Below are 51,537 nucleotides of genomic sequence, written 5' to 3'. Positions count from 1 at the left end.
CATATCTTTTAATGTTCTCTTGCTCCTTTCTCTACTTTATCTCCTTACAATTTATAATCAATGATTTGCTTTCACTTCCCCAAAGACCCAATCCATTTCTAATTACCTTATAACCATAACCAATCTCTTAATCCATCATCCTTTAACTCAGAACACAACCTTAAATCTCTTCAAATGTTATTAAGCGTATACTTTACGAAATCAAACAATCTTTTCATAACACTATCTACCATTTCCCTATCTATTTACTCCTTTATAAATCACTATCTCCTTGTCTCATAGATCATATATTTTTCCTTATTCCAGTCACAAATTACTTATCCCTTTTTATTACCTTTAACTTTTTAGTTAATTCTTACTTCTGCCAAACATACAAATCCTTTATCTTTATTACACTCACTATCATACTACTTTATTATTCAACTCATTTCTTCCTATAAAACATACCCCACCATCAAACCATTCATATACTATACATTCTTCCCAATCAAAAATAGTTCGTCCTCTATTTCCTTAACTTATCAAACCTTCATTCTTACTTATCCATAATATAATTTCCTTGGTTTGCATTCAAACATTCTATTTACCTTTGTCTTATAAACTGATTACTGATGTACATATTTTCCAATTCCCCCAAAATAATAGTATCCATCACTTGTTCTTTTAATATTACCCTAATAACACCCATTCCTTCTACCTTATCTTATCACTGAAGTAAAGAAACTACTTTATTTCAGAACGATAAAGATCCTCTAATTCTATAGTTTCCAATCTTACTTCAAATCATTTGAATAGTAATTCCATCAATTTAACAGGGAATTCAATTCTCTAAATTCTAATGGAACATTCTCAACATATCTTATTTATCCCAACATTATACCCTAATAAATTTGTCACTTCCACATCACTATAAATAACTTCTAATTGAATTCTCAATTCTCACATCAATTTACTACTAATATATAAATATGCAAGTCCAGATTAATCAATATCATAACATTTCTATTACATAATAAAAGGTACATGTTATCATATCTAGATCATCAAAATCTTCATTAGTATTCATATTATACACTTGAGCAGTGGAATGTATTTCCTGTTGAGTAGAGGATTCAGGTTGACTTCTACCTCTTCCTCTACTTCTCCCTCTTTGAGACATTGAAGCAGATCGCTCCGACTGTACTGGTTCTCATGTCCCCAATGGACAATCTCTCATGAAATGTTCCACTTCACCACATCGAAAACAAGCTCCAGTAACTACCCTACACGTTCCGCTATGGCTTCTTCCACAAATTTCACATTGTCTAATTTGACTCTGTTGTGCTCGTCCATCACCAGACCCTACAGATTGAGTCTGTCTAGCTCTCATCTTATTTGATTCTCTTGTAATGGATGCCATCGACTCTGATTGTGCTGGAGATCGGAAACCAAAATCTCTACTTCTCTTAGGTGGTGAAAAACTTGATGAAGCCCTAGTTTTTTTAGATGGTTGGGTTCTTTGATTCCCAAACCTTTCATTTTGACCTCTCTCTGAGGCTTTAGCACGATTTACTACCTCTTGAAACGAGGATAAGTTCAACACTATCAGCATCTCTTTTAAACTTGGGCATAAGCCCTCAACAAACCACTCGCAAGCATCTTTCTCTGTAGGCACTAACTCTGCTGCAAAGCGACTTAATTTATTAAATTCGCACTCATACTCATATACAGTGCGGTCCAATTGCTTCAGGTTCAAGAATTCTTGCTTCATTTACCTGATAAACTGGTCTTCTATATATTTGTGTTTGAACTCTTTTAAGAACAAGGACCAGGTCACTTCATCACTTATCATTCTCAGAGTGGCGTTTGTCCACCATATTCTCGCTTACCCACGAAGCAAGGAGACCACTCCATCTAACTTCTCTACATTAGAACAGTGAAGACCATCTAACATAATTTTTATATCATTAAGCCAAAGGTCCGCAACAACAAGACCTTCTTCGGCTTCACCTTTAAACTCTAGAGCTCCTAAATCCTTCAACTCCTTTGTAACATTCATTCTCGGAGTTGAAGTAGCAGGAGGTTGGAAACACTCAATACCGCATCTAATGTTTGAAGAACACATCCTGATTAGTTACAGGCACTTCAGAAGGTGTCTGTTCTTCACCTTGCCTGGCTAGGACAGGTGAATTACTACTTTCAGCGGGCCTATCATCTCCCACTTCACTTCTAGAGCTACCATGTCCGGACATCTATAAGAACATAACCATATCGTTCTATTAGCAAAACAACATACTTACTATTATATCAGATCAGAAGTTTTCACTATTTTGTTGGCATGAATACTTTATAGGAAACCTAGACTCCGATTTATGCCGAGAATCGACTAAACTGTAGCTCTGATACCATTAAATATAACACCCTCAACCCGTACCCGACCGAGATACGAGTCTCTGGTGTCACATTTACTTTTCAAACTTTGACTCTTGACGAAAAAAATCAAGGAAATTTAAATTTTCATTAAAATAACATTGTTACTTTACAAAAGTTAACCAAAACAAGACAAAACTGATCAGAGCATTTGTAACAGACATTTTTCTTACATGCCAACACTATACACAACAAAAGACATACTTTATCCGTTACTTCTGATATGATCTTCTAGCAGTACTGCTGTTCTTGCCACCCTATTTCAACTCTTCCTGATTTTTGGTACCTACGGTAAGTCACTTACACGCTAAGTCATAGACTTAGTAAGACATATAAATATAATAATAATGCATTTCATATGAATATGAGCATGCAATCTATCCATTCAATCATGTCATATACAATTCAATGTAAACAATAATAATATGGTAACATATAACTATAACAATGCAATTACCTTTGATAACCTTTTATAGTCCCATGTACATTTTTTAGAACTCAAGGTATTCGAGTACATTGAGGTTGTGCACTATGTTGTCACCACAGCTCGTATGGGTCCCACTAGGGGCTATGAAATTTTGTCCCAAATGACCTATGTACTGTATTTAACTCGAATGACCACTCCTTAAGAACCATATACATATTCCAGTGGATCAAATCTATCTCAAAAGACACTGTAAATGTTCCAAAGGATACATATATGTCCTGAAGGACCACGTAGAACCCTCGACTCTTGGCATGCTAACTATACCTATCAACTCTTGGCATCGATACACACTGAACAATTTCTAGAAATACCCTTGATGCATCGGTACACATTGAATGTGCATCGATGCACATAACCCAGAAATGTCATTTTAAGCTAGAAACCCATCAACTCTTCACTCAATTCTTCTATTTTAAGCCCCTATCATGACATTAAACTCAACTACCATTACTTAAACCAACTTATATCCATATAAACCCTCTTTATCTTCCATATCTCATCATGATTCTTAAATTTTAAGAATCTTACCAAACTTTCAACTTTATTATTAATCCTTTCCAACTTCGCAAATCTCTTATTCTTATTGATGGCAAGTCAAATTCAACTTTCAATTCTTATTATAAACTTTATTTCAAGATTTCACTCAAGAACTCAATCCTTTAATCTTCCCTAACTCCTTTATCTTTTGATTTTAAGATAACTTAAGCTTTCCTTAAGCTTAGTTATACTCTAATGATCATAACCCAACCTTAATTTAACCAAAAATTATCTAAATAGAAAACTCACATTTGCTTGGCTTCACACGTGAAGAAGAAGAGAAAGGAAGAGAACTCTGGAAACCTTTAAACTTTGTTTCCTTCTTTCTACGTGTATCTATATATACCATTATTAAATATTTTTTCTTTGCAATTGACCATACTATCCTTTCATTCTTCATTCTTTTCAATTTAATCCTACACCACATTTCTCATATAAGTCTTTAAACCATTCAATTATTCTAATTAAATCTCCAGATTTTGAAATCTTACAATTTAGTCACTAACCCGGTATTGAAGATATTACAATATGAATCTATAATAATTATTAAAATAAAATTAAGCCCTCAATATCCGAATATTAAAAATAAGGGTAAAGTATAGTAATCGTCACTGAACTTTTCTAAAGCTTTCATTTAGGTCCCCTAACTTTTAAAACTTATAATATTGTCCTCTGACATTTAGTCAGTTTACAATATGGTCCCCGACGTAACCGGCCGTTTGACGCTGTTACACTGTCGTTAGTACATTTGCAATATGGTCACTGGTCTTTTTAAGCGCTTGCATTTAGGCCCCCCAACTTTTAAAACTTGCAACACATTTCTCAATTTCATTCTAAACCCCAAATTCCTTTTCAATCTCAAATTTCCTATTTCGCTTCTCTCTTCTTATTTTCAGCGTAACTTTTCAGTTGGGGATGTGTGAGAAATTCTAATCTAACTTTGAATTATGTTGAGGTGTTGACTTGAATAAGGGTCCATTGAGAGAAGACCCAACCAAGGGACTATCGGGACCATCAATGATTCAAGGTGTAATGTTAGATACATGTCATCTTAGGTAATGCATAGATAATCGATGAAATATTTGTGAAAAAAAACGGGGTTAGAAATGCAGAGTTGACAAATATTACTAAGATGAATTAAATATCATTGTTGAAAGTCACCAACAAAGCTGGAATTATTTTGTATAAATGGCATATAATAATTTCTTCGTTTAATCCTTGTGGTTAAAGATTTTCCAACAGATGATCAAATATAATGAAATCTCAAACAACGCATTCACCTCTCAGTCTCTTTCGCTCACATACACTCTCGTTTGGTTTTTGTTCTTCAATTTTCCACCATGTAAAATTGTAAACCCAAGCAGTGCTTTGTCTTTCAGCTTTTTATTTACAAAGAAAAAATGGAGGAAGAATTGCTAGAACGCAACATCTATTGTGTTTATTTCTTAGCCTCTCCCCTCCCTTGCAAAAAGGTATTTATTTTGTCTTTTGGGCTATCTAGAAGTAAGCTTTTCCTCTTTCGCACTTTCCCATTTCCAGCTCGCATTGTGTGTTTTTTGTTGAAATTTTTATGTTTCTGGAACTGCATGTCAATGATCTAGATATTCAGTGTTAGTTTTGAACCAAAACAATCTAATTCTCTTTCTTTCTTCTTAATAAAAACTTCTAGTACTCCTTATGAAAGATATTATGTTCATCAGAAGAGAAGTGAAAGAGGGTCATATGCTAAATTTTTTTTATCTTCTTGTTTGGTTTTTCTTTAAATCAGAGAATTGGTTGTGAGTATCGACATAGTGAAATCGCCAAGCTTAATCCGAGAGACTGTTGGTACTAGTTTATTGGGAATTGTATTGATCCGACCTGTGGTTTTCGACGTCCTGTGAGCTCGTATTCTTTTTAATAAGCTCATGTTGATTATGAGACTGATATATCGTGAACGAATTTGATTTTTTTACATGTTTTGGAAATTGAGGAATGTGTTGCAAGTTTTAAAAGTTGGGAGACCTAACTGCAAGTATCTGAGAAGTTCAGTGACCATATTGCAAACATACTAACGACAGTGTAACGGCGTTAAACAACCGGTTACGTCAGAGACCATATTGCAAACGGACTAAATGTTGGAGGACTGTATTGTAAGTTTTAAAAGTTAAGGGACCTAAATGAAAGCTTTAAAAAAGTTCAGTGGACATTACTATTCTTTATCCTAAAAATAATTGGGCCCCATAATTTATATAAATCCATTTTTTATAAATATAGTATATTATAGAAATTTTGAGCCCTACGAAGGTGTCCCTCCTGCCTATGTCCAGATACGACCCTAATTACATAATCCATTACGTTTATTCTTGTTATTTTTAACCTTAAATTAAGTTATTCTACGGTAGAATCACCCTCCTATTATCAATTGAATCAATGATGTTGTGCATGAAACTCGTACGATATAATTAATAATAGGGTAACCTACTTTATTAGTCTCCGAATTTTTAGAATGTATATATTTTAGTCATCACACGTTTAAAACTTGCATTGAAGTCATTGAACTTTTGTTCCACTACTATTTCGATCATGATTCACTTTTAGAATGTATATATTTAAGCCCCTGAGCTACTATTACCATTAATGGAAACAATGTGTTATATCATTGATGAAAAATGAAAAAAAAATGTTATGACTTTGACGAAGATCAAACCAATGGTATTCAAGCAGGGATGCAACCTAACCACTAAGTCAAATTAGTGAGTTGTAACAGTGTTGATAAAAAATAATTAGATTATGATCCAGTTGAAATTAATATATAGTTATTTCACGAAAAATATATTAATCAAATCATAAAATATAAAATAAAATAAAATAATATATTTATGTAGTGATTAATATATTTTTATAAAATAAACAAATTTAATTTTAATTCTAATCTATTCTAAATATTTTTTTTGTAATATCATCACTGTTTTTTTAGTTTTGTCTGATGGTTAGGTGTTATATCCTTCTCAAGGTCTCTGATTTGATCCCATCAATATTATATGTATTTTTCTTAATTTTTCACCAATAAGATGATGACATATGTTATCATATTATTGGAGAAGAGTGATCAATGTTGCAAAATATAATTGTTGCAAAATGAGCGTTAACATTGATGAATAATATTAAATAAAATAACTAAATATAATGGTAACTATCTCTTGGTATTAACTATTGTTTTAGAAGTGAATTCTCTCCGATGTTTGTAATCGTCGCAACAGATAAATGACCCCTGAGATTAGCACGGCTCTCAAAATTTCGTAGATCTGAAAGATGAAATGGATTTTGATGATATTACCCTTTTCTCAAAACTCAAAACATCCCTCCAAATAGGTTTATAAAAACCAAAGAGAGTTTCAAAGCAAATGACATTTGCTCATGGGATATCTAAAATGAGAAGATATGTCCATTATTTATAAACTAAATACTGAGGGAAAAACTATCATTCAATCCAACAACATTAATATGCTATTTAAAATAGAATTAAATAGTAATAAAAATGCTTTAATACTCAACATTAACAACAACCAAAATAAAATCGAATTAAAAGTTTAACGACTCTAATCCAACAATATTATATACATATATATTTGTTAGGGTCTACTTACACCTAGTGATAAAATGTTTAGTTTTACACCCTTTTGAGATTGTTGGATGAATGAATATCAAATTTTGAGATTAACTCTTTATTTTTTATAGTGAATATCTTTTAATTTTCTATCGTTAAATCTCAACCTTTAATTTTCCCTCGTCCAACGATCCTAAAAAGGTGTAAAACTTTTTAGTTTTACATTATGTAATTAGATCGGATCCTATGTATATAATACATACAAAAGAGCAGCATGATTTTGTGCAAACATATATGGTTAATAAAATAAAACATATAGCTGGAAAACTAAACGACATGCTCAGACAGTTCAAGCATCCTTGATCAAGGCATAAAGCGATGAAACGAACAGGCCGAAGAAGGAATTGGGCAAAAACAGCAACAAAGAGGCCCGAAAAAGATGAAACAACTACTACGGTGGATCAATGCACCGCCTGTCAGCATCGACAACCAAAGTAGCCTCTCTCGGATCATCATCAACCTAGTAACGATCCTTCGAAACCCTTTTACCATCACAACACATTGCATGCGCGACCGAGTTACCATTCCGAGGCACAAATGTGAAACTGCATAACCAGAAGTGCAAGGTTAACGCTTTGGCATCACAAGTGAAGGGGCGGATAACTGAAAAGTCCTCAGAAGATCGAGAGCGAACCGCATTCCTTGAACCACTGTCAAAACCTCCACCTCAAAAGCACTGTGGATACTTTATTCAGGCAGTACCCAGAGCCCAGGATCATACCAGACCCAGACCGAGGATAAGCTTGTAGTAGAGAAGCTGACATCAACATTGAGTTTCATAGTGGGAGCAGCTGGAGGCAACCAACGTGAGTTTGAGTACATCGTGGGGTGTTGAAGTCGGTGGGAGAGGGCCTCAATCTCCATTACATGGCTACGGATGAAGGTAATCGTCTCCTCAACTCGTTGGTAAGTGTTCTCATATACCATTTAATTTCTTGAGTACCAAATGACCCATATAGAGATTGCTATTTCATTATATGTAATCAAAGTCACTCACATTTTGTGGCCATCGAATACCCAAATTCAACCGAACATTAGAAGTAAAATGGCAGTCTCTACTTACAGGCACGGCATGCTCAGGTTCCCGATGGCACCGGGGACAAAGGGAGCTGGTCACCACACACTTAATAGAAATATTAAGCATAGTTGGAATGAAATTCTAGCAAAACTTCCATAGGAGAATCCTTATTTTCGAGGGACACGGAAGACCCCAAATGTACTTATAGAAACCTGTATAAGACATTTGGATCTGAGGTTGAAGAAGAAGGCGATAGCCGCTCCTTACTGAGTAAATTCTCGATTGTTGTTTCTTCCATACTATAAGATCTTCCTATTGAAATTGAGAGAGGGGTGTGGAACAAATATTTTGGGTTATGATAGTGGGAAAAATAGCTTGAACGAGGAAGGCATTTCAGGTGCGAGTTTGATGTAGGATTAGGTCGGACACTTCTCAATACCATTGCTTCGAAATGGAACTAAACTGTGTTGGGGAAATTGTGGCAACCAAAAAGCATTCCACGGTGAAATGGATAAGCCATTTCACACCTTCCAGCAGCAACCCTTTTACAAAAGACCCCTCGAACACCACACATTTCTCCAGATGAGAGAAGGGTTAATCAAACATTATAAATATTTTTGATATTATACCTTAAATAAGCTCAAAACGTATGTTCAAACATGTTAAAATTCATTTTCTCTTATATGTTACCACAATAATAATATCAATCAAGTTACGATTATATCGACTCTACCAACTAAACAGTTGGAGTATTAACAAATATCGACTAAAATCAATATAAAATTTAAGGGCAAATTACATAAATGATCCCTAATTATATGATATTACTTTATATTAAAAGTTACAAAATAATCTTTCGACTATTAGGAGTTACTTTATTGAGTCCCTTGACTATTGAAAGTTATAAAATGGTCACTCGATTATTCATTATGTTCCAAACTCGTCATTTTTCGTTAAGAATTTGACGACAATTTGAGTTGTATGTTAACCTGCTGACTGAGATATGATAAAATATAATCTCATTATCTCAAACTACTAGCATATCCCAATTGGCATGTTAACGTCAAACTTAGCTGACTAATAATTTTTTAATGAAAAATGACGAGTTTGGAACATAATGAATGAATAGTCAAATGATCATTTTGTAACTTTTAATAGTCGAGGGACTCGATAAAGCAACTCCATATAATTGAGGGACTATTTTATAACTTTTAATAGTTAAGAGACTCGATAAAGTAATATCTTATAGTCAGGGACCATCTATGTATTTTGCCCAAAACTTAATTACTTCAAAATTGATGGTACAATTTAACAAAATTGTCAATTTGGCAAGCGGACTTCACCACCTGCAACTAACACGTCTACTTGCTTGATACCTAAAATCACCATCGCACACTTACCCCGTATTTGTATCGTTTTCACACAGCTGCCAGTTGCCACAATAAGAACAAACAACATCCTTGTACTTGGTCCCGTGCCTTCATTGTCATGTCCATGTCTTCGATGTTAACATTCTCAACGACCCATCAAACATATGATTTTATCAAATCCTATCATCCCAATTACCAGATCATGTAACATTCTAAACTAATTTCAAATGATTATCAAAGATAAAATCGACCGTTTTCCCAAGTGAAAGTAATGGTATTCGTCTTCTCCATTTTATGAAGAAAAAATGGCGAGAAGTGGATAAGAGAAAGACATAGCATGGATCTTCTTTACCCCATGTTCATATAAATGAAAGTCAATAATTATGTTCACTGCAGGACCCCATATGGACATTTACATTTGTACAAAAGAGTGAAAATGAGATTTCAAGCAAAACTCCATTAAAGATCTTGAAGCTCTCCTCCCAAGATATTTTATAATCAGAAAGTATAATAGCTACAAGAGAAAAGAAAAATCCTCTAATGAGAGTTGGCAGTGTCAGTTGCTAGCTCAAATGGGTATAATTATAACTAAATATTATACAATTAGCAAAGTAAATTGACAGACTTTGATTTAAAGGAAGCGAGGGGGAGGTTGTAATATTTTTGTAGTGGCAGTGGCGGTGGTTAATGATCAAAGAGCTCTCTTTTTAATGCAGGACCTTTGCCTTTCGATTCCCTCTTCTTCAAAAATAGACAAATGCCCATTTCTTTTCTCTCTCACTCTAAATCTAGATTCTGAAGTTATAAAAGTCTCGCCTTTATTACTTTTTCTTCTCTGGTTCTTTTTTGACTGTTTTGTTGCAGAGTTGCTCTGTTACTGAGCAGGAAGAAAAGGGAAAAGGGCTTGCTTAAATTCATTAAAAACATTAACTTTTGAGTGGGTTGGAGTTTTTTGAAGAAGAAGAAGGAGAAAAGGGTATCAAAAGAGAGAGCAGAGAGAGTACCAAAAAAAGTAAGCACAGAGTTCCCCTCTCTCTCTCTCTCTCTCTCTCTTTTCTGGGTTTTTTTCTGCTAAAAACTCTTGACTAGGGTTTTGAATTTATTGTACTGAAACCATTGTTTTTTCCTCCTAGTTTAACTGATTGCTTCTACTAGATTTAATTTCTCTTTTCTTACAGATCTTCTTTGAACCTCCTTTTTCTCTTCTGTTCCCTTTTTTGTCTCCAGTAAAGCTTTCTTTTCTTTTGCTTTGTGCAAATTTGGGTGCTCCCAGTTGTTGCTTTGGAAATTGTCTGTTTCAGCTTGCGGGGATCTTTGCTACATGATTTCACTTCTGGTTTTGGAGGTTCATTAATTGAAGTGGGGTTCTCTTCTAGAATTGTTCTGAGTAGTTTCTGTGGCTTTCTTTTGGGGTGGGTGAATTTCAGCTTTTCTAGGATTATGCCTTCTTTGTATTGCAAGTTTTTTCAGTCCCCTTTTGGACTTAGCTTGAAGCTTGCTGTTAATGTGTTTTGAGATAATGTCAAAGGCTTAGATCATTTTCCCATGTGATTTGGTTATTGTTGTTCTTTCCTACCGGTCTCTTTTATGACGTTGGATCTTTATTTGATCATCTTATAGCATTTAAGGCTATATTTAGGTATTGGTCAAATTTTTAAGGTTTAGTTTCTTTTCATCAGCCTAACTTTTAACTGTTGTTCGCTAGGTGTTAAACATAATTGTGGAGGAAGGCGTAGACCGAGTTTTCTTCTGCTACTCTTGTTGAAAAAGGGATGGATATAGGTGAAAAGGATAAATCTGAGCTAGAAAACAGGAATGAGAATAGCATAAACTACGAAACACCTGTTTTGCCATCGGATTGGCAGTTTGGTGGTGCCAATCTCACAAGTTCTGGTACGAGTGTAGTTCCTTGTAGTAATCCTTTGGCTATTGGTTCGTCTTGTGCCTCTGCTTCGATGGCAGACTCGTTTGATTCTAACCTTTGGGAGCATCCGTCTAATTCTCAGAACTTGGGATTTTGTGGCATCAACGTGCAAAATGGTGCAATCTCTTCAAATGCAATGGACACTGGGAAAGGTACTCTTACCTCTTTGAGAGGTAGCATTGATAGAACATTTGATATGGGCTGGAATGCTGCAAGTTCAGCATTGAAAGGGCGCTTTTTTTTACCGAATACGACTGGGATTCTACCTCAGAGTCTATCACAGTTTCCGGTTGATTCGACTTTCATTGAGGGTGCTGTGAGGTTCTCGAGCTTTAATGAGGGAAGTTTTAGTGATATGGTGAGCCCTTTTGGTATGCCTGAGTCTACGGCTCTGTATTCTAGAGGAATGGGATTGATGCCAGGACCTGAAGATATGTTCGCAGTCAATGGGAGGAAATCTGTATCTGGTGTGGAATCTCAGAAGAGTAAGTTGAATGTTACTGAAGCTACTAGAGATGCTTGTTTGCAAGTTGAAAATAGGGCTAAAGAAAGCCCACTTGAGAATGAAAGGAAAAGTGAGAGTCTTGTGCGAGCTAAACAAGAGGCAAAACATGGAATTGGAGGCTCTGGTAATGAATCCGATGAGGCTGTGTTTAGTGGTCACGATGTAGGTCAAGAAGAACCATCTACATTCAATGGTACAGGTGGCGAACCTTCTGCCAAGGGTCTTAGTTTGAAGAAAAGAAAAAGGGGTTTACAGGTAAAAAAATGTTCACTAATTGTTTCCCTGATCTATTGTTCACTTTTGTTTATCGACCAAGTTTTGATTGCTAAGTTTACGGCAGGATGCTGAGGTTGATCAAGCTAAAGGAGGCCGGCCACCTACCGAGGCAGCTGGGGATGGTGCTGAAAATCAACAAAAGGGTGACCAGAAGCAAACTACATTTATCAATATGACTGCAGGGAAGCAAGGTTCTCCAGCTTCTCATCCGCCAAAAGAAGAATACATCCATGTGAGAGCCCGAAGAGGCCAGGCAACAAACAGCCACAGTCTTGCGGAAAGGGTAAATTTTATATGGAATACTCTCTGAAATTGCGGTATCAGATCATCCATCTTTGTTTGATTGGAGTTGATTGGTTATCACTTCAGGTAAGGAGAGAAAAGATCAGTGAAAGGATGAAGTTCCTTCAGGACCTTGTACCTGGTTGCAGCAAGGTGTGATAAACTTGGACCCTATAGCTTAGGGAGTACAACCATATTGATTTTTCAGCAGTATTCACAAAAGATATCGTAACTTATTGTGTGAGAGTTTATTGGTTCTTGCAGGTTACAGGCAAGGCAGTGATGCTAGATGAAATAATTAACTATGTGCAGTCACTTCAGCGGCAGGTTGAGGTATTGGAGCAGAATTTGCAACTTCTGTTTTTCAACCTTGTTGTGCTCTAGTAATCTAGTGTAATTGTTGATGATGGAATTGTAGATACTTCAATTTAATTAATTCGTGAATTTTGTTCTGGATTGATGCAAATATTGTTAAAACTTAGGAATTAATCAGTAGTATAATCATGTTCTTTCCTTTTGCAGTTTCTGTCAATGAAACTTGCTATGGTTAACCCCAGGCTGGATTTTAATATAGAAGGGCTTCTTGCAAAAGATGTAAGTTGATCAAGCATAGATATAGGAGTCCTTAATATCTATGCATGTCTCATCTAACCCGTTAAAAGCTGCTTTTTTGATGTGCAGCTTGTTCAATCGCGAACCTGCCCTTCTTCAACTCTGGGGTTTTCTCCGGATTTATCTGTCAATTATCCTTCATTGCGCCCATCTCAACCTGGACTTGTTCAAGCTGCTCTTCCTGTAATGGGGAATAATGATGATGTTATTCATAGATCTCTTACTTCTCATTTGACATCGATGATCGGAGGATTGAAGGAGCCCAATCAGGTTTCCCTTCATTTTATATAGGTCTTTTAACATCTTGTAAAGTGTTACTAATATGAAAAAAATTAGATTATTTACGTAACACCAAGATTCACAAGTACCACAAATTTTAAATTTCAATACATTGTGGTTCTAGCTATCAAATGCATGGGAGGATGAGCTCCACAATGTTGCTCAAATGAACTATGAAATCGGTGCTCCTTCCAACAGCCTTAATGTAAATGGTATTACCCCCTTTCATGAATGTCCTAACTCACAAATGTACTCTGATCTGATTAAAATTTATCTAATGCTTTTGCAGTCTCAACCGTTCGGTAATACAAAAGTAGGACTTTGATCCTTCTCTTCTATGACTCCATTCCAGGCAATTCATTATAACCCTACTACTAATATATATGGTAGCATACTTTACCACTCTTTCGAAGGTTAAAGTATAGACATACACTGTCACCACCATATATCTACCTTGCTCAAGGTTCTTTAACCGTATTGTCTGTCAAAGATCAAGTCAAAACATATTCCGTCACCATGTGGAGATGTGGAACTCCTTTTGAACGTGGGAATGTATTGGTGTCCTAGTCAGAGGTAAGGTGGATTAGAATGTATAGATTGATTATGGAAAGTTTTTATGATATAGGAGTTATATGTATTATCTAGCAGTATATTGGATGAATCTCCTGTAATTTACAGATGACTGGGAAGTATTAGATTGCATTTGTTCTTCAATCTTCTCATATCTTGCCTCACTTTTTTTTCTCAAGAAATGAAATTGTAGGGTGAGTGAATGTGGAATACAGATATATTCGATCTGAGTACTTATCTATTTGAAGTTATTCAGTAAAAGTGTCAAGTTGAAAGGAAACAAAGTACGAAACTGTTGTTCTATATGACCAAATTAGAAAAATGGGATTTATCAGAAGATTGATTCCTTTAATAAGCAGATTTTTTCCATGGAAATCTGTTGCATTTAAGCAGGGGACAAGAAATCATGGAAAGATGTATGGGAAAACAGTCTTATCCTTTACCCGTCTTGTCTTCATTTGAATTTCACATTGAATTTGACATACAAATCTGATACTCCCAAAGATATGAGATGTAAATTTATTGAATGATTCTATTTTATGACAATGAAGATGATAATAATAATAATGGCCCAATGGAATAACGTCCGACAGTCAAGGCCACCAACAATGAATATAATATAATTAATACAGGTAGTCTCCCGGTTCGGGTAGGAACTTTATTCTAGATGTTTGACCGTAGGGTAAAGCTGACATGTGGGAAATGCAGAATATTTTTTTTTTGGTAATTTATTACTCGCCAGTAAAAACTGTGATGCTGTATGATGAATCTGTAAGCGGATAATTAAGAACTATGAGAAGCCACATCACTTGTATTCTTGTGGTGATTTGCCTTCATCTTGCTGATGATTCTGCATCATGTTGAAAGAAAAAATTGGTTTTTGCAGTAATTGGATGATAATTAGCAATTACATGATTTGGAAGGACACGGTTCATAAAAATTACCTGTAATCTAGCACATATCTCTAGAACTTAAGGTACAGGAGCCCATCTCCAAAATTCTTCTCTATAAACTGGTAAGCAATTCCAGTTCCTCCTTGACCAACTATGAAAAGGCCACCCTTAATTTCACCTTCTCCTTTAAAATTCTGGTTTATTCCCAGAGCTTTTGCACGTTTAGAGTTTGCAATAGCCTGGGGATTGAACAAAAATCCTGATAGAAACTTGTCTTTAAGTAGTTTCCCACCTCCAAGAGCTTTGAAGAATCCTATTGTACGATCCAATGTCACAACACCGCCCTAATAGCGTGGCCTTTTGTCTTTTACCTGCATGGAAGGTCGATATCCGAGGAAGAAGGAAGTTCATTCGAGAAAATGTTTTGAATTAAAAGTATACAAATCACCTCTGATTCTATATGTTCATGAAGAACTGCAAACATTTGGATTGCCAGTGCATCAAATATTGGCTTTTTGGCATAGAGCTGGCGAGCTTCAGCTCTGCACATGACGCACATGTTATCATTGTTGCAACAAATGAAGACGGAAATGCCTATCAATTTCATCATTTAGGGGATAAAACATAGTTTCTTTGTAAGTAGTTTTAATACTTTACCCCGGTCGTCGAATGCATAGGAGAACAGCTGGCTTATCCCACCACAGTTCCGAAACTTTCATAGGCGGAGTCATGGATTTCACCAAGGGCTCCATCCCAATCTTATAAACAGGAGTTAATCTCTGAACCGATATGTTTTCAATAGCAGCATAAGGTGCCAGGCTGTCGACCACCGGAGGAGATTGTACACAACTGCAGACTCGAGCCTCGGCTGGTCTCGCAGCAACAACCCCTTTAAAGATGTATCCATCTTTAATCTTCAAACCAGCAAGTGACTCTTCCGGCGACCTACAGAGCTACTCCTGCCAAGGATTTTGCTATGGATTGAACCTTATGAATGGTGTTATTTCTAGTTGGTGTGCCCATGTCTTTCCTCGCGCCAAGGCCGTAAGATTTCAGTAGAGGATCTGTGCATGCATCAGTTCGATCTGTGAAACGTGCAATATGCCCCCATTTCATGCCAAATTGTGAAGATAGTTTCTTGGTGCTCAAGTTAAGGAGCTCCGGTAGTGATTTCCTCGAGGCCTCTAGCTGATCTCCATATTGAATCAAAGAACGATCATGAAGGTACTTTCTGATTTCCAGAGCATCCTGAAAGAACATAGAAACAAATCGGCTGTTATATGAATACCAAGTGAAAATTTTATATCATTTAGAGAGCTAGAAGGTTTATATTAACCTTTTGATATTGTGTCATGTTGATTGCATCATATCCTCTGAATTCATGATCTTTAAAGTCGGAACGTCATCCCAGCCTTCTAATAACTTTGGAAGCAATTCCTTGAGAACCCCATCATCAACAAAATCTTCTATTGAAAAAGACGCCATGATTTGTTGTAATGGCTATGGTGCTTATTAAATAAGGTCTTGATACACCATGTATAGAAGGTTTGATCTTATCTCGTTCTTTATTTTATTTGAGAGTTGCTTTAAGAAAATCTTTACTATAATCATCAGTCGAGAAATTAGATTAAACAAACAGAACAGAAACCCAAATCCATTCGGCAGCTTTGGTTGTCAATTGCGACTAAAAGATTACTAAAATATGCTTGTCTTCTACATATTCATCGGTTGCTAGCAGACAATAGCTAAAGGTTATCTGTTAAAGTCGGAACATTGCTTGGAAATGGTTAAAAGATGCTGATGGAGATCGAAAGGGAAACATAAATCGACTCCAAAAAATAAAAGATCACAAAACTTCAACTAAATGCTACAAAACCTCGCGTATAAGTAACACTTCCATCCAATCCACCATAGGGACAGCCCGAATTCATTATGACTCATCTCCTTAACTTTCCCAACCCAACCCACAATTTTTTCTTTTCATCTTGGATTTTCTTTGTCAAAAGTTCTATTTAAATTTTACACGACATTTTTAATCTTGCCAAGGATCACTCTCCGTCCTTACTTCCGATGGTTCAATAACTTGGTTCTCTGAGCCTTCTTCAGTTGCACTCACATCGGTTTCAACAGCACTCACTTCTGATGCTTTGACTTCATCCTTGTCCTCTGATCTACCCCATCTTCCTCCGAGTGCCATTGCCATCATCTCGTATATCTTGCTACCCAACTCAGCAGGGCTGTCAGGCTGCATGATGAAGACCGTAAGAAAAATGTTACTTAAATGTCTGCAAAAATGTTCAAAAAAAATGATCCAGTCAACCTACAGAAAAACCACTGGAGATCAATGCTGTATCATATAATAAGTCAACAGCTCTCTTGGCATCACTGCTTTCGGGTGCATTCTTGCATGCAGCCTGCAAGGAAAATAAACCTCGTAGCCGTCAGAAGAAACAAAACATAAGGGCAACAAGTCTTGGTATATCAACATTTCTGTAATAGTAGACCTCTAACAATCAACAGTTAGATCACCACTACAGCTTAAACAACGTACAGCTGCTATTTCTAATCAGGAGCATGATCTCATTAGTGCAACTACTACTACAGTTCATATTGGTTCTACATAGTAATTATCTGAAAAAATAGGGTTAAGTATAATGCTTCCATTCTTTGTGCTTTCTTATGGTCTCAATGATAAGTATCAACTGTTTTATCACATTGAAAGATAAATATAGTTAAAAGAATGCTACCCTATAATATCTTCAATCAAGTTGAACTAAAATGATCTTACATTCAAGTCTTTAATAATAGGATGATCTGGATTAATCTCCAGGATCCTCCTTCCCCTCATGAACTCCAAACTTGCTGTATCTCCAAGCGCTTGTGCTTTCATCAATCTTCATAATGAATCGAAAATATTAGTCAAGGAATGTTAATGTATGTTTCTAACTCATGGAGAGAAATAAATAAAGCCTCACCTTTCCATGTTAGCTGACCATCCAAACTTGCCAGAAACAAGCACACAAGGTGATGAACTTAGTCGCTTTGAAATTTGGACTTTGGCCACCTTGTCCCCCAGTTGTTGCTTTATCCAATCACAGAGAAGATTGAATTCTTGTTTGGTTTCCCTCTCGTTTACCTCATCTTCATCACCTGGTAATTGGTATAACAACAAATTCCATCAGATGCGCACCAGCCATCTGATGAAGAGCAAGGCTGCCAAAGAAAGATGCCCCTCCCCCTCCAACCAAAAAGTACATAATTTAAAAAAGAATACGACACAATAAATACTAACCCAGCTCCAAGTCTTCCTTGCTAATATCAACAAATTTCTTCTCTTTGTAGGTCTGCAGGTTTTGGATGGCAACTTCATCTATTGGCTCAATTAAATATAGAACCTAAAACAAAATGCTATATCAGTTACTATAATGGGACAAGAAAAAACGCGCTAGTAATAACAAGAATAAATTATTGGATTTAACAGTTGTACTTTCGTTTTTACAGTCTTCTATTGTTCGTATGTTTACTGCTAAGAAGTTTGTTATACTGTATGTAGACTTGCCGATTTTAGCTGGAGAATAAATTGATTCATCCAAAATAATATGGAAGGAATAAAAGAATCTCTGCCATCCTATCTACTATATCAAGTAGCCAACATTTAACTAATTTCTATTCAGGTAATTCAATAAACTATATAACAATTTTAGCCCGAAAATTGGAAATACTCCAAATGTCATGGAGCAAACTATAGACATGAAATCTTGGATTATTTTGACACTTGAAAATCCAATGCCAAATCGACATACACACCTCAATGTCTTTTTGAACCAATTTCTCCAAAAATGGAGCAGTCTTGGCACTTTTCAAGCTGTCAGTTGCCAAGTAATAAATAGCCTTTTGATTCTCTCCCATATTTTCAACATACTCATCCAAACTTGTCAATTCCTCCTCGTTTTTTGATGTGTAAAACCGAAGTAATGGTGTTATACGCTTGTGATTACCAGTGTCTTCAATGCATCCTAACTTTAGGAACCTGCCAAAGTTCTCCCAGAACTTTTTGTAATCCTGATATCAAGTTCACCATAGTCCATGTTAGTAGATAAAGTTCAGGTCAGCAATGGTAAAAAGAAATACCACTTGCATCAAACAACATACCTCTTTATTTTCACTTTCAGAAATTTCTTGAATCATGTCAAATGATTTCCTGACAAGCCTCTTTCTCATAATTCTCACCTGATACACAATAACCATAATAAATTCAATATGGAAACATAATAGTAAACGCTAAATAGTTAGCAGAGTCGGTCATAGACCCTAAACTGAGAGTAAAAAATTACATGAGGATTAACAGACACAGGAGTAAGTAAAATATGACTAAAGAAAAGTATACAAAATCAATCTTACAATACGGCTTTCTTGGAGGATCTCACGAGAAACATTAAGTGGAAGATCATCAGAGTCCACAACACCCTTCACGAAGCTCAAGTATCGTGGAAACTGAAAAATAACATTAAGTTCAAATACAAGTAAAAACTTGATAACACAAGGAAATGCTATATGTATCACAGTCATACAGAGTACACAATCCAGCCACCTTGAACAAGAGAACAAGGTAAAACAAATTAAACAATCTTTTTCCCTACACTTTGGTGAATATCCAGAATTTATACTTTGTTTATAGAAGAGAATATCTTTGTTTGTCGTACACAACTTGAATGTGGAAATACTTTTCCAGTTCAAAATATCAAAGAACCTTCTAATGAATTTATCGAAACATACAAGAAATGGATGGAGAACAGGATATCAAACCAAGCCAAAAAAAATTAGTTATAAAATTTCTTAATAATCCAAAATTTATCCAATAAAGGACCATGATATATCCCGACAAGTCATTCCTGCAAAAGCCAATATTGCAAAACAGCTATCAGGTGACCAGGTTAAAACTTACCAGCTCTCCATCAAAATCATCTGATATAAATACACGTTTCACATACAAGCGTATGTTCTTTGTTTTTGGATTTACTACGTCCTCATTGTTTAGAGGACCCATGCCGGGAATGTACAGAACACTCCTAAATTCCACCTCACCCTGCATGATATTCAAAGAAACTTCAATGACTAGTTACACAGGGAGTCAATTCATAAATTACAGTTGCATGCATACCTCAGTAGTGAAGTGAGTATATCCAAGTGGGTCCAAGAACTCATTGAAAGTCTTCTTGTAGAATTCATTGTACTCATCTTTTTCAACTTCCTTAGGATTGCGCATCTACAACAGACATACGGAAAATAAAGTGACATTCTGAATAAAAAGGAGCATCTTAAATTGTATATTAGGGGCAGAAAAAAGAAAAACTCACCCATATTGGTTTTGTTTCGTTTGCTAATTCCCAGTCCCAATACTTCTCAGTTTTAGTTGTCTTCTTCTTCTTCACATCCTATGAATAACACAAGCCAACAATAATACCATGTTTACCAAGAAGATTGTTACCTAATTGCTAGTAACAATTATATCAGAAAGCAATGGCAAGTCACCTCTGGCTTTACTTCTTCCCCTTCTTTTGGTGGCTCTTCCTCCTCTACCTGCTCAAAGATAAAAAAAAATAGTATAGAATGGTTGAAGAGATATTTTCGATGAGCTTAGAATGGAAGTGCTTATAACAAAACAGAGTGACTCTGTCATTGGATATGAGATCAGGACAAAAATTTCAAGAGAATAAACCTGGCAGTAACACCTTTAAAATAAACAAATCCTGTTAATTGTTTTATACATAATACAAAAATCAAACCAGATAAGAATCTTTAAACCATTTGAAACAACTTGGACCATCCATGAGGGACATAATCAGCAATGAGATGAGATGACGTGTCACAAGGGAGCAGAGCGGAAAGGACAAGTATTCATTTGATATCCGTAAATTGAATCCAAATGCCTAAAGCACGCATTGAGAAGGAATGAACTATATCCAAATTAGAACTTAAGCATGCACACTAACCTCAATTGTCCTTGATTTTTCTTGCCAAGTGTAGATTGGGAAAGAAACGAACTGGGAATAATTCTTCACCAAATTCTGAATTCTGGCAGGATCCGAGAATTCATACTTGTCATCCGGCTGCAAGACAACCATATTTTAGACATTTGGCACTTAGAATAATAGTCAATTTGAAGAACCAAGAGCTTCTAAGGCAGTTGTAACACTATGCACTACATTAAAACCTCAATTCTATTTACTACCTTCATTAATATTTAAACATACAAACGCAAATACATTCAAATAGGATGTAAAGTAGGAAAAATAATGAAAAGATAGAGTACCCTTAAATAAAGTGTAATCTGTGTGCCACGGACTAGAAGCTTTCCTGGATCATTTTCCTCCCTAATCACATAGGAGCTACTGTCTGCTACAGCTTCCCAAACATATTGCTTCTCCGACTTTGGGCTCTTTGTGGATACAGAAACCTTCCCAAGAAACAAATAAGCCAGCAACCCAATCACCACTTGCATGAAAATTATTGAACGAAAATCTTCATGCCGAAGCAGAAGATGATAATGTAAGTTATCAATTAAGCAGACAGCCTTCTACCTTATCAGCAACAAGAAAAGCAGAATAGAATCCAACACCAAATTGACCGATCAAACCATTATCTGCGCCGAGATCCTTATTTTCCTGCAAATATTAAGATTTTGAATAAGTAACCAGAAACATTTATTTTCTTTATTTTAAAAGAGAAGCATTTTAAATTACAAAAGATATTACCTTAAGAGCCTTAAGAAATTTAGATGTACCACTTTGAGCAATTGTTCCAAGACAGTCAATGAGTTCTTCTTTTGTCATTCCAATACCCGTATCTCTGGAAAAACATTGATTTCATTTATTTATTAAGTCCTATATATATATATATATATATATATATATTTTTCAGGAAGAGAAGTCATAAAAATCATACGTTATAGTGATAGTCCCGTTATCTGGGTCGGGTTTGATGCGAATCTCTAGTTCTCCAGCATCTCCAAGAAGAGAGGGCTCAGTCACGCTCAAGAATCTAAGTTTATCTAAAGCATCACTCGCATTACTGAAGTACCAAAATTGAAACTTTGTCAATTGCCTAATCTCTACGTTGAAACAATGAGCGAAAATCTATTAAGACAAACGTTTTGAACGAAAACCGAGTCTTCATTTATGCTCACCTCACAAGCTCTCTCAAAAACACCTCTTTATGGCTGTATAGACTGTGAACAATCAAATCCAATAAGCGACTAACCTGCAATCATTTGTGAACTTGTATTAATTTCAGAATAGAATATAGAGGATAAAACATTTTAAATATAAACAAGCATCTACCTTTAACCAACAACAGTTCATTCCAACAACAAATCCACTACATAAATCCATAAATATCCCACGAAGAAGAAAAAAGGAGCAAAACCCATTAAAAGCAAAGGAAACCCACCTCGGCTTGGTACTCAAATTTCTCCCCGGAGGTCTCTTCAGCCTCTTTCTCAGCCACAGCCGAAGCTTCACAACGGAAAGCTATCCGGTTGTTTCTCTTCTCAAGTTTCCACCTCAATCCAGTGGAAAGGAAGGCCTTGGTGAGGCCATTTGGAGGTAGAAAAGCGCTTCTGAGACTGAAGGCCTTGTTGGGGTCTGTTAAAGGGAGAGAGGCTAAAGATGGAGTAGCTAAACTTCTACTTAGGATTGAAGCCATGGAGAGGAAAATAAAATTTTGCTAACTAAAAACCCTACTGAATGGAGAGAAAGGGGGGGGGGGTTTAAGGGAGAGAGAGGAGGGTTCTAGAAATTGGGAAACAAGGAGCCAAAGTTTTGTTTTTGGAATTGTAAGGCTCAGATTCGGCCATTTCAGCCATTTAATACTACAATATTATCCTTCTATTATTTTCTTTCTTTCTTTCTTTCTGTAATTGTTAGAATTCAAATAATAATAAGGGTAAATTACAAATTTGGTAACTAACCTTTACTCTCTCTCCTATTTCACACATTGTACTTTAAATCTTTTCAAATTTTTCATAGAATTTAATACATTAGGTTTTTTATCACTCAGTCGTTTTCTCACTAACGACGTTATAAATGAGATTTTATGTAGATGCAAAACGATATCATTTTAGTGAAAATTTTGTTCTTTTGAAATAGCATTGTTTCGACACCGTTAACTATTTAAAGATAGAGTACCAAAAAAACCCAATGTATTAAGTTCAATGAGAAAATTTTAAAATTCAGTGAGAAAAATAGGAAAGAGAGTAAAGTTTAGTAATAAAATTTGTAATTTATCCTCATAATAATAGTATGGAAGCATAGAAAAATGTTAATTTGTCATGCTATATAATTGAAAGACAAGAATGAACCGAGCCACCTCGATCTTAAAAAATTATTTTTATTCTTTGAGATCATGAGTTCGAGCACCAGAAATATCAGGGGTGGAAGCGTTCGATGTCAATGGGTAAATAACCGTCTCCCACTGTCAACCTTCGAAATAATAATAAAATTATTTTTTATATTACATAATAATAAACAATGTCACGTCATATAAAAATAATAATAAAATAATTTAGAGTGATAAAAAAATAGTAATTCAAAAATTCGGTGAGTAAATTAAAAAAACTGGAAGTATAATGAGTAAAATAAAAGAAAAAGTAAAATTCAATGACGAACGTTGTATTTTTGTCATTTCTTTAATATTAATATATATATAAAGACAAATATATATTTAGACGTTAAGTTTTAATTTATCTTAATTTTTATTATTAATCATAATTTACACTCTTTAAACTTGAATCCTAACTTCATTCCTACATTACATAAACTTGTTCATAAATATAAATTGACTGGACATGCATTGTCGAATTTAATTCTTTTGACGTAAAGTAATTTAATCTCTCAATGTTTGAATACTTTTTAACGATCATTTGATGATTACAAACTTCAAAATGCATAAAAACTACCATCTTCAATAATTTTCTTATTTCCAATTAAACCCGACAAAGAAATTCAACGACCAAATGATAAAATGAAAAATGAAACCATCTAATGAGGATGTTTCATGCATACGTACGAGAAATACCAACAACCAAAACATCCCAAAGTGGAGCGACTGATGAACTGAACACAAAATCTCTATCGACTCAAACCTCAGCTGCTGTCTGCTTCAAACAATCAACGTTGCACAATCCAACAGATCGTACCATATCTCCCAGTCTGCCAATACAACAAGTTCCAACAGATCATTGCAAAAAAAAAGAGCTTTTAGGGTTCATATATATATATGAATGTATGTATATCTAACCGGTCGAAACTATTTCTTGCTTTCTCCGAATGATCCGTGCTGTTCCTAGCTTTCATATGGCGATCGATGCTCCTCCTTGATTTCTCTCTTTTGTCAATGCTGGTTCTTGCTTTGTCTCTACTGTCTGTGCTTAGCCTGGATTTTTCTCTATGACCAAAACTTGGCCTACCCTTATCTTTATAGTCAGTGCTTGGACTGGATTGTTCCTCGTTTTGGTTGGAATTGTTCGGAGTTTGGTCGGATTGATCCTTGGGTTTCAGGTCCGATGTGTTGCAAGGACATTGAAGTTTCTCAATGGCTGATATGAACTTCCCAAGGTGGCTTAAGTACTCGGGGTAAAGCTCCAAATTACAATGGTTTCCCCCTTTGAGCCACAATGGCTCATACTTCTCTTTACATAGTTCCCAAAGTCGTTTCCCATGAGAAAAACTCACCACTTCATCTTCAGTTCCCTGCAAAACATTGTTAAATAATAACAAAAACTGATCAATTTGAAAACTTGGCATTGATTTCATTTCGACAATGAATCAGACTCACATGAATAACCAGAACAGGACAGTGAACTTGAGAGATCTTATCAATGTTCTGCAATAAAATAACAAAAGAGAAGAATTATTGTCGCAAGTTGAAACAGTAAATATTCTCAGCATAGTTCCAAGTTGGTGAATAGAGATTGAAGCCAACCAAAAAAAAAACCTTGTAAATGTCAAACCATAATGAACGCTTGACCGGATACATGACACGAAGACCGGACAAGATCGGACTGTGCAGAATTACAGCCCTCAAGTGAGGCAACCGGATGGCTAATTCTAAAGTAGGACCACTCCCAACTGATTGTCCATATAATATTGTGTCTTCCTGTTTTACTCCATACATCTCTCCCAAACATTTGTTAGCTGCTTCTATGTCTGCATATGTGTCCTGCTCACTAGGCTATATACGTATAGAATCATCAGAATAGTGAGTCTCCCAATCAATATAGATGTTAGAAAAACACAAAGAACATGGGGTTTTGTTGTTGTACTAGGAGAAGACTTTCACATGGTAATAGACAACATAAACTGACAAGATAAAAGGGTTTTATGTTCATATTTCATATGTCTAGTCGTTATCACTAGAGGTCCATGGTCGAGCATATAGTTTGAAGGGATATTTGAACCTTCATTGCCAAATGATTGTAAGTCTATCGAATAAAAAAAATGTTCATTCTGCTTGATTCTAAAATCCTGCATTGAAATGAAAGAGAAACAGATTATACCTTTCCAGTGGATTGTCCATATCCTGAGTAATCATATCTGCATCAAGCCATCAACACAAAAAAAAATCATATGATTCTCCTTGATTCTAAATTTGAAACCTTTTCCCTTCCATTTTCAGGGTTAATCTAAACGAAAAATAAATGAACATTTGATATACAATAGTAACTGACCCCAAAAGATTTACATTAAGGTGGACACTGAGCTCAGTGAAAATGTGATACATCTGACCAATATCAGCAGCATTTCCATGAGAATACAGCACTGTCAATGAAGCTGATGGGTTCTTGACATACATAGCCACAATCTCATTCCCTCTCTTGGTACGCAGCTTAAATATATCCACATTATCTCTCTGGTAATTAGCATCTGAGAACTTCATTTTCCCACTAGCTTCCTCCACGATTATGTTGTAGGAAGGTGGGTTCGGCGGGAAAAATGCAAACTTTGCTGCCATGGATGATGTTGCAGTCCCCATTTTTTACCCAGAAGCATAAAAAGTATAGATTTTGATTGTGATCAAATGTTTTGTGTCACAGGTTGATAAATAATTGCATGGTACAAGTCTCTAAGGCTACATGCCATGAGTTTGACACCAGTTCTTGTCTAAAAGAACAGAAAAATGAGCTACAAGAAGCAAGTGAAGAAGATGAGATTCTTGGATTTGGTTGTTTTACTTTTATGTTTTGTTCTTGAGAAAATTTTGGCATGAAAATGGAGATTGTGAGAGGAAGCAAACATGGAAAGCACAAAGTAAGAGTGAGGAATTTCTCTTGTCGGTTATTAATTAAGAGTGATTTCCGGCTTCAATATGGTTACAAAGGCTAATAATGCAATCTTTATCTCCTAATCTTTTTATCAATTAGCAGTAAATTTTTAGATTATGCGGATAATTTGGGTCAAAAAGCATTTTTTTACTTGAAATTTGAAATGTAAATGTGCAATTATATGGTTCCTTGCTATGATACAGTGGGCCTAGCTGTTTAAATCAACAGCAGATGTGTTTCACGTTCCATCTTCCCTGTTTCCCTGGCTTTATTGGACATTAGGCTCAATTCTAAAATTCCCTGAATTAACTTCAATTGCAATCCATTTGAAGAAGAAGAAAAATGAAAGATTAGGTTAAATCCCAGGTTCTAATAAACCATATTTTTCTCCAGAAGCAATACTGCTAGAATCTAGGCTTTAGCCATTCCTCTTTACCAAAGCCTAAACATAGCCTTTCCATGCTAAGTCTAGGCCTTTATTAACGAGCACATGTTCATTCCTTCAAACTAAATAGATTCACTTCATGTTCATCCCATTGATCATTAGGGCAGGAAAAAGCATTTGGAATTTGAGGGATTTTAGAATTGTTTATCAACAGCAAAAGTAGAAGAATGATGAAGTGGTGGGGCTAATCACTAAAGATATATTAAAAAAAGGATTGGATGAGGTGTTTTGGAGATTGAGGAGATGAAACCTTCATGATTTTTTTTTTGATAAATTTAATTTTCTTCATTCAAAAAAATCTAACTATACAAGCCAATTACAACCAGGGGAAAGTAAATAATGTAGAACCTATAAACACCATAAGCAAAAGAAAAGAAAAGCTATACTAAATCTCATTATGTAGCAAGCACATAAGAAGGAAGAACAACCCTAGTATATCCCCCTCAATCTCAATCTGACAATATGCTTTATCTGCAGAACCATACACTCAATTCGACGAGGACTATTCGTATGTAATCTACCATTCCTCTCCTATCAAATATAATAAAGGTAATAGCACCAGGCTATCTGAATGATGGTCGTGTTGGAAATAAAACACTCACACAAACAACTTTTATTGAAACTCAAAGAAATATTACAAGAGCACTCTCACTCAAAAACAAGAACTACAACTCACTCTTATAGGACTTTGCTTCTTCACTCACTTAGAAGCTCTTAATTTTTCTTGATGCTTAAAACTAAAATGGGAAGGGGTATTTATACTACTCAAGAACAATCCTACACCACACAAATAAACTAATTTAAACCATTACAAATTCAACAAATATATAACTCTTACCTAACTAAATTGATGTAAGCAATGACATCATTACTTAAATGATGTAAGCAATGACATCTTTAATTAAATGGTGTAAGTAATGACATCAATTTAGTTTGGGTTTGGGTTTAGGCTCCCATAATGGATCAAGTTTATGATCCAACACCCCCCTTAAACTTGATCTCGTGACCCCTAGTAGGTTCCTTAATCTTAGGAAATCTTCGCTGGTCAGTGGCTTGATAAAAATATCAGCAACTTGATCTTGTGACTTCACGTATTCAACTTCCACATCTTTTCTTGCAACACACTCCCTTATATAGTGGTAGCGAATATCAATGTGCTTGCTTCGATCATGGAATACTGGATTCTTAGCTAAGGCAATGGTTGACTTGTTGTCGACACAAACCTTGGTAGGCTCTTCTTGTATCAAACATATCTCCTTCAATAGATTTCTAAGCCAAATTGCATGACAAACGCATGAGGTAGCAGCAACATATTCTGCTTCACAAGTGGACAATGTGACAATCGGTTGTTTCTTTGACATCCATGTGAACGCAATATCTCCCATGAAAAATACGAATCCAGTAGTGCTCCTTCGATTATCTATGTCTCCACCCCAATCACTGTCGCTATAACCAACAAGCTTGTAATCATTAGAAACTGAATAGAACAAGCCAAAGTCAATTGTACCTTTCAGATAGCGAAGAATTCTCTTTGCGGCTTTAAAATGGGTGGTTGTTGGAGATTCCATGTAGCGACTAACCAATCCAACTGCGTGAAGAATATCGGGTCTCGTGCAAGTTAGATAGCGTAGACTTCCTACCAAACTTTTGAATAATATTGGATCTACACTTTCTCCTTCTTCATGTTTGGTCATCTTGATCCTGTATTCTGCCGGTGTGCTTATTGGCTTACAGTTCTCCATCTTGAACTTCTTCAGTATCTCATTTGCATAGTTTTCCTGTGAAATGAAAATTCCATCATTTTGTTGCTTAACTTCAATGCCAAGGTAGTACGCCATGAGCCCCATGTCTGTCATCTCGAATTTTTTCATCATCACATAATTGAATTCATTAAACATGCTTGGGTTGCTTCCGGTGAAGATCAAATCGTCCACATAGAGACACACGATCAAAATATCTTCATCTTTGATCTTGATATATAGAGCATGCTCGTAGGGGCATTTTTTGAAGCCATTCTCTTGGAAGTACTTGTCGATTCGGCTATTCCATGCCTTTGGTGCTTGTTTTAACCCGTAAAGAGCCTTCTTCAACTTCAACACCTTGTCTTCGTGCCCTTTGACTTCATAGCCTGATGGTTGCTGAATGTAAACTTCCTATTCAATAACTCCATTTAGGAAGGCGGACTTTACATCCATCTGTTGTATCTTCCACTTGTTTGAGCTGCCAAAGAAATGATTAGTCTGATAGTCTCCAATCGAGCAACAGGAGCAAATACCTCATCATAGTCAATTCCAGCCTTTTGACTATAGCCTTTAGCAACTAGCCTCACCTTGTGCCTTTCAATCTCTCCTTTGGCGTTTTGCTTTATTTTGTAGACCCATTTGACACCTATCGCCTTATGTCCATTGGGAAGTGAGGTAAGTTCCCATGTGTCATTCTTCTCGATGGCCTTGATTTCTTCATCCATCGCATCTCTCCATTTATTTTCTTGTACCGCTTCTTGAAAGCTCACTGGTTCACAATCGGCAAACAGACAAAATAATGTAAGATTATCTTGTCGTTCAGTTACCTCATAGAGATCTCTAAGGCTTCTTGTGCGTTGCACAACTCTTTCACTTTGACTCCCACTTGACGATGACGAATGTGATGAGTCTCCTTGAGTGGTTGATGTTGGTGAAGTGGGTGGAGTTGCAAGCTCTTGTTGAGATTCATCTAGTTATTCCCTCATTGTCTACTCATCTTCTTCAAACTGAGGAAAGAAATTGAAGTCATCTGTATGAGAGTTAAAATCCCATTCTCCTTCTTCGTTGAAGACCACATCTCGACTAATCACAAACTTCTTATTGTTTGGATTGTACAACTTGTAGCCCTTCGAATTAGCATCATAGCCAATGAAGATAAAACTCTCGTTTTTATCATCAAGCTTCGTTATTCTCTCGTCTGGTACGTGAACATGGGTTATACTTCCAAAGGTTCTCAAATGGGAAATGCCAGGCTTTCTTCCACTCCATGCTTCTTGCGGTGTCTTTCCCCATACACTTCTTGTTGGAGATCGGTTTGTCAAGTAGACTGCACACGCTACTGCCTCCGCCCAAAATTCCTTAGGTAGTTTCTTGCTTTTGAGCATGCTTCGTGCCATGTCGAGGATTGTTATATTCTTTCTTTCTGCCACACCATTTTGCTGGGGGGATCTAGGAACTATCATTGGTCGACGAATTCCATTTGCTTCACAGAACTCTTGAAACTCCCTGGAAGTAAATTCTCCACCTCGATCAGATCTCATGGCTTTGATCTTTCTACCGCTTTCTCTCTCCACTGCTACTTTGAACTTCTTGAAGACTTCAAAAACTTCTGACTTCTGTTTCAAGAAATATACCCAGGTTTTTCTTGAAAAATCATCAATGAAGAGAAGAAAATAGTTACTGTTACCGAGAGAGCTCGGCTTGATCGATCCACACACATCGGTATGAATAAGCTCGAGTGGCTTCTTGGCTCTTGTCTCTGACTCCTTTGGAAAGCTTTTCCTGAATTGTTTCCCAGCTAGACACCCTTCACAAAGCTGGTCAGGATGGTTGATGCGAGGTAGTCCCTTCACCATCTCCTTCTTAGATAGCAGCTCTAGACCTCCAAAATTGAGATGCTCAAATCGAATATGCCAAAGCCATGATGCATCTTTATAGCAAGCTTTCAGGCACTTTGCAACATCATTTTGTATGTTGATCAAGAACATTCTATTCTTTGACATCGGCACTTTAGCAATGAAGTTATTCTTATCATCTTTTATAGAAAGATTATAATTATTCATGCAAATATCATAACCTTTCTCTACCAGTTGCCCTAAACTTAAGATGTTACTTTTCATAATGGGCACATAGTAGACATTTGAAATAAATTGATGCCTCCCATCTTTCAAACGGATAAGAATGTTACCTCTCCCTTTCACTGCTATTGTGGAATCATCTCCAAATGAAACATTTCCGCTTACTAACTCGTCTAGCTCCATGAACATGTCTTTCCTTCCACACATGTGATTGCTTGCACAACTGTCAAGATACCAGGAATTTGCTTGGCCACCATCAGTTTCCTTTCGTGCTAGAAGAAGAGTTTCTTTGCCATCTGTCCTTTCCTCCACGTAATTGGCCTTCTCCTCAATTTTTTTGTTGGGAGCTCTACATTCTGAAGCATAATGCCCAAACTTCTGACAATTATAACTTCGAACTTGAGATTTGTCATGCCTTGAGTTTGGATTGATTCTTCCACGGCCTCGTGTTGAGCTTTCTCCTTTCTCATAGTTGTTGTTGGAATTGTTGTTGTTGTAATTCCAGCCTCGTCCACGACCTCGACTTCCACCTCGTCCATGACCTCTACCTTGGCCACGTTGGTTTCTATCATTGCATTGGCTCTCATGCATATCCTTGAGTTGCAGCTTGAGGAGTTGGTCAGTAAACTCATGCTTCTTCTTATGCTTCTCTTCGTATGCTTGCAATGATCCTTGGAGCTGCTCGATCCTCATTTCTTCCAAGTCTTTAGTTTCTTCAATCGTCACGACGATGTGCTCAAATTTGGGATCCAACGAACGAAGTATCTTCTCTATTATCCTCACATCTTCTAACTTTTCACCATTTCTTTTTAATTGATTAGAAACAACTACTACGCTCGAGAAATAATCTGAAATAGACTCAGATGCTTTCATGTGTAAGGATTCGAATTCACCTCTTAATGTTTGGAGACGAACCTTCTTCACTTGCTCGGATCCTTTGTAAGAGGTTTACAGCTTCTCCCATGCTTCCTTGCTAGAGCTTGCTCTTGAAATCTTTTCAAAATCATCATCATCTAATGCTTGGTAGATGAGGTAGAGAGCCTTCTTGTCTCTCTGTTGAAAACATTTTTGATATTTCGATATAACAAATTAAGTTAAATGAATTTTAAGATTTCACAAATGATTTTACAAATTCGATTCAATTAACCGAATATCAAATTATTACTCTAAGTTTTTCAAGATCAATTTTAATCCTTACTAAATGTGTAAAATTGTGATTTGTACTTAAACTATTTTTGAAATAATTTTCACAAAGTATTTTGAACCAAAAACAAGCCTTAAATCAATTATTCAAAGGCATGCACCGATGCATCAGTCCATGCATCGATGAATTAATTAAACATCGAATGCATTCCATGCACCGATGCACTCTCCATGCATCGATGCACTCTGAATATTTTCAAAACATCGAATGCATTTGATGCATCGATGCACAAGCCATGCATCGATGCATCAGGATATTTTTCAAACATCGAATGCATTTCATGCATCGATGCACACTTGGTGCACCGATGCATCAAGTGTTCCAACGGTCAAAATATTTGTTTCATCTAGAAAAATTAATTGTTTTCACACTTAAACGGCTCTATTATCCCCACTAATTATCACCAACGTTCAGAATTGATTCAAGGGGTATTTAAACAAGTTCTGGAGCCATTGATCAAGAACAAGAAACATCAATCAACTAGAATCAAGAGAGAATCAAAGAGAAAGCATCAAACCTCAAGTTTGAGTATTTCAAGCCTATTTTTCATCCAATATTCATTTGCTTTCAAGAACACTTTTGTACTCAATTGTATTTATCCTTGAGTGTTCTTTTCTTTGTTCTATAATTGTGCAAACATCTTACCTTGTGAGGTTTTCTTGTAAGTTTGCAAATTTGTAATCTTCTCTTTGGGAAAAAGAGTGTTCTCAAGAGTTGGGGTATACTCTTGAGGGATTTTGTAAGGTTATCTCTTTGGCCTCAAAAGAAAGAACAAATTAGTGAATTTGTTGGAAAATCCTTAGTGTGGATAGCTAAGGTAGTGGACGTAGACTTTGTTTGAGAAAGTCAAACCACTGTAAATTGATGTGCAATTACTTTAAATTTTCTGCAAAAGCTTCCACGAAATTTTTAATTGCCAATTCACCCCCCTCTTGGCCGATTCCATAGATCGATTAACTCAACAATTGGTATCAGAACCTCACTCATTTGAAGGTTTAATCGTATCTTGAGTCGATTCGGGAAGAGTTACATCGATTACCAAGTCATCAATGGCCTCCACTTCAAATTATGACTCCGGTCTTGATTCGATGCCCGTCAACAAGCCTCCTTTCTTCAATGGAGCTAATTACGCCTATTGGAAGAATAAAATGATGTACTTCATTCAAGCAAGTGACATGGGAGCATGGAATGTCGTAGAAGAAGGATACATCAAGCTTATCACTCATCCAAGGTTGTGGAGTGAAGGAGAGACAAGAATGTTCCAGCTCAACTCCAAAGTCATCCATATTATTTTTTGTGCTCTTGGACCAGATGAATACGGAAGAGTTTCATCGTGTACAACCGCCAAAGAAATATGGGATAAGCTTCAAGTCACACATGAAGGTACATATGAGGTAAAGAAATCAAAAATTAGTATTCTAACGCATAGCTATGAAAATTTCAGGATGAAACCAAATGAAGACATCAAAGCTATGACGGATAGATTTTCAACGATTGTCAATGGTCTCAAATCATATGGAGAGATCATCTCAAATGAAAAGCTTGTGAGGAAGTTAGTCTACTCCCTCCCAAAATCATGGCAATCAAAGAAGACGGCAATCATCGAGTCTAAGGACCTATCGTCCTTAACTCTTGAAGAACTTATCGGTTCACTCCTCACTCATGAGATGATGCTCGAAGATGAGGTGGACCTTGATAAAGTTGAAGAGACACCAAAGGAAAAGGAGAAGAAGAAAAATATTGGAGTTGCTCTCAAATCCACAAAGATGAGAGTGATTCTAATAATGATGATGATGACGAGGAAATGGCATTGTTTGCCAAACGGTTCAGAAAAATGATGAGACCTTACCAAGGAAGAAAATTCAAATGAAACGAAGGCCTCAAAAATGAACCAAAAGAGAATGACCCAATCATTTGCTATGAATGCAAAAAGACGGGCCATGTCAAATATGATTGCCCACAATTGAAGAAAAAGGGTCAATCAAAGAATAAGCACAAGGCTCATGTGGCTACATGGAGCGATGAAGAAGGTTCCGATGAAGAGGAACAAGAAGTAGCAAACTTGTGCTTGATGGCATTCGGGGAAGATTCTAAGGTAACCTCTAACTCATCCGTTTTTGATGATTTATCTTATGATGAGTTATTTGAGGAGTACAATGGGTTGGCTTCGGATTATGAGAAATTGTTTTTAAAATATAAAAATGATGTTTCAAAATTGAAAAATGAAAACAAACTCATATCCAAAACCAACAACGATCTTGAAAGTAAAATCAAAGACTTGCAAATCAAACTAAAAGAGTTTGAAAAGAAAATTTTAGATTTGCAAAATTTACTTTCAAAGATCAATGATGATCATCAAAAGAAAATTAATGATCTTAAAACTTCTTTTGATAAAGTTGGAACAAAACATTTTGAAAAAGGTGGAAATTCAAAATCCAACTTTGTTAGAAAAAGTTTTAAAAACTACAATCATAGAGGTTCCCAAAGAACTTCTAATGGAAAAATCATTAGAAGTATGTGGGTTCCTAAAGAACTCATTACTACTAAAGACAAAAATATCCTACACAAATGGATACCTAAGGGGACTAGGATTTTGGAAACTAATGAATATGGACCCAAAAGAATTTGGGTACCAAAAATCAAAAATTAATCTATGTTTGTAGGGAAAGGAGCATTGCTACAAGGCACGGGAAACAAATTCAAACTCATGGTACCTTGATAGTGGATGCTCAAGACATATGACCGGAGACAAAAGTCGGTTCATTGAGCTTAACGCCAAAAATGGAGGAGAAGTGACTTTTGGAGACAATTCAAAAGGTCACATTGAAGGTATTGGTACAATAGGTAATACATCTTCCATACAAATTAAGAATGTTTTATATGTGAATGGATTAAAGCATAATCTATTGAGTATTAGTCAATTATGCGATAAAGGATTCAATGTCTTATTTGAAATTAATGGTTGTAAAGTCATTGACATTGCATCTAATCGGATTATGCTTGTTGGTCATAGAATAGGAAACATTTACATGGTGCATTTAGATTCTATTGATATGACTAATTTATGCCTAGTTGCTAAGGATGAGCATGATAGTTGGTTATGGCATAGGAGACTAGGTCATGCTAGTATGAGTGTTTTGCAACGGTTAATTCAAGGAGACTTAGTAAGAGGGTTGCCTAAGCTTAAATTTGATAATGATAAAATCTGTGATGCTTGTGCTAAAGGAAACAAAAACGAGTTTCTTTAAATCTATTAATGATGTATCAACTAGTAGAGTATTACAATTGATTCATTTAGATCTTTTTGGGCCAACTAGAACTACTAGCTTGGGAGGAAAACAATATGCATTTGTCTTGGTAGATGACTATTCTAGATACACTTGGGTTCTATTCTTAAGTACTAAAGATAAAGCATTAGAAAATTTCATCACATTTTCAAAAATAATCCAAATGAAAAGGTTACTCTATCACTAATGTTAGAAGTGATCATGGAACTGAATTTGAAAATCTTGGATTTATTGAGTTTGTAATTCTAATGGTATTAGCCATAATTTTTCAGCACCTAGAACCCCTCAACAAAATGGAGTTATTGAGAGGAAAAATCGAACTTTAGAAGAAATGGCTAGAACCATGCTTTGTGAAAATAATTTGCCAAAATATTTTTGGGCGGAAGCCATAAATACCGCTTGTTATGTTGTAAATCGAGTAATGATTAGGCCAATTTTAAAGAAAAATCCATATGAAATTCTCAAAAATAAAAAGCCTAACATTAGTTATTTTCATCCTTTTGGATGTAAATGTTTTGTTTTAAACAACGGTAAAGAAAATCTTGGCAAATTTGATGCTAAAAGTGATGAAGGAATTTTTCTGGGTTATTCCTTAAATTCTAAAGCTTATCGTGTATTTAATAAAGAACTTTAGTTGTAGAAGAGTCTATACATGTTGTTTTCGATGATAATCCCCTTCCAAGGAAGGATTCTTCTGTTAATGATGATGTAGGTATTGTACAAGCAAATGACGTTAGACATGACGTTGGAGAATCATCATCAAAGAAAGAAACAAAAGATGAGGAAACTCATGATCCCCTCGAGAATCCAACCATTGAAGAAAGGGAAGTATCTTTTCCAAGAGAGTACAACTATGTCAAGGATGGTGAAATTATAGGTGATCCATCAAAAGGGGTAACTACTCGAACTTCTCTTAGAAATATCTGTAATTATGTTGCATTTATTTCATGCATAGAGCCTAAGAACATCAAAGAAGCATTAAAAGATGAACATTGGATTATGGCTATGCAAGAAGAATTAAATCAATTTGAGAGAAGTAAAGTATGGAAATTAGTTGAAAGGCCTAGTAATAAATCTACTGTAGGTACTAGATGGGTTTTTAGAAATAAACTTGATGAAAGTGGTAATATAGCGAGGAACAAGGCTAGACTTGTTGCTCAAGAAGAAGGCATAGACTATGATGAAACATACGCTCCCGTAGCTAGGATGGAAGCAATTAGAATGTTATTGGCATTTGCATGTTTCAATGAATTTAAATTATATCAAATGGATGTTAAAAGTGCATTTTTAAATGGTTTTATAAAAGAAGAAGTGTACGTGGAACAACCTCCAGGTTTTGAAGATTCAAATTTTCCGGATCATGTTTTAAAATTGACAAAAGCTCTTTATGGTTTAAAACAAGCTCCTAGAGCTTGGTATGAAAGATTGTCAAATTTTTTAATTGAAAAAGGTTTTTTAAAAGGAAAGGTTGACATTACATTGTTTTTAAAGAGAAAAGGTAAAGATTTATTAGTAGTTCAAATTTATGTTGATGATATAATATTTGGTTCTACTAATGATGTTCTTTGCCAAGAATTTTCTAAGCTAATGCAAAGTGAGTTTGAGATGAGCATGATGGGGAGCTCTCATTTTTCTTGGGACTCCAAATCAAGCAAAGAAAATATGGCATCTTCATTAATCAAGCTAAGTACGTCAAAGATATGCTCAAGAAGTTTGGACTGGAAAATGGGAAACCTCATAACACTCCAATGAGCTCTTCAACAAAGCTTGACTTAGATGAATGAGGTAAATATGTAGATGTTAAATTATATAGGTCAATGATTGGCTCTTTGCTTTATCTAACTGCAAGTAGACCGGACATTATGTTTAGTGTTTGCTTATGTGCTAGATTTCAATCATGTCCTAAGGAATCACATTTACTAGCTGTTAAGAGAATCTTTAGATACCTTAAGGACACTCCTAGTTTAGGACTTTGGTATCCTAGAGACTCTAGCTTTAGCTTGCATGCCTTTTCTGATGCGGATTATGGAGGATGCAAATTAGATAGGAAAAGCACCTCCGGTACTTGTCAATTCCTTGGAAATATGTTGATTTCTTGGTTTTCAAAGAAACAAAATTGTGTTGCATTATCTACCACTGAAGCGGAATACATTTCAGCCGGTAGTTGTTGTGCACAAGTTTTATGGATGAAACAACAACTTTTTTATTATGGAATTGAAGTAGGTACCATTCCTATCAAGTGTGACAATACTAGTGCTATTTGTCTCACTAAAAATCCCATCCAACACTCTAGAACTAAGCATATTGAAATAAGACATCACTTCATTAGGGACCATGTCATTAAGGAAGATGTAGTTCTAGAATTTGTTGATACTTTGCACCAATTAGCGGATATTTTTACAAAACCCTTAGATAAAGAAAGATTTTGGACACTTAGAAGAGAATTAGGTTTAACTGACCTATCTTCACTTAGTGTTTAAAATAATTTAGCACTTTTAATAAATACTGAAAAATGCTTATAGTAATAAATTGTATTCTTGCTATTAGTTAGGGGGAGTTTATGATTCTTAATAAAATTAATTTTATGTTCAAATAAAGTTTGAAGATTAATTTGATTGATTGAACATAATTAATTTTGATATATGAGTTGTCATTACCATTAGAGCCAAATTATTTAGCATTTTAAGTGTTTAAAACGGATTTTTGACATTTTTGTGCTTCATGCACCGATGCATTTAACAATGCATCGATGCATCCTTGAATATGCATCGATGCATAAGACCATGCACCGATGCATCCGTCGGGTTTTAGGTTTAAAATCTTCATCTTCTTCATTTTTCTCAAAACCTAAAACATAAACTCACGGCCGTTCGTCCCACTCTCACCTCAAATCTCTATTTTTGCTCAAAATCTTCGGGAAAACATCGGATTCTTCAAGTTTTTCATCCTACAAACCTGCTACACTCATTAAATCGCGCAAAACATCTCCTCATTCCCCTCAATCCGAATTTTTCAAGGTATTTTCACAAAAACTCTATTTCATTAAATTTTTGAACTTAGGACTAGTTTAGATTAGTTCTAGTTTGAAATAATTATCGGGCATTGGCTATATGAAGATTCTAAACTAGTTTCTACAACGAATTTCATCAAAAACGCATAATTTTTCAAAATTTTTTGGAAATTTCGAATTTAAAAAAATCGAAAATTATTGATTCAATTGTGTTGTTTTCATGAAAACTATGTGTATTATGATATTAATTTTAAATAGTTTTCAAAACTTTGCCCATTAGGATTATGTTAGAGAACCTTGAATTATTGAGGACTCATTTGAGTTTTGGGATTGAATTTTGTGCATACATGTGTTTTTAAATTGCAAGTGATATTTCTTTTCCGATTTCCCTAACCATGTCTAATCCCAAACGCCCTAGATCATCCTCGAGTCGGTCTCACCAAAACCGTCCTCCCGCTCCTAGACCTCAAAATCCATCCAATATTCCTTCATCCCTCATTAGTACTTATTTTAACATGCCTGAAAACCGTAGGGATGAATTATACTCTAGGTACATGAACTCCTTCCAATCCTATCGTATTAGGGAAGAGCGTATTCCTTCTCTACAAGCTATGATAAAACTTGAATTTGAATACCTCTTAATTCTTCGCCGATGGAAGTTTGATAAACTATTTTCTCTTCAACCCATCGTCTTTCACCAACTTGTCCGCATCTTTTATTCCAATGCGGTTTGTATTCAGAACACAACTCAGTGTGGTACTATAGCGATTAGATCCTATCTTTTAGGACAATATATCACTATTACTTCTGAATCCATCGCATCTCATTTTGGTTTAGATGACGAGGGTTTATTTAATGAGAAGGAAGATGTGGAATATCCATATATTCCTAATGCTAGTGTCAGTACCTTTAGGTCTCACCACGATCGATTTCTTCACTTAATGATCTCTTGGTGGTTTAGACCATCCGCAGGTCGGTACTCCACACTACGTACTACAGACTTATGGTGGATGCACTGTATAAAGAACAAAAAGAAAATCAATTTTCCACATATTGTCTTTAGCGCGCTTGTCGATATCATAAACATCATTCCCTCAAAGCATGTAGAAACCCTACCTTATGGTTGTCTACTAAGCAATTTGTTTATCAAACTCGGCCTAGATGTCTCCCTTGAAAATCCTATTCCGCTCCAAAACCCAATCAATATCACATCCTTAAAGAAATCGGATTGGAAATTGGATAAGAACACCGGACTATGGTCTTTTCGACCCGGTAAGCAAACCCCGGGAGCTAGTTCTTCACGAGCTGCTCCTAGTTCTTCTCGTGCTCCTCCTCCTCCTCCAGCTCCTGACGCTGATAATGATCCAGAGCTTCAAAGGCTTATGAGAGATATTGACGAGGAAGTACCAGCTCGGCAAGATGATCAAACGCCACCTTATTTCCAATCTTTTCTAGAGTCGTTTGATCTGCGTTTTGCTTCCATGGAGTCTACGATTACTGAGTTTCAGAGGGAGATGCGTGATCGTATGGATGCTCTTACTCTTGAAGTTAGAGCTTATTATCCTCCTCCTCCTCCCGATTCAGCTATGGATGATTAAACGTTATTTGATGATATTTGGTTTTAAACTTTAAGAACTTGGATTGTTAAACTTTTTGATTTGAATGTTTATGTTTGTTTGGATGTTTGGATGCTTGAATGTTTGAACTTAATTTTAATATATTTGGTTTGAATTTTATTCATTTTGCATCATTAGATATATGACCAATTATGCCATTTCACATTTTATTATGAATATTGTTTATGAAAACTAATGGCTAATCTCTCTTTTGATTGTGATCTTAGCAGCTTATTATTAATAAATCAATTGGCTAATGTTTTTCAAAATTCTTGTTTAAAACGTTATATAGAGTCTTTTTGATTTAACAAAAAGGGGGATAAAATTTAAAATGTGCTATAGTAAGGGGGAGTAAGTTTTTCAAAATCGATTTCAAAAATAATTTCTTAAACAAATCTTAAAATTATTCAAATGTTTTGTTATATCAAAAAGGGGGAGATTGTTGAAAACATTTTTGATATTTCGATATAACAATTAAGTTAAATGAATTTTAAGATTTCACAAATGATTTTACAAATTCGATTCAATTAACCGAATATCAAATTATTACTCCAAGTTTTTCAAGATCAATTTTAATCCTTACTAAATGTGTAAAATTGTGATTTGTACTTAAACTATTTTTGAAATAATTTTCACAAAGTATTTTGAACCAAAAACAAGCCTTAAATCAATTATTCAAAGGCATGCACCGATGCATCAGTCCATGCATCGATGCATCGATGAATTAATTAAACATCGAATGCATTCCATGCACCGATGCACTCTCCATGCATCGATGCACTCTGAATATTTTCAAAACATCGAATGCATTTGATGCATCGATGCACAAGCCATGCATCGAGGCATCAGGCTATTTTTCAAACATCGAATGCATTTCATGCATCGATGCACACTTGGTGCACCGATGCATCAAGTGTTCCAACGGTCAAAATATTTGAATTTTTACACGTATGCACCGATGCATACTTGATCATGCATCGATGCATGAGACGCTCCACCTAGAAAAATTAATTATTTTCACACTTAAACGGCTCTATTATCCCCACTAATTATCACCAACGTTCAGAATTGATTCAAGGGGTATTTAAACAAGTTCTGGAGCCATTGATCAAGAACAAGAAACATCAATCAACTAGAATCAAGAGAGAATCAAAGAGAAAGCATCAAACCTCAAGTTTGAGTATTTCAAGCCTATTTTTCATCCAATATTCATTTGCTTTCAAGAACACTTTTGTACTCAATTGTATTTATCCTTGAGTGTTCTTTTTCTTTGTTCTAGAATTGTGCAAACATCTTACCTTGTGAGGTTTTCTTGTAAGTTTGCAAATTTGTAATCTTCTCTTTGGGAAAAAGAGTGTTCTCAAGAGTTGGGGTATACTCTTGAGGGATTTTGTAAGGTTATCTCTTTGGCCTCAAAAGAAAGAACAAATTAGTGAATTTGTTGGAAAATCCTTAGTGTGGATAGCTAAGGTAGTGGACGTAGACTTTGTTTGAGAAAGTCGAACCACTGTAAATCGCTGTGCAATTTCTTTAAATTTTCTGCAAAAGCTTCCACGAAATTTTTAATTGCCAATTCACCCCCCTCTTGGCCGATTCCATAGATCGATTAACTCAACACTCTCTTTCTTGAATCATTCAAAGTTGTCTTTTGATCTGGTGTAAGAGTAGCAAAAACAACATCATCCACAATCTCGTTATAGCCTTTCTCTATGATATCTCACACATCTTGTGATCCAAGAAGTGCCTTCATTTTGATACTCCAATTGTCGTAGTTGTTGTTGTTGAGTGTCGGAACTTGGAATGGTGCCATACCATTTGCCATATCTCTCAATATAATGAGATTTTGTAAAATCCGATTGTAAAAATGAATCCGGAACGCCGAAAAAACCTTGGGAGGGACTTGGACAACTCGGTCAAGGGCTCCAACTCGGCTGACTCGGCTCAACTCGGTGAGTCAACTCGATTTTCTGGCAACAGTCTTCCGACGATGCGTGGTGGTGCGTCAGAACTCAGATTGAGAAAATTCTGGCGGCGGCGGATTCCTCTCGTCGAGACCTTCAATCTTTCCAACTCGCTCTGATGCCACTTTGTTGGAAATAAAACACTCACACAAACAACTTTTATTGAAACTCAAAGAAATATTACAAGAGCACTCTCACTCATAAACAAGAACTACAACTCACTCTTATAGAACTTTGCTTCTTCACTCACTTAGAAGCTCTTAATTTTTCTTGATGCTTAAAACTAAAATGGGAAGAGGTATTTATACTACTCAAGAACAATCCTACACCACACAAATAAACTAATTTAAACCATTACAAATTCAACAAATATCTAACTCTCACCTAACTAAATTGATGTAAGCAATGACATCATTACTTAAATGATGTAAGCAATGACATCTTTAATTAAATGATGTAAGTAATGACATCAATTTAGTTTGGGTTTGGGTTTAGGCTCCCATAATGGATCAAGTTTATGATCCAACAGGTCGCCTTCAAGGACTTCCCCTATTATGAGCTTGAATCTAATTCACCATATCCAACCAGCAACACACAGACCAATCAACATGACATGACCATTAAACAATACTCCAAACCTACCTGAAGAAGCTACATTCAGCAAAAAGATGATCTCTATTTTCAACACCATAATCATGAAGAACACAAATATGGTCACTGTGACCCCCAATAGAGAATGCGAACATTCGTTGGCAAACGGTCAAGTAAAACTAACCAAGATATAAATGAGTGTCGGGGATAAACAAACCACCCCAGATGATTTTGAACCAAGGACCTTATCTTGCTTGCACCGAAGAGTCTCTCGAACCCTCTTCGATTGATATTCCTCATTCGAGTCACCTACAAGAGCATAATCATCCCTCAGACTCATAATCGTCTTCTAGGCCCAACTATAGCTATTTTTCAATCGGGCCTGCCAAAAAGAACACCCCTTCAAAATATACTCTTTAACCCAGGCTACCCAAAGAGAACCGGATAAGGTGAGGAGAAGCAACAAGCATTTCATCATACATGTCCTAATCCATATAAGAATACTTTTAATCCTAAGCCTGCTTCACATTTGGGGAAGCAGATACGTTCCCATCTAACACGAGCATCCTAGTTGAACCATCCGAGTCTTTCCAAAGAAAAGCATTACACAACTGTTCGATATAAAAAAAAGTAATAATAAATGAGAATTTTAAAGCCCGCATGTGTTTAAAATAATATAAATAAAGAAATTTAAGTACAAAGACATGTAAGGTTGACTTTCAATTTGAATTCTTCGATTTCTGGTATTATTAAAGCGTCGTAGACTTGTACTTGTACACTCATTAAGTTTTAGTTGCTTGAGATTTTTGAAAGGATGAAATGGTCATCTTAGCATGAATAATGTATATTTATGGTACCATACAACTTTGTCACTCGTGTTCGTCTATCCTTCGGTTTCCGTTCTTAGTTTGACCATAATATTTCATATTTGGTGTTTGACACTTGTTAATACGTCATTCGTCGAATTCTGATAACGAGAGAGCAGGATAATTGGTAGTAAGGGTCCAACGCTAGAAGTGGAGGGCGGTGGTTAAGGACGGAGTTAAGATTGAATTATGATGGGAGCAAGTTGTTTGTCTTTAAAATGGAATAAACCATAAAATTAAAGGAGCTATGGTTTAATTTAACTAATTTTAAAATTAAAGTGTCTTAAAGAGTAATTAAACCAGAAGAATTAAAAGTCAAAATTTCATTCTAAAACTTAAAAGGTCCTAAAATATAATTAAACCAATAAAGTTTGGGAGAAGAAACGACTTAATTGTAATGATTTCAAAAATATAAGTGACCTAAAACTAATTAGACCTTCAAAGCCGGGGGACAATTGCCCCTCCCACCTCCCACGTAGATTCGTCCCCGGCAGTGGTGTTGATTCTGCGACGGCAATTGGTAAAACTAGGATTTTGTTGTTTAGGGCTTTAGGTTTTATAGAGAATTTGAGAAATTCGAAAATTTTATGGTTTTCTGAAAAAAATATTTTTATTATAAATAATATATAAAAATATATTAATGTTATTTATAATATTATAATACAATATATTTATATTATTTATTATTTTGAAATATAATATATATTCTAAATATTAATTTATTTTTAAAATATTAATAAATAATCTAAACTATATGATATGTATACAATGGTTTTTGTTGAGGGTGAGTACTCAAACTCGAATTTTTCTCGATTAATTGATTATTTTACAGATGGTGTCCACTCTAAAATTTTATTTGCGGCCACTACTTTAAAAATTTGTGTTGTTAATATATGTCTACCCAAAAAAATATTATTGGATTCACCACTATATAAATATTATGTTTGTAGAAGTATGACAAAAATCTTGAGTTGGTTGAGCGGTTGAGCTCGAGCCTTTGTTTCCGAAAGTATAAAACTCAAATCCCTCATACACAATATTTTATCAGATCTCCTCAAGTAAAACGGCATTGTTTTGGTATGGCAACCATGTTATGACAGTTAGTTGTGTCATCATGTCAATAGTGGTCTATTGACATAGTGACATAATTGAAGCGAAAATCAATGTTCAGTGTTGTAATTGATAAAATTTAAAGTTCATTGGTATAAACGAATCAGCGGCCAAAGATCAATTGTATGTAGAGTAATTTTTACCTTTCAAAATATTTTTATATTTTAAATTTAAAATGCTTTTCATTTTTTATAAAAAAAATAAAAAAAAGTCATTCAACTTTAAAAAAAATCAATTGATCCCTCGAATCCGATCAACAAAATTAATTCAATATATCTGTCATGTCATCACCCGTCTTAGGTAGGGTTGTTCATTCGGTTAAAATCGAATCGAATCGAACCGAATTAATCATAACCGAATTAACTGAATTTTTTTTTCTTTAACCCGAACCGAACTTTTTTACGAAAATATTAACTGAACCGAATAAATTTCGGTTATTTTCGAATTAACTGATTTTTTTAAAATTTTCTAATTTATATAAAAATTAAATGTTTTTTAATTCAAAAAAAGTTTATAATTAATTTAAAAAATATATAATTATAAAATAAAAATTTCAGATAAATTTTTTAATTAATTAATATTGATTTAGGTTTAAAAGTTATTGGATCTTAAATTATTAATTGGGTTTTAAATGGTTTGGGCTAAGCCAATATATTATATATAATATATTTAATATTTTTTAATTAAAAAAACAGTTTATAATTAATTTAAATAATATATAATTATAAAATAAAAATTTTATATAAATTTTTTAATTAATTAATATTGATTTAGGTTTAAAAGTTATTGAATCTTAAATTATTAATTGAGTTTTAAATGGTTTGAACTGAGCCTATATGTTATATATAATATATTTAAAATTTAATTTCGGTTAAATAACCGATTTCGAACCGAATTAACCGTTAACTGAATTCTAAAATTTTTCTTAACCGTTAACCGACCGAACTAATCCGATAACCGAACCGAATTAACATAACTAATTCACTTCCGACCGAACTGAATTAGTTCGATTATTTGAACACCCCTAGTCTTAGGCCATCACGTTAACACTATAAATTACTATATCAACATCGTGAACCGTCATATCGATATCGTAACGATCAACGATAAAAATTATTGGTCGAAGGACACATTAATATATATTTTTTAGTGACACGTTAATTTTAATTAAAGGCCTTAAGTACCATTAAGCCGAATAATTATACCATTCACTTTTCAAATCAACCAAACACTACCTCCAACAAAGTCTAAAGCTAAACACCTTTCAATTTGCCTTTTAATTCACTGCCTACTTTTTCTCCACCCTAGATTATGGAATCACCCATGATTTCTGAATGATCATTGGTGATCATGGAATACCAAGTATATTATAATTAATCTCTAAAGTTCCTTTATAAACGCCACCTTTAATCATTTAGCTTAATTATTTTTAAACATTTTTTTATAAATTTTAATGAAAATACATTAAAAATCTAAAATATATCATATTTTAAATTTTGTAGGGGCTATTACCCCCACCTATCCTCCTTCGGTCCATCTCTGAGGTTGGATCATGATGATGATATCATGACGAACCGATGAGGCATTTTCTAAGACATGATATGATCATATATTCATATGCATGTATCGATCAATCAAACATCCATTAAAATATCCTCATCATATTAGTTTGTTGGAGGCACTGAGAGGGGGAATATAGTAGAGATGGGAATCCATATAAAAGAGAGTTGTTGGTTTATCTCAGTTGCATCTATCTCCCTTTACAAAGGTATAAAGCTTTTTTAAAACCCTGTTAAAGATATATTTATATTCCTTTTAAAGAACACATGAAAGAAGAGTTTGAACAATTAAATATGGACCCCCCCTTCATCTCGAATTGTTCAGAAAGGTATAGCTTCTTATTCTCAATAAAATGCGACATTACTCCAATAAATGAAATCGCATAAATATCAAGATTTGAATCTTAATTTGTTAGATTTATTAGTTGCACTAACAAATTGTAGTAATAGATTTGATGATGGAAATAAATGGGTTACAACAATTATAAGTGGTTCATCTCTTCTAAGTTGAACGGAGATTCGCGGTCATGGAAAAACGATCATTGACCAGCATGAAATTCCTCTCCTTTGTGATAAAGAAGAATAGATGTGGAGATCATGGCTGTCATTTTTTTTCTCTCTTTTAATTAAAAAAAAATATAGTGACCTTTAATAATGGTAGTATATATAAATTTATTATACCTACAACCGCTATAATCTATTTTTGTTGCCCTCTCGATTTTTAAGGCTTAATCTTGATTAATTCGGATCGATCTGGATTGTACATCTAATTTTAGTAGATAAAATCTATTTTTTCCTACTAATAAGGTTGAAATTAGTAGCAAATCTTTAGGTGATTGAATAATTATAACCACTTGCAAGGAATCTATTTTTTTTTTACATAGACTAGGACATAGGACCCTATAAATCTCCAATAGCAATGAAAGATTTGCATTATCAAGCTAGCTAAATTTGGAAATTTAGGAGAATTTTTATTAAGGAAACTTTGTGAATCTCGGGAGCTAGTGTGTCTCGGGAATGATCACGTACGGCAGCTTTAATATACGGTTAAAAAAGATGTTATCTTTTTATTATTATTTAAATAACAAAGCCGGTAAAAAATGACCGAAAATATTATTAAGCATTAAAATTGATCGATTTTATTATTATTGGGTGTTTTTATCAGATTTTCGAAAAAAATAACCAAAAATATTATTCGAAGGTAAAAAATAACCAAAAATATAAAAAAAATGATATTTTACGTAAAAATAATAAATTATCGATAACGTTTTATTTTAACCTTATATTAAGATGTTTCTTTATAAAAATTTTCGTGTGTCTTATTCAAATGGGTACGGAACCATACTTTCGAGATTATGACTGACAAAAGAAGTAAAAAGATGAATGGGCATGTCATATATGATGCCATGATTTCCTTTTTTTTTTCCTTTTTTGCCAAAATATTCTCGAAGAGGAATAAAAAGATTGTACGGATTTTATTACAAAAATCTTATAATAGTACAAACATAAATTGAACCATATAGTGTCACGTTTGCATAAATATTGTCTTCAACTACTTTATGAGTAATATATTTAAATATTTAAAAAAAATCATATATATAATTAATGTGAGGTTTTTAAATCTTATGACAAAAATTTAAATTTTCGTTTAAATGCAAAGATGTTCTTTTACCCTTATTATAATGCATGAGCTCCAGTCTTTTGCCCAGAACTTTTTTAAATTCAATTGTTTTTATAAATTATGTATTAATTATATACTAATTATGTTTTACTTAAAAAAATTAAATTCATTTTAATTTTTTTTATATAATCATATTTGTATTTATATCTTTTTCATAATTTAACATGATATTTCAATATATTAATACATTCAAAAGCGAGAAACAAGCAAAACATAGCCACGAAAAGTTAGAATCTTTGTACAAAGCATGAAGATTGTTCATTAGTTTTAAACGGTACATAAAAAGCCAACCCCAACCAAACTAGATTCCATTTCACTAAACATAAAAACACTTCTTTCAAGCTCGGGAAAAACTAGCTAAACAGAAAAGGAAAGGAAACCCTAAACATGAAAGGTAAAACATAGATGTAAACATCAAGGCAGCCAACGAAAAGAGGGTTCAGGGACACCTAGGTCCTAGGTATTGCCCTGCAAACCAGTGGGTGCTTCATCTCCATGGAGAGTTTCAGATGTTCAGTCAAGTCCACGTTCCCTTCCTTGAACGGAACCCATTTGAAATACTTGAGCAACAGAACCAACCAGAGATGAACAGTGGCCAAACCCAGTGCTTTGCCAGGGCAAACCCTTCTACCCGAACCAAATGGAGCCAACCTAAGATCAGACCCCAAAATGCTGACATCTTGTTCCATGAACCGCTCTGGCTTGAACCTTTCAGGCTCATCCCACACTCTCTCGTCATGAGTGATTGCCCACATGTTCACCATCGCTGTTGTGCCTGCCGGAACGAAATGGTCACCGACGTGAACATCATGGATGGCTAGGCGAGCCCATGAAAGAAGAGGCCCCGGCGGATGCAACCTGAGAGTCTCTTTCACTATGGCTTGAAGATATGGAAGATGGAGAATGTCCGAGTCAGAAACCAGCCTCGAGTTTCCGACGACTGAGTCGATCTCGGTTTGAGCCTTTGCTTGTATCTCTGGGTGTAAAACCATTCTAGCCAAAATCCATTCGAGCAAGATTGCCACTGTGTCGGTACCCCTGAAAATCATCTCCTGGAAAAGGACATGCAAGGAAACGTGTTAAACAATAAGCATCGTAAAGCTTGAAATAAAATAAAGGTTAAAGTGCAGAATCAATAATTATACCCATAAAACAGCAATCATATCGGAGTCACTAAGTTTCTCATGTTTCTCCAAATCCAGCAAAACTTGAACGAAATCCCCAACTTCACAACAATCTTTCAACCCTCCAATGACCCTTTTTAGCCTATGTTCTTCAATGATCTTCCCAACAAAAACATTTACTTGAGAAACCAAATTCCTACACCTTTTCCTTACACCTTGCAAATCCAGCCAGCTTAAAAGAGGAAAATGATCACTCCAGTTAAATAAACCCAGTAACTCATACCCTTCACTCACAAGCTCCTCGAGTTCGAACCCGTCACCGGCCTCTACAAAGTCGTGCTTCTTACCGAATACGGTCGCCATCACATTGTTCAACGATCCAAAGTGAAGAACCATTTTAATCTGGACCTCACCCTTGTCTTCCATTGAACTGTTGATTTCATCAATCATCCTCATGCCAATCTCACGCCTATATGCTTCAAAGGCAGCGATTCTCTTGGGGCTAAACAAATGGGTGGCCGAGATACGCCTCAAATTCCTCCAATACTCACCGAAAGGAGCGAAACCCATTGCCCTGTGAAACAAGAGCTCATAGGCCGACTCCTTCACCGGCCTATCGGCGAAAGCCGAGTTGTTGAGAATATCCCTGGCGGTTTCAGGGTCACTGGAGATGATGAACCGAGTGAACCCGACGGAAAAAGCCATCAGCTTCACGGCGTTGAGGGTTTTAGCAAGCTTGGCAAGGACACGATGAGGAGTGGAGCCATTGAACACAGTGAGTAGCCCCAGTAGAGGTGACCCGACCGGGCCAGGAATGGAGAAACTCGCCTTGGACCTGAAACGTGTCCATGCAATACCCCCAGGTGAAAGCCACATGGCAATGGTTCCAACCAATAGAAGGGCCCAGAGAAATGCTTCGAAGCTCAACAGAGGAGTCTGAAGCAACAGTAAACCATGATCGAGGGACATCTTCAACGAAGAAGAAGATATATAATAGAACAGGAAGAATGAACTTGAGAGTTACTTGGAGAGCACAAGAGATGAGGAGCTCGAGTTTAAATAGACAATTTGGGATAGGTTAGTTTAATAGGAGAAACTTCGTTTCAACCAAGGCCAATATTGATAAACTAACCCTAGTTTTGGAAGTACTTATTCTATAATAACTGTAGCACAAAAATATAGAATCATGGGATGTGAAAAAGTGAAAACAACGACTTCAGAATTTAATTAAAAAGTTTCAAAAAAAATCTTAAAGATTAACTCGAAAATACAATTTTTTAAGCATCAATAGAACGATCTTAATATTTTTTTATATTAGTATATCTATTTTAGGATTATTAAAAATATTAACTATTTTTTAAATAATATGATTACTATCACGTAATATAAAAATAATATATAATAATCTCAAATAATAAAAAAGTAACATAAAAGCTAATACCTTTTATATTATGAAATTATAAATAAATTAATTTACTTATGATACTATGATATAGAGTTCATAATACGGGTAAGTGAGGGATTTGAGTTTAGGATATTTATCGTTAATAAACATATAATAGCATTATTACAATATAATAATGTAATGTAAATATTACGATTATTGATTGTGTGATGCCAATATAATAGAACATGTCTTCCTAGTGTTTCTTCGATTTTGATCATTAATTTGATTATTCGATATTTTTTTTAATTAATATTCATATTATTACGAATCTAGTTAAACTGGAACGACCCTCATCGTTACAATGTAACATAAAATCTAGTACAACAATAGGCTTATCCTTAACCACATTCCCTTGTTGTTCATTGACGATAGAAGGGAACTCATATTTAATATATCTTAAATATGGTCTCAAATTTATATATGACATAAGCATCAATGACGTGTGGACATGGATATTTAAGTGTTAGACCAACCCGATACGAGTTTTGGTCTGCACAATTTAAAGGTGAGCAGTGTTGGTTTTGGAACATATGGTTTGCCGGTAGCGTGATGATCAAAACTGATAAGATGAATCACAGGCGCGTGATTCTCTCGGAAAAGAGATGTACTGAGAATATCTTAGCGTTGGAGATAGCAGGGCTATAGCCTATAGGACCGAGAGAGTAGGGCTTAAGGACTTCACGTGGGATTGCTTAGTGGGGTCATTATTTTGTTTCTCCTGATTCTTTTGCTGATTTACTAATGATATTTTTCATTATGCGGTCACCAAAGCCATTTTCTCCGCCAGTAACTGACCGCCCTCTTTAATCGGTGCGATGGGTCTAATACAGCAACGCCATTAAGGAAGCTATTAATGGAAGGTCGAAGGAACAAATCTTGATTAGACTGTTTTCACATCCATTACGATTATATTCCACGTATGTAACAGTACACAAAAATAAAGGAAGGATTTTTATTTTCAAGTGAATATACTTGTATTATTAACATAAATTTTTTGTATAAAAAAATAGAATCGATACGATTTATAAAATAAATAAAGTCAACATAAAAAATTAAATTTTGGATACCCATAGTAAACACCACCATATCAAATCATAATAGGAATAGTACTAGGGCGGACCTTATAGTTGTCCTGAATATCTCAGACAATCCCTCAAAATTATCTATTTAATGTTAATTTTTTAATTAATACAAGTGTCACCTTTAATATTGTGTATAATTGTTATTCTTTATTATAGGAAAAATTAATATTATAAATTTTTTTATACAACCTCTGAATTTTTATCCTGAGTTCACCTCTAAATTTAGTACGTGATTATCATCGAGACGGACAGTAAAGGAACTCCTTATGTGATTGATGGGATGTAAATCTGAGTAGAGGTTCGTCTTTAACAACGCTTGTTATCAATTTTAAAGGACATAGTTGAAATTTAGTTTTTAATAAGAATAATTATATTTTGTGAAATGTTTATTATTGTATTTGTGGTATGAATTTTGTGTTAGTTGATAGTTTTTTTATTTTATTTAACTATGATTTGTGATTTGTCGGTGATATTTCAGTATCTTCATCCCCTTTTATGATTCATTTTTCCGATTATGTCAGTCTGTTCGTATCTTTATTTTGTTTGAGCATTTTGATTAGGTTTTTAACATTTTTCTTATTTGGTCATTGTGTGATTTAAGTG

At 35.0% G+C, this 51,537-nt stretch overlaps 4 protein-coding genes and 1 long non-coding RNA gene across 8 annotated transcripts; 1 reads left to right on the top strand and 4 right to left on the bottom strand.

The window, feature by feature from the left end:
- Positions 1-10,019: 10,019 nt before the first annotated feature.
- Positions 10,020-14,000, top strand: LOC120210711 (transcription factor bHLH49-like). Of its 3 annotated transcripts, none has more exons than XM_039209411.1 (9): positions 10,020-10,482; positions 11,176-12,154; positions 12,240-12,458; positions 12,545-12,610; positions 12,722-12,790; positions 12,980-13,051; positions 13,139-13,339; positions 13,473-13,553; positions 13,638-14,000. In XM_039209411.1, exons 2-9 carry the CDS (start codon positions 11,243-11,245, stop codon positions 13,671-13,673), a joined length of 1,656 nt encoding a protein of 551 aa, XP_039065342.1. In that variant the 5' UTR covers positions 10,020-10,482; positions 11,176-11,242; the 3' UTR covers positions 13,674-14,000. The 3 variants fall into 3 exon arrangements, with proteins under 3 accessions (XP_039065342.1, XP_039065341.1, XP_039065343.1); XM_039209410.1 differs by lacking the exon at positions 10,020-10,482 and adding an exon at positions 10,526-10,882; XM_039209412.1 differs by lacking the exon at positions 10,020-10,482 and adding an exon at positions 10,528-10,975 and having other exon boundaries at positions 11,174-12,154; positions 13,473-13,560.
- A 353-nt stretch (positions 14,001-14,353) lies between these two features.
- Positions 14,354-16,280, bottom strand: LOC120210591. Of its 2 annotated transcripts, XR_005524515.1 has the most exons (5): positions 16,148-16,280; positions 15,469-16,059; positions 15,260-15,353; positions 14,863-15,182; positions 14,354-14,768 (listed from the first exon to the last, which is right to left on the bottom strand). It is a non-coding gene; the product is annotated as an uncharacterized LOC120210591 (long non-coding RNA). The 2 variants fall into 2 exon arrangements; XR_005524514.1 differs by having other exon boundaries at positions 14,863-15,353.
- Positions 16,281-16,672: 392 nt separating this feature from the next.
- On the bottom strand, positions 16,673-22,553 carry LOC120210710 (heat shock protein 90-5, chloroplastic-like). The gene is made up of 19 exons (XM_039209409.1): positions 22,261-22,553; positions 21,998-22,071; positions 21,757-21,882; positions 21,567-21,660; positions 21,393-21,476; positions 21,125-21,268; positions 20,805-20,921; positions 20,344-20,391; positions 20,169-20,246; positions 19,973-20,077; positions 19,757-19,897; positions 19,213-19,305; positions 18,964-19,041; positions 18,619-18,873; positions 18,104-18,206; positions 17,787-17,961; positions 17,600-17,705; positions 17,136-17,225; positions 16,673-17,056 (listed from the first exon to the last, which is right to left on the bottom strand). The coding sequence occupies exons 1-19, from the start codon at positions 22,513-22,515 to the stop codon at positions 16,844-16,846; spliced, it is 2,379 nt and encodes a 792-aa protein (XP_039065340.1). The 5' UTR covers positions 22,516-22,553; the 3' UTR covers positions 16,673-16,843.
- A 1,180-nt stretch (positions 22,554-23,733) lies between these two features.
- Positions 23,734-26,157, bottom strand: LOC120210709 (alpha/beta hydrolase domain-containing protein 17B-like). The gene is made up of 6 exons (XM_039209408.1): positions 25,538-26,157; positions 25,367-25,403; positions 24,805-25,041; positions 24,646-24,693; positions 24,109-24,560; positions 23,734-24,020 (listed from the first exon to the last, which is right to left on the bottom strand). The coding sequence occupies exons 1-6, from the start codon at positions 25,840-25,842 to the stop codon at positions 23,948-23,950; spliced, it is 1,152 nt and encodes a 383-aa protein (XP_039065339.1). The 5' UTR covers positions 25,843-26,157; the 3' UTR covers positions 23,734-23,947.
- Positions 26,158-47,468: 21,311 nt separating this feature from the next.
- Positions 47,469-49,445, bottom strand: LOC120210708 (cytochrome P450 78A5-like). The gene is made up of 2 exons (XM_039209407.1): positions 48,427-49,445; positions 47,469-48,333 (listed from the first exon to the last, which is right to left on the bottom strand). Exons 1-2 carry the CDS (start codon positions 49,372-49,374, stop codon positions 47,731-47,733), a joined length of 1,551 nt encoding a protein of 516 aa, XP_039065338.1. The 5' UTR covers positions 49,375-49,445; the 3' UTR covers positions 47,469-47,730.
- Between the last annotated feature and the right edge of the window lie 2,092 nt (positions 49,446-51,537).

This window comes from Hibiscus syriacus, unplaced genomic scaffold (genome assembly GCF_006381635.1).
Source record: "Hibiscus syriacus cultivar Baekdansim isolate YM2019G1 unplaced genomic scaffold, ASM638163v2 tig00109926_pilon, whole genome shotgun sequence".
NCBI classification, from domain to species: Eukaryota; Viridiplantae; Streptophyta; class Magnoliopsida; order Malvales; family Malvaceae; genus Hibiscus; species Hibiscus syriacus.
Note: the sequence above shows the minus strand (reverse complement) of the source record. Positions and strands in the feature narration are given on the sequence as shown.

Bases quoted from the DNA above. Each gene is read 5' to 3' on its own strand.
- LOC120210711 (XM_039209411.1), top strand. From the start codon at position 11,243: ATGGATATAGGTGAAAAGGATAAATCTGAGCTAGAAAACAGGAATGAG. The intron at 13,052-13,138 runs GTAAGTTGATCA...TTTGATGTGCAG, and splicing joins AAGGGCTTCTTGCAAAAGAT to CTTGTTCAATCGCGAACCTG. The intron at 13,554-13,637 runs GTAAATGGTATT...ATGCTTTTGCAG, and splicing joins CTCCTTCCAACAGCCTTAAT to TCTCAACCGTTCGGTAATAC.
- LOC120210710 (XM_039209409.1), bottom strand. From the start codon at position 22,515: ATGGCTTCAATCCTAAGTAGAAGTTTAGCTACTCCATCTTTAGCCTCT. The intron at 20,392-20,804 runs GTTAGTGTGCAT...ATCTTTGAGCAG, and splicing joins AAAAATCAAGGACAATTGAG to GTAGAGGAGGAAGAGCCACC. The intron at 19,306-19,756 runs GTAAGTTTTAAC...GTTATTTTTCAG, and splicing joins ATGATTTTGATGGAGAGCTG to TTTCCACGATACTTGAGCTT.
- LOC120210709 (XM_039209408.1), bottom strand. From the start codon at position 25,842: ATGGGGACTGCAACATCATCCATGGCAGCAAAGTTTGCATTTTTCCCG. The intron at 25,042-25,366 runs GTATAATCTGTT...ATACGTATATAG, and splicing joins ATGGACAATCCACTGGAAAG to CCTAGTGAGCAGGACACATA. The intron at 24,561-24,645 runs GTGAGTCTGATT...AATGTTTTGCAG, and splicing joins GTCCTGTTCTGGTTATTCAT to GGAACTGAAGATGAAGTGGT.
- LOC120210708 (XM_039209407.1), bottom strand. From the start codon at position 49,374: ATGTCCCTCGATCATGGTTTACTGTTGCTTCAGACTCCTCTGTTGAGC. The intron at 48,334-48,426 runs GTATAATTATTG...GTCCTTTTCCAG, and splicing joins ATATGATTGCTGTTTTATGG to GAGATGATTTTCAGGGGTAC.